This window comes from Pelophylax lessonae (assembly GCF_965119305.1).
Source record: "Pelophylax lessonae genome assembly, chromosome: 5".
Taxonomy (NCBI): Eukaryota; Metazoa; Chordata; class Amphibia; order Anura; family Ranidae; genus Pelophylax; species Pelophylax lessonae.
The window spans coordinates 22,199,948-22,272,036 of NC_138772.1; the positions used below are offsets into that span (position 1 = coordinate 22,199,948).

Below are 72,089 nucleotides of genomic sequence, written 5' to 3' on the forward strand. Positions count from 1 at the left end.
AAACTTGGAAAGGTGGATCTCTCTCACACGTACCAACACAGACTATCCCCCAATTTAACTGATCCCCAAAGGTTTTTGATTAAATAGCGGAATAGAAAATATGATCCAAAAAAAGTGTATGTATATCACACGTACACAACCACACTAGGCCCCAATTACTATTGTTTGTACCCCTAAAAGGCTAGGAGTAGGGGGAGTATGGAACAGGCAGCACCCTCAAACCTTCAGAAGTATGAGATGAACCCCAACAACTTGGAAAGGTGGATCTCTCTCACACGTACCAACACAGACTATCCCCCAATTTAACTGATCCCCAAAGGTTTTTGATTAAATAGCGGAATAGAAAATATGATCCAAAAAAAGTGTATGTATATCACACGTACACAACCACACTAGGCCCCAATTACTATTGTTTGTACCCCTAAAAGGCTAGGAGTAGGGGGAGTATGGAACAGGCAGCACCCTCAAACCTTCAGAAGTATGAGATGAACCCCAACAACTTGGAAAGGTGGATCTCTCTCACACGTACCAACACAGACTATCCCCCAATTTAACTGATCCCCAAAGGTTTTTGATTAAATAGCGGAATAGAAAATATGATCCAAAAAAAGTGTATGTATATCACACGTACACAACCACACTAGGCCCCAATTACTATTGTTTGTACCCCTAAAAGGCTAGGAGTAGGGGGAGTATGGAACAGGCAGCACCCTCAAACCTTCAGAAGTATGAGATGAACCCCAACAACTTGGAAAGGTGGATCTCTCTCACACGTACCAACACAGACTATCCCCCAATTTAACTGATCCCCAAAGGTTTTTGATTAAATAGCGGAATAGAAAATATGATCCAAAAAAAGTGTATGTATATCACACGTACACAACCACACTGGGCCCCAATTACTATTGTTTGTACCCCTAAAAGGCTAGATGAGGAGTAGGGGGAGTATGGAACAGGCAGCACCCTCAAACCTTCAGAAGTATGAGATGAACCCCAACAACTTGGAAAGGTGGATCTCTCTCACACGTACCAACACAGACTATCCCCCAATTTAACTGATCCCCAAAGGTTTTTGATTAAATAGCGGAATAGAAAATATGATCCAAAAAAAGTGTATGTATATCACACGTACACAACCACACTAGGCCCCAATTACTATTGTTTGTACCCCTAAAAGGCTAGATGAGGAGTAGGGGGGGTATGGAACAGGCAGCACCCTCAAATCTTCAGAAGTATGAGATGAACCCCAAAAACTTGGAAAGGTGGATCTCTCTCACACGTACCAACACAGACTATCCCCCAATTTAACTGATCCCCAAAGGTTTTTGATTAAATAGCGGAATAGAAAATATGATCCAAAAAAAGTGTATGTATATCACACGTACACAACCACACTAGGCCCCAATTACTATTGTTTGTACCCCTAAAAGGCTAGGAGTAGGGGGAGTATGGAACAGGCAGCACCCTCAAACCTTCAGAAGTATGAGATGAACCCCAACAACTTGGAAAGGTGGATCTCTCTCACACGTACCAACACAGACTATCCCCCAATTTAACTGATCCCCAAAGGTTTTTGATTAAATAGCGGAATAGAAAATATGATCCAAAAAAAGTGTATGTATATCACACGTACACAACCACACTAGGCCCCAATTACTATTGTTTGTACCCCTAAAAGGCTAGGAGTAGGGGGAGTATGGAACAGGCAGCACCCTCAAACCTTCAGAAGTATGAGATGAACCCCAACAACTTGGAAAGGTGGATCTCTCTCACACGTACCAACACAGACTATCCCCCAATTTAACTGATCCCCAAAGGTTTTTGATTAAATAGCGGAATAGAAAATATGATCCAAAAAAAGTGTATGTATATCACACGTACACAACCACACTAGGCCCCAATTACTATTGTTTGTACCCCTAAAAGGCTAGGAGTAGGGGGAGTATGGAACAGGCAGCACCCTCAAACCTTCAGAAGTATGAGATGAACCCCAACAACTTGGAAAGGTGGATCTCTCTCACACGTACCAACACAGACTATCCCCCAATTTAACTGATCCCCAAAGGTTTTTGATTAAATAGCGGAATAGAAAATATGATCCAAAAAAAGTGTATGTATATCACACGTACACAACCACACTAGGCCCCAATTACTATTGTTTGTACCCCTAAAAGGCTAGATGAGGAGTAGGGGGGGTATGGAACAGGCAGCACCCTCAAACCTTCAGAAGTATGAGATGAACCCCAACAACTTGGAAAGGTGGATCTCTCTCACACGTACCAACACAGACTATCCCCCAATTTAACTGATCCCCAAAGGTTTTTGATTAAATAGCGGAATAGAAAATATGATCCAAAAAAAGTGTATGTATATCACACGTACACAACCACACTGGGCCCCAATTACTATTGTTTGTACCCCTAAAAGGCTAGATGAGGAGTAGGGGGAGTATGGAACAGGCAGCACCCTCAAACCTTCAGAAGTATGAGATGAACCCCAACAACTTGGAAAGGTGGATCTCTCTCACACGTACCAACACAGACTATCCCCCAATTTAACTGATCCCCAAAGGTTTTTGATTAAATAGCGGAATAGAAAATATGATCCAAAAAAAGTGTATGTATATCACACGTACACAACCACACTAGGCCCCAATTACTATTGTTTGTACCCCTAAAAGGCTAGATGAGGAGTAGGGGGGGTATGGAACAGGCAGCACCCTCAAATCTTCAGAAGTATGAGATGAACCCCAAAAACTTGGAAAGGTGGATCTCTCTCACACGTACCAACACAGACTATCCCCCAATTTAACTGATCCCCAAAGGTTTTTGATTAAATAGCGGAATAGAAAATATGATCCAAAAAAAGTGTATGTATATCACACGTACACAACCACACTAGGCCCCAATTACTATTGTTTGTACCCCTAAAAGGCTAGGAGTAGGGGGAGTATGGAACAGGCAGCACCCTCAAACCTTCAGAAGTATGAGATGAACCCCAACAACTTGGAAAGGTGGATCTCTCTCACACGTACCAACACAGACTATCCCCCAATTTAACTGATCCCCAAAGGTTTTTGATTAAATAGCGGAATAGAAAATATGATCCAAAAAAAGTGTATGTATATCACACGTACACAACCACACTAGGCCCCAATTACTATTGTTTGTACCCCTAAAAGGCTAGGAGTAGGGGGAGTATGGAACAGGCAGCACCCTCAAACCTTCAGAAGTATGAGATGAACCCCAACAACTTGGAAAGGTGGATCTCTCTCACACGTACCAACACAGACTATCCCCCAATTTAACTGATCCCCAAAGGTTTTTGATTAAATAGCGGAATAGAAAATATGATCCAAAAAAAGTGTATGTATATCACACGTACACAACCACACTAGGCCCCAATTACTATTGTTTGTACCCCTAAAAGGCTAGATGAGGAGTAGGGGGGGTATGGAACAGGCAGCACCCTCAAACCTTCAGAAGTATGAGATGAACCCCAACAACTTGGAAAGGTGGATCTCTCTCACACGTACCAACACAGACTATCCCCCAATTTAACTGATCCCCAAAGGTTTTTGATTAAATAGCGGAATAGAAAATATGATCCAAAAAAAGTGTATGTATATCACACGTACACAACCACACTAGGCCCCAATTACTATTGTTTGTACCCCTAAAAGGCTAGGAGTAGGGGGAGTATGGAACAGGCAGCACCCTCAAACCTTCAGAAGTATGAGATGAACCCCAACAACTTGGAAAGGTGGATCTCTCTCACACGTACCAACACAGACTATCCCCCAATTTAACTGATCCCCAAAGGTTTTTGATTAAATAGCGGAATAGAAAATATGATCCAAAAAAAGTGTATGTATATCACACGTACACAACCACACTAGGCCCCAATTACTATTGTTTGTACCCCTAAAAGGCTAGGAGTAGGGGGAGTATGGAACAGGCAGCACCCTCAAACCTTCAGAAGTATGAGATGAACCCCAACAACTTGGAAAGGTGGATCTCTCTCACACGTACCAACACAGACTATCCCCCAATTTAACTGATCCCCAAAGGTTTTTGATCAAATAGCGGAATAGAAAATATGATCCAAAAAAAGTGTATGTATATCACACGTACACAACCACACTAGGCCCCAATTACTATTGTTTGTACCCCTAAAAGGCTAGATGAGGAGTAGGGGGGGTATGGAACAGGCAGCACCCTCAAACCTTCAGAAGTATGAGATGAACCCCAACAACTTGGAAAGGTGGATCTCTCTCACACGTACCAACACAGACTATCCCCCAATTTAACTGATCCCCAAAGGTTTTTGATTAAATAGCGGAATAGAAAATATGATCCAAAAAAAGTGTATGTATATCACACGTACACAACCACACTGGGCCCCAATTACTATTGTTTGTACCCCTAAAAGGCTAGATGAGGAGTAGGGGGAGTATGGAACAGGCAGCACCCTCAAACCTTCAGAAGTATGAGATGAACCCCAACAACTTGGAAAGGTGGATCTCTCTCACACGTACCAACACAAACTATCCCCCAATTTAACTGATCCCCAAAGGTTTTTGATTAAATAGCGGAATAGAAAATATGATCCAAAAAAAGTGTATGTATATCACACGTACACAACCACACTAGGCCCCAATTACTATTGTTTGTACCCCTAAAAGGCTAGATGAGGAGTAGGGGGGGTATGGAACAGGCAGCACCCTCAAATCTTCAGAAGTATGAGATGAACCCCAAAAACTTGGAAAGGTGGATCTCTCTCACACGTACCAACACAGACTATCCCCCAATTTAACTGATCCCCAAAGGTTTTTGATTAAATAGCGGAATAGAAAATATGATCCAAAAAAAGTGTATGTATATCACACGTACACAACCACACTAGGCCCCAATTACTATTGTTTGTACCCCTAAAAGGCTAGGAGTAGGGGGAGTATGGAACAGGCAGCACCCTCAAACCTTCAGAAGTATGAGATGAACCCCAACAACTTGGAAAGGTGGATCTCTCTCACACGTACCAACACAGACTATCCCCCAATTTAACTGATCCCCAAAGGTTTTTGATTAAATAGCGGAATAGAAAATATGATCCAAAAAAAGTGTATGTATATCACACGTACACAACCACACTAGGCCCCAATTACTATTGTTTGTACCCCTAAAAGGCTAGGAGTAGGGGGAGTATGGAACAGGCAGCACCCTCAAACCTTCAGAAGTATGAGATGAACCCCAACAACTTGGAAAGGTGGATCTCTCTCACACGTACCAACACAGACTATCCCCCAATTTAACTGATCCCCAAAGGTTTTTGATTAAATAGCGGAATAGAAAATATGATCCAAAAAAAGTGTATGTATATCACACGTACACAACCACACTAGGCCCCAATTACTATTGTTTGTACCCCTAAAAGGCTAGATGAGGAGTAGGGGGGGTATGGAACAGGCAGCACCCTCAAACCTTCAGAAGTATGAGATGAACCCCAACAACTTGGAAAGGTGGATCTCTCTCACACGTACCAACACAGACTATCCCCCAATTTAACTGATCCCCAAAGGTTTTTGATTAAATAGCGGAATAGAAAATATGATCCAAAAAAAGTGTATGTATATCACACGTACACAACCACACTAGGCCCCAATTACTATTGTTTGTACCCCTAAAAGGCTAGGAGTAGGGGGAGTATGGAACAGGCAGCACCCTCAAACCTTCAGAAGTATGAGATGAACCCCAACAACTTGGAAAGGTGGATCTCTCTCACACGTACCAACACAGACTATCCCCCAATTTAACTGATCCCCAAAGGTTTTTGATTAAATAGCGGAATAGAAAATATGATCCAAAAAAAGTGTATGTATATCACACGTACACAACCACACTAGGCCCCAATTACTATTGTTTGTACCCCTAAAAGGCTAGATGAGGAGTAGGGGGGGTATGGAACAGGCAGCACCCTCAAACCTTCAGAAGTATGAGATGAACCCCAACAACTTGGAAAGGTGGATCTCTCTCACACGTACCAACACAGACTATCCCCCAATTTAACTGATCCCCAAAGGTTTTTGATTAAATAGCGGAATAGAAAATATGATCCAAAAAAAGTGTATGTATATCACACGTACACAACCACACTAGGCCCCAATTACTATTGTTTGTACCCCTAAAAGGCTAGGAGTAGGGGGAGTATGGAACAGGCAGCACCCTCAAACCTTCAGAAGTATGAGATGAACCCCAACAACTTGGAAAGGTGGATCTCTCTCACACGTACCAACACAGACTATCCCCCAATTTAACTGATCCCCAAAGGTTTTTGATTAAATAGCGGAATAGAAAATATGATCCAAAAAAAGTGTATGTATATCACACGTACACAACCACACTAGGCCCCAATTACTATTGTTTGTACCCCTAAAAGGCTAGATGAGGAGTAGGGGGGGTATGGAACAGGCAGCACCCTCAAACCTTCAGAAGTATGAGATGAACCCCAACAACTTGGAAAGGTGGATCTCTCTCACACGTACCAACACAGACTATCCCCCAATTTAACTGATCCCCAAAGGTTTTTGATTAAATAGCGGAATAGAAAATATGATCCAAAAAAAGTGTATGTATATCACACGTACACAACCACACTGGGCCCCAATTACTATTGTTTGTACCCCTAAAAGGCTAGATGAGGAGTAGGGGGAGTATGGAACAGGCAGCACCCTCAAACCTTCAGAAGTATGAGATGAACCCCAACAACTTGGAAAGGTGGATCTCTCTCACACGTACCAACACAGACTATCCCCCAATTTAACTGATCCCCAAAGGTTTTTGATTAAATAGCGGAATAGAAAATATGATCCAAAAAAAGTGTATGTATATCACACGTACACAACCACACTAGGCCCCAATTACTATTGTTTGTACCCCTAAAAGGCTAGATGAGGAGTAGGGGGGGTATGGAACAGGCAGCACCCTCAAATCTTCAGAAGTATGAGATGAACCCCAAAAACTTGGAAAGGTGGATCTCTCTCACACGTACCAACACAGACTATCCCCCAATTTAACTGATCCCCAAAGGTTTTTGATTAAATAGCGGAATAGAAAATATGATCCAAAAAAAGTGTATGTATATCACACGTACACAACCACACTAGGCCCCAATTACTATTGTTTGTACCCCTAAAAGGCTAGGAGTAGGGGGAGTATGGAACAGGCAGCACCCTCAAACCTTCAGAAGTATGAGATGAACCCCAACAACTTGGAAAGGTGGATCTCTCTCACACGTACCAACACAGACTATCCCCCAATTTAACTGATCCCCAAAGGTTTTTGATTAAATAGCGGAATAGAAAATATGATCCAAAAAAAGTGTATGTATATCACACGTACACAACCACACTAGGCCCCAATTACTATTGTTTGTACCCCTAAAAGGCTAGATGAGGAGTAGGGGGGGTATGGAACAGGCAGCACCCTCAAATCTTCAGAAGTATGAGATGAACCCCAAAAACTTGGAAAGGTGGATCTCTCTCACACGTACCAACACAGACTATCCCCCAATTTAACTGATCCCCAAAGGTTTTTGATTAAATAGCGGAATAGAAAATATGATCCAAAAAAAGTGTATGTATATCACACGTACACAACCACACTAGGCCCCAATTACTATTGTTTGTACCCCTAAAAGGCTAGATGAGGAGTAGGGGGGGTATGGAACAGGCAGCACCCTCAAACCTTCAGAAGTATGAGATGAACCCCAACAACTTGGAAAGGTGGATCTCTCTCACACGTACCAACACAGACTATCCCCCAATTTAACTGATCCCCAAAGGTTTTTGATTAAATAGCGGAATAGAAAATATGATCCAAAAAAAGTGTATGTATATCACACGTACACAACCACACTAGGCCCCAATTACTATTGTTTGTACCCCTAAAAGGCTAGATGAGGAGTAGGGGGGGTATGGAACAGGCAGCACCCTCAAACCTTCAGAAGTATGAGATGAACCCCAACAACTTGGAAAGGTGGATCTCTCTCACACGTACCAACACAGACTATCCCCCAATTTAACTGATCCCCAAAGGTTTTTGATTAAATAGCGGAATAGAAAATATGATCCAAAAAAAGTGTATGTATATCACACGTACACAACCACACTAGGCCCCAATTACTATTGTTTGTACCCCTAAAAGGCTAGATGAGGAGTAGGGGGAGTATGGAACAGGCAGCACCCTCAAATCTTCAGAAGTATGAGATTGTGTTCACTGTACCCCACAAAGATTGAGTTCACTGCACCCCACAATGATTGTGTTCACTGCACCCCACAAAGATTGTGTTCACTGCACCTCACAAAGATTGTGTTCACTGTACCCCCCAAAGATTGTGTTCACTGCACCCCACAAAGATTCTGTTCACTGTACCCCACAAAGATTGTGTTCACTGCACCCTAAAAGGATGTTGTTCACTGCACCCCACAAAGATTGTGTTCACTGCACCCTAAAAGGATGTTGTTCACTGCACCCCAAAAAGATTGTGTTCACTGTACCCCCCCAAAGATTGTGTTCACTGCACCCCACAAAGATTGTGTTCACTGCACCCCAAAAAGATTGTGTTCACTGTACCCCCCAAAGATTGTGTTCACTGCACCCCAAAAAGATTGTGTTCACTGTACCCCCCAAAGATTGTGTTCACTGCACCCCACAAAGATTCTGTTCACTGTACCCCACAAAGATTGTGTTCACTGCACCCCAAAAAGATTGTGTTCACTGTACCCCCCCAAAGATTGTGTTCACTGCACCCCACAAAGATTCTGTTCACTGCACCCCACAAAGGATTTTGTTCACTGCACCCCAAAAAGATTGTGTTCACTGCACCCCAAAAAGGATTTTGATCACTGCACCCCAAAAAGGATGTTGTTCACTGCACCCCAAAAATGATTTTGTTCACTCCACCCCAAAAAGATTGTGTTCACTGCACCCCACAAAGATTGTGTTCACTGCACCCCAAAAAGATTGTGTTCACTGTACCCCCCAAAGATTGTGTTCACTGCACCCCACAAAGATTCTGTTCACTGTACCCCACAAAGATTGTGTTCACTGCACCCCAAAAAGATTGTGTTCACTGCACCCCAAAAAGGATGTTGTTCACTGCACCCCAAAAAGGATGTTGTTCACTCCACCCCAAAAAGATTGTGTTCACTGCACCCCACAAAGATTGTGTTCACTGCACCCCAAAATGATTGTGTTCACTGCACCCCAAAAAGGATTTTGTTCACTGCACCCCAAAAAGGATGTTGTTCACTCCACCCCAAAAAGATTGTGTTCACTGCACCCCAAAAAGATTGTGTTCACTGCACCCCACAAAGGATTTTGTTCACTGCACCCCAAAAAGATTGTGTTCACTGCACCCCAAAAAGGATGTTGTTCACTGCACCCCAAAAAGGATTTTGTTCACTGCACCCCAAAAAGATTGTGTTCACTGCACCCCACAAAGGATTTTGTTCACTGCACCCCACAAAGATTGTGTTCACTGCACACCAAAAAGGATTGTGTTCACTGCACCCCAAAAAGATTTTGTTCACTGCACCCCAAAAAGATTGTGTTCACTGCAGCCCAAAAAGATTGTGTTCACTGCAGCCCAAAAAGATTGTGTTCACTGCAGCCCAAAAAGATTGTGTTCACTGCAGCCCAAAAAGATTGTGTTCACTGCAGCCCACACACAGAAAAATGGATGTGGATCACTGACACCTGCCTATCTCCAATCCCACACCACACAGCAATATCGATTGTAGTTTGTAGAACACAGTTTCCCTAAAATTCAGCAGACTCTGTCCCTAACAGGATTGAGAAGAGATCGTAGATCAGGATTGAGTGCAGATTCACCCCACCCCCCACACAGCAATATCGATTGTAGTTTGTAGAAGACACTGACCCTATAATTCAGCAGACTCTATCCCTAAAATGCCTACAACTCGCCCTGCCTAAACACTCCGACCTGTCCCTCAATTCTATCCGGACACAAATGGTTTTTTCCTGCCTATCTTTCCCTAATCAGCAGCCAGCACGTTGATGTGTGCTCTGTCCCTGATATAAGCAGCATAATGACGCTGCTGCGGCTGCCTCGAACTTATAAAGACTTGGTCACATGCTTCAGACGGCCAATCACAGCTACTAAGACATTTGCAGGCATGGCTGGGATGGCTTAAGGCACACCAGTTAAACGATTGTTGATTGGCTGTTGAAAGCCCGCCATGAAAAGAGCGCCAAAGCATGCAAAACCCGGAAATAAAACGACCGAACACGGATTTTTACCCGAACATACAGTAAAGTGTCCGTGTCCGTGTTCGGGTACAAAAAATCCAATTATTCGGTACGAACACGAATAATACAGTCCGTGTTCGCTCAACACTAGTCACTGGTCCAACAGGTCCAGTTGTTCAGTATTCCTGATTGTCAGCACACCAGTCATATATGATGACGCTGTACTGCACTGGTGACAGTATGTAAAAAATTGTGAAAAAAACATTTTAATTTCTTAATTATCCCAAAAATTGTGTCAAAAAATTAACATTTTTAAAAAACTTGCCATGCCACTTACTAAGCTCAGTTCATACGAGTGTGGATTGTGCGTTCCGGTTGTGTGTGCGGGAATCTGCTATTGCGAGACGTGCGGGGCTGCCATTCATTGTGAAAGTTACCCCACGCATCTCAGCACGCAGCGCGATTGTGGGGGGTGGGAACCACGGGGAAAGCGCATGGTTTAAAAGACCATGTGGTTTTCCTGTGACCGCGTTTTTATAAAGGCACATGCACCTTTTTTGTGCAGTTCACGCGGAACAGCAGCCCACTCAAATGAACTGGTGTGAAGGATATGGAGGTTCTGGTAGATCCTAAGCTTTATAATAGCATGCAATGCCAAGCTGGGGTTTCCAAAGCAAGCAAAGTCCTTTCTTGTATTAGGAGAGGCATGGAGTCCAGAGAGAGAGATATCATTTTGCCCCTGTACAAATCATTAATTAGACCCTATCTGGAATATGCAGTTAATTTATGAATTAATAACAGAGTTGTATAAAGTACTCGAAACCCATACTTGAGTAGAAGTACAAGTGCTCGATCAAAAAGTGACTTGAGTAGAAGTACTAAAGTATTCAACATTTTTTGTACTTAAGTATTGCAAGTAGTTTTTTTTAAATTTTGCTACTCAAGTACTGAAAGTAAAAGTACAAGTACTGTGTTGTGTAGTTATTAAAGAAAGAAGTCAAAAGTTTGAACATCATATTGTTTTTTATTATTTCAAATGATTAACCTAAAGGACAATCACAATTTGTTTGTTTCATATTTTCTTTTTAGTGGAAAGATTTGGTATAGCAGCTTTTATTTATACATACAGTAGCATTTATTTTCGTATGCGCTGATTTACACATGACATTATACACATTTGTTTGAGCTTCATGAAACCTGCCATCTACTGTTCTGGCAGTGGTAATTTTTATAATTGTAACGAGTAACTATGCAGCACAAAAAAATAAATATCAGAGTAGAAGTATTGAAATCATCGAAAAAATGTAGTGAAGTAAAAGTGGAAGTAGGAGAAAAAAATTCTACTCTAGGAAAGTACAGATACCGCCTTTCCGTACTTAAGTACAGTAGTGAAGTAGTTCTACTTAGTTATTATACATCTCTGATTAATAAACAAATTTGATTTTTTTTTTCAATTTTGTTATTGCATATGTTTTATAGCAGAAAGTAAAAATATTGTTTTTTTTTTTTTTTTTCAAAATTGTCAGTCTTTTTGTATAGAACGCAAAAAAAAAAAACCCTGCAAAGGTGATCAAATACCACCAAAAGAAAGCTCTATTTGTGAGGGGGGGGGGGCACATACATTTAATTTATATATAGCATTGTAAGAAAGGCCCGCAGCAAAAAAAATAAATAAATAAATAAGCGTAGGGCCTCATGGAAGGGTTTAATGGGCTATGGTCAGTCAAGTGTTAAGGCAGCTGGTTCAAGTGGAGGTCAAGGTCAGGGATTGGTCAGTGTCAGGTAGGTGGGGTAGTTAGAGAATGAAGTGGGGGGGGTTTACTTACGGTTTCAGCACAATGTTTCGGGAGCCAAGAAGAAAGGATCCCCACCCTCCCGCCCTGGATTGGGTGCGTTCTCCGAAGATTTGTTTTGCTGGTTGGGTTTATTTGGATGTGGGGTTTTGGGTTGAATGGGTTGGTTTGTTGTGCTTTTTGGTTGGTTTTGTGTTGGCGGTTGGGGGTCTTTGGAGGCAGTAAAATCAGTTGTTGGTAACAAAGTTCATAGGGTGACCCATCTAAGGTATGGAGCCCTCTAGTGTATCCTGGTTAATAGTGGATTAATGGGAAGTGGTAACAAGGAGGTATCAGTGGTCAAGTGGGTTGTCCCCGAGCTGGTGTTGCGCGGCTGGGGACCGTTTAACGAGTTACGCTGATACAAAGTCAATTGGAATTTGGTGCCTCCCAAGACCAACAACTCATTTCAGGGGATACTGGAGTATTTATGGTTATGTTAATAATTTATGTGTTTTGGTTAATTTTGTTAATAAATGGCCCACTGGACCACTTTTCTCCAAAACTGGTGTCACTGGTGTTTTTATAGTTTAACATAGTGTTTAAGGGGTCATATGGGAGTAGCATCGGTAATACCCTATTCATGATCACGCAGTTGTCAGTTAAAGTGATGCAGTGTCATATTGCAGGAAATGGTCTGGTCATGAAGGAGGAAATCTTCCAGAGGTCAAGAGAGTAATGAAAGTGCTGGATATACTGCAAAGGTATAGGCTGTAAAAATCTACCCTAGGTATACAGTTCCATACAATAAAGGTCACAATTTATATATATATATATATATCATTGTTTTACATATATTGCAACAGGGACTGCATTAAGTGTGTATTAAATGACCAAAGTCGTCTCATAACCACTTGTTACCTCTATGACCCAAAGATGGTTTCTCCTCCGAGCTACAGACACTTTGTCACAAACTAAAAAAAAAATAATAATTTTTTTTTTTTTTTTTATATATACAAATATATGCTTTACTTTCGGTTGTATCATTGATATGAAATTACAGATCTGATCAAAAGAGGATTTATTTTAATACTAGTCAAGGTATTTCTAAGTACCAGAGAGTAAAGAGATGATATTTTCTTGTAACATATTATGATAACTGACTCTCTGTATTCTGATGTCTCCTCCAGAATGAAGACTCTGGTGGCTTTGGTTTTGCTCGCGTTGTTGGGTATGGCTTGGTGCTGCAGCCGTCCACCTGGAGGTAAGAATAATATAAAGGTAAAAAATAAAATAAAAATGATTTTGGAACACTAGGTGAGGAGGAGGGTTGGAATACACTCTAATGGCAGCAGTTAGGTAATCAAAAGAACTCCTCCAGGTATTTTAAATAGATATGCAATAAAGGTATCAACAACACTCGCCTAAAAACTAGACCAATTGCACAGTTTTTATACAGCGTATTCCTGTCTCTCATTCTTAGTAAAATACAGCCATATAAAAAATGTAAATCAGAAAACACTTAGAGTCCAGATGCAGAAAATAAAACCGTATTGAAATTGAAGTTCAGAATTACTGTCACGTACCTGGTCGGAAGTCGGAGTGGTGGGAGGGTTCCCTTTGTGGCTGAGTGCAGAGAACTCAGCAACATCCGCACGCAACATCCGTGTGCATTTCTGCGCAAATTAGTGTTGCTATGCTGAGTATTGCCAGATGTGCCTGTTCTTCTGTGATTTATTCCCTGACAAATACACAACGAGTCCAGCGAGAAGGAAACCCAACTGGGACCACTCACAGGATGAAACAAAAAAGAGCGGTAGCGGAAGGTCTCCAGTGTGCCAACAGCACCTGTCTCGAGGGGCAGAATTCGGCCTGGCCGGTCCGTAGCCAAGTGGGGAGGCTTCCAGGAAGGATGGCGTGTCCCTGATGCTAAGCACTGTCCCTGACAAATGGGTGACCTGTCCCTACTCTAGCCACACGCAAAATGCGCGCCAACCCAAGGAGCCATGATCTTGAATAGACTCTTACTGACCTAAGATGGCCACAAATGTCACATGGGACACCAGCATCCAATCGGATTATGCCTCTCTGTGACCGAGGAGAACATAGAGGAACTTGGTTCCTCTCAACTTCCTCCTCCACTTGCATTGCCGCTGTGGATGAGCTCCACCTACACTAGAGAAAAAAGACCACACCTGTCTATAAGCTCCTACAGAAAAAGATATGCTGCAAAAAAACAACACATAAAAACAATAAGGTGTATTCATTTTCATGGTCTATACTTTTCATATGGGTAAAACAAGTATATCCTACATTTGCCACCATTTCAAATCCATGAATTTAGAATTGGGTGTTCCAGATTGGGTGGCAATAATTAGAACCCCATTAAGAAGTATGCTGTGGAACCTGTCTTATTTATATCTCAGATACAGAATCTCACAAAAGTGAGTACACCCCTCACATTTTTGTAAACAATTATTATATCTTTTCACGTGACAACACTGAAGAAATTATACTTTGCTACAATGTAAAGTAGTGAGTGTACAGCTTGTATAACAGTGTAAATTTGCTGTCCCCTCAAAATAACTCAACACACAGCCATTAATGTCTAAACCACTGGCAACAAACGTGAGTACACCTTTAAGAGAAAATTTCCAAATTGGGCCCAATTACCCATTTTCCCTCCCCGGTGTCATGTGACTCATTAGTGTTACAAGGTCTCAGGTATGAATGGGGAGCAGGTGTGTTTAATTTGGGATTATCACTCTCACTCTCTCATACTGGCCACTGGAAGTTCAACATGGCACCTCATGGCAAAGAAGTCTCTGAGGATCTGAAAAAAAGAATTGTTGCTGCCAGCATTGCTGCAAAGGTTAAAGGGGTGGGGGTTCAACCTGTCATTGCTCAGACCATACGCCACACACTGCATCAAATCGGTCTGCATGGCTGTCATCCCAGAACAAAGCCTTTTATAAAGATGATGCACAAGAAAGCCTGCAAACAGTTTGCTGAAGACAAGCAAACTAAGGACATGGATTACTGGAACCATGTCCTGTGGTCTGATGAGAGCAAGATAAACATATCTGGTTCAGATGGTGTCAAGCGTGTGTGGTGGGAGCCAGGTGAGGAGTACAAAGACTACAGTCAAGCATGGTGGTGGGAGTGTCACGGACTGGGGCCACATGAGTGCTGTCGGCACTGGGGAGCTACAGTTCATTGAGGGAACCATGAATGCTAACATGTATCGGGACCTACTGAAGCAGAGCATGATCCGCTTACTTTGGAGACTGGGCTGCAGGGCAGTATTCCAACATAATGACCCCAAACACACACCCAAGACAACCACTGCCTTGCTAAAGAAGCTGAGGGTAAAGGTGATGGATTGGCCAAGCATGTCTCCAGGCCTAAGCCCTATTGAGCATATGTGGGGCATCTTCAAACCGAAGGTGGAGGAGCGCAAGATCTCTAACCTCTACCAGCTCCGTGATGTCATCATGGAGGGGGGGGGGGAGGACTCCAGTGGCAACCTGTGAAGCTCTGGTGAACTCCATGCCCAAGAGGGTTAAGGCAGTGCTGGAAAATAATGGTGGCCACACAAAATATTGACACTTTGGGTCCAATTTGGACATTTTTTTGGACATTTTCCCTTAGGGGTGTACTCCCTTTTGTTGCCAGCAGTTTAGACATTAATGGCTGTATGTTGAGTTATTTTGAGGGGACAGCAAATTTACACCGTTATACAAGCTGTACATTCACTACTTTACATTGTAGCAAAGTGTAATTTCTTCAGTGTTGTCACATGAAAAGATAGAATAAAATATTTACAGAAATGTGAGGGATGTACTCACTTTTGTGAAATGCTGTATATCAGGTCTGGTGTTCTCTTTGCTATTAATGGTTTGGTGGTGGAAATGTAATAGCTTGAGGATACTTTGCTGCTTCAGGGCTTGGGCAGCTCGTTGTCTTCAAGTCAACTATACATTCTAAATTATGACAAAGGTGTCCTTTTATGAAACTGAGATGAGCAGTGATCCTGCTGATCGCAGCTCATTTCCGATCATTATTGGTTTATGAAACAGAGATGATCCAGGGAGAACATGTTCTCCGCTGATCATCTCTACAGATGGAGAATCTGTCATTGACTGACACAGAAATGGCCAGTTTATTAAAGCGGAGTTCCGGGCACAGATGTCATTTTTTAATGAACATACCCCCGGGACAGTCAGGGCTAGCACATTCCACAATGGCTAGCCTCTGATCTGTCCCGGTTCGCACTTACCTTTTAGAAGAAATACTCACTTATAAAATTTCTTCCACAGCGTTTCCATCTCTCTTGTGGGCAGCTGAAGCCGGCGCGGTCCTCTTCTGCGTCTTCTTCCGCGTCTTCTTCTCCCAGAATGCGCCGCACCGGCCCCTTTCGTCACTTCCGGTGCGACGCCGCATTCCTAAACAGCTTCTGGGCATGCCCAGAAGCTGTTTAGCAGGGGAATGCGGCGTCGCCCGGAAGTGACGAGCGGGGCCTGTGCCGTCGCATTGATTCCTGGGAGCGATGACGTTTAGCTCCCAGGAATCATCGCAGCGCAGGAAGTGACGGGGTGAGCCACGGCTCCGAGGGAGGAAGTACCCTGAGGTGAGTATTTACGATCGTCAATTACAAGGTGAGTTTTTTAAAAAAAAATCTAACTATCCAATTCCTTTTCAGGTTAGGCTGAACTAGCGGATGGGCACAAACAAAAAATATTGTTTATGTGCCCGGAACTCCGCTTTAAGCTGCGATCTCCGCACTTCACTGGTGATCTGTGCTAGAATTCACACTCCCAGATTCACCAGCCTGGAGGTGGTGAATCGGGGAGAGAAGACCGAATGGGGGGAGAACTGAGGGGAGGAAAGGAAGATTATTGACTTCCCTCTTCCTCGTTCAGACCCCCCAACACAGTAATCATGGCCCCCTGCCATATTTATATATATATATATATATATATATATATATATATATATATATATATATATATATATATATACACTGTATGCATGCATATATATATATATATATATATATATATATATATACACATACATGTATATATATTTAATGTGTGTATATACTGTATAGAAAAATATATATGTATATATAAAATGTATGTGTGTGTGTGTGTGTGTGTGTGTATGCAGTATATACATATATTTATGTAGGGGGGAGAATGTAGGGGGATAATTTATCACTGCTTAATAAATTTTCACTAGTTATGGTAATCTCGTTTTGTCTCAAGAGATTACAGGCGGCCCCATTCACTTGTACACAGATCTCGGCCCTTCTCCGAAGAAACAGTTCTCCTCTGTTCACCCTGTGAGAACTAAAGTTCACCACTTCATAAAAAGGGTGCCAGAGGAGATCATTTTCCTCGGAGAACTGCCGAGAAGTGAACGGAGAAAAAAATTCACAGTTTCATAAACGTACACCAAAGTGTACTTGAATAGAATGTGAGGCAATTAAAAAATTAAAATTAAAACGGAACCAAAAATGACAGGTTAATGATCTGAAGCCCAATAGCTACACCAAGGAATGACTCAAAAAGCAGAAACAGACCTTACCCCCTCTCCCCGCTTTCTTCTTTATCCACTTCCCATTGAACTTCCCACCATCCCTCTCACTTTTGAGCCAGATTGCCACTGTATTGCTATTGATGAGGCATCTTGCTGTGTATAATCTGGTATATTTTGGTAAAGAAGATGTGGTATTCTGAGCTACATTTACTAGAATCTCACCCATGCCTTCATGCAGTTTATATGTCTTCCCAGAGCAAAGAATCGTGTCCATGTCTTCTTTCCTGGATACCTTTCAGTCTCTCACATACTTTCAGACGGGGCTTTTTTTTCTTCTTGGAGCTTCGAGCTGCTTGTGTGTGAAGTAGCGGCACGCTTGGGGGGAATTCCTGGGTGGGAACATACTTGTGTAGCACCCTCCTAGGTAGGTGCTAGGTAAAAGCATCTTATGCTCCTTCTGCTTATCAGGGGAGTCTGATCTATTAGGTTGCCTGTTGCATGTTTCCAGGTGTGATCCACTGGGTCTGAGCGAGTGTCCCCTCTGTATCCAATAAGGGAGCTTGTTGGACAGTGGAGGAAACCCAGCCAGTGACGCATTGGCTTTTGTGGGAGTCTCAGTGGTTGGGCACTCTTGCAGTGCATCCTGGGATTGCTCATAAAAGCCAGGGAGATATGTGACAGGGTGTCTTTGGTGGGAAGCAGAGTCCCAGGAGGATGCTGATGGCTGGTCTCTTCTCCTGTTGCATGAGAAAAGTGGTCTTAGGTAGAGTTGAGCGAACATCTGGATGTTCGGGTTCATCGGGTTCAACTGAACTTGATAAAAAAGTCCGGGTTCGTGACCCGGACTTAACCCGAACTTTGTCCCGATCCCGAACCCCGTTGAAGTCAATGGAGACCCGAACTTTTGAGGACTAAAATGCCTCTAAAACACACATGGAAAGGGCTAGAGGGCTGCAAGTGGCAGCAAAATCATCTTAAGAGCATGGCAAGTGCTCTGCAAACAAATGTGGATAGGTAAATAACTTAAAAGAACATAAAAAAACAGAAAAATAAAAAACAATCATCTTCTTTTTAATGATGTAGGAGAAGGACGGGGCCCATATGGAGTAGGAGGTTGAGGTGGCGGAGGATATGGCGGTGTAGGTGGAAGCAGCGGCGGCAGTGGAGGAGGAGGACGAGGTAGCCAATGCTGGTTTTGGTTTTTAATAAAAACATTTTTTTAAATTTGGGTACACCCCAAAAGAGTAAGAAAGATCAAATCCAGCAATGGCTGGGTAAGGCCGGTATACATGACTATTCTGCACAAGGTACGGACAAGTCCTGTAGGATCCATACCTGGTTCATTTTAATGAACGTGAGCTTGTCCACATTGGCTCTGGACAGGCGGCTGTGCTTGTCTGTGATAACGCCCCCAGCCCTGCTAAATACACGTTCAGATAATACACTGGCTGCAGGGCACGCCAGCACCTCCAAGGCGTAAAGGGAAAGCTCAGCCCATGTGCCCAACTTGGACACCCAGAAGTTGAAGGGGGCAGACCCGTCATTCAGTACATGTAGGCGTGTGCACACATACTGCTCCACCATGTTAGTGAAATGCTGCCTCCTGCTAAGATGTTCCATATCAGCTGCTGGTGCTTCTGCTTGTTGTGGCGTGCTGACAAAGCTTTTCCATATGTCGGCCATGCTAACCCTGCCTTCTGAGGTGCTGGCGGTGCCCTGGCAGCATTGACAACCTCTTCCTCCTCCTCCCCTGCCTTGGCCTTGTGCTTCCACTGTGCCCCCGCTGTCAGGTGGGAATGCCACCAGCATCGCATCTACCAGCGTGCGCTTGTACTCGGGCATCTTGCGATCACGCTCCAGTGAGGGAATTACGGACGGTACGTTGTCCTTGTAACGGGGATCCAGCAGGGTGGCCACCCAGTAATCAGCACAAGTTACTATGTGGGAAACTCGGCTGTCGTTGCGGAGACACTGCAGCATGTAATCGCTCATGTGTGCCAGGCTGCCCAGAGTCAACAAAAAGCTGTCCTCTGTGGGAGGTGTATCCTCTGTGTCCTCCGTATCCCCCCATCCACGCACCAGTGATGGCCATGAGCTGGCCTGGGTGCCACCCTGCTGTGAACATGGTTCCATATCCTCCTCCATCTCCTCCTCCTCATCCTCTTCATCCTCCAGAACTGTGCCCCTGCTGGACAATTGTGTCCCTGGCGTTTGTGTGTGCAGTAAACCACCCTCGGAGCCACTTGCAAATGACTGCCCTGAAAGCCTTGGAAATGTTACTTCTTCATCCTCCTCCTCCTCCTCATCCTGTGCCACATCCTCTTCCATCATCGCCCAAAGTGTTTTTTCAAGAAGGCATAGAAGTGGGATAGTTAAGCTGACAACGGCATTATCGGCACTGGCCATGTTGGTGGAGTACTCGAAACAGCGCAACAAGGCACACAGGTCTCGCATGGAGGCCCAGTTATTGGTGATGAAGTGGTGCTGTTCCGCAGAGCGACTCACGCTCGCACAGTCTTTCCAGCATGTGCAAGGTGGAGTTCCACCTTGTGGGCACGTCACATATGAGGCGGTGAGCGGGAAGGCCGAAGTTACGCTGCAGCGCTGACAGGCGAGCAGCAGCAAAGTGAGAACGCCGAAAGCGCGCACAAACGGCCCGCACTTTCTGCACCACCAAATTCAGCACATGCGCCAAGCAAGGGATGTGTGTCAAACCGGCTAGGCCCAGAGCTGCTATGAGATTTCAAAATGATAGTGGTGCGCCAGACTTTAAAAGGGTGTATACCAATGCTGATATTCACATATACAGTGCACAATCCAAAATATATATAAACTCATGAATAATTGTCCATAGAAAGGTGCAATTATCCAAAGTGTCCATACATAATAAATTCCAAGTGCAGCTTTCCCAAGTGTCCAAAAGGAGGATCCCGTGTAAACTTAATATACACCTCTGTGAGTGATATACAATCCCACCACCAAGTGAATTGGTCTCTCACCTCAACTGTAGACCCGATCAAGGGTCCTTAACAGCCTTTATCTGTACACAGAGATCCATGAGCCACGGAGGCTAAGACCAGTCTCTCACCTCCAGAGCGATTGTGGCATATACAGGGGAATAAATAAAAAGATCTAGTGCTCTCTGCTATAAATCGTATGCAGTTTCATTGAAAGTAAATGACCATACTCACAATGAGGGTGCTCCGTAGCCCATAGTAGTAAGCTTGTATAACCTCCAGGAAGAGAGACGGCATCAAGCACGCAGGCTCTGCCCCCGATACGCGTTATTTATTTGTTGCACTATTGATAATTGATTTTTGTAGTAGTCACTTTTTTGGTTGCGCTGATAGCCTTTTGATTCACATTTGCTATGAGATTTTGCCCGTTATCGCACACCACCAGGCCGGGCTTGAGGCTCACTGGCAGCAACCACTCATCGGTCTGCAGTTCAATGCCCCTCCACAACTCCTGCGCGGTGTGTGGTTTTTCACCCAAACAGGCAAGTTTTAAAACTGCCTGCTGTCGTTTACCCCTGGCTGTGCTGAAGTTGGTGGTGAAGGTGTTATGCTGACCGGAAGAGGAGGCGGTAGAGGATGAGAAAGCGGAGTAGGAGGAGTTAAGAACAGGAGGCAAGCTGAAGCGCCCTGCAATCCTCGGTGGTGGAAGGACATGCGCCAAACTGCTATCCGCCTTAGGCCCAGCCGCCACTGCATTTACCCAGTGTGCTTTTAGGGAGATATAACCCTGACCGTGCTTACTGGTCCACGTATCCGTAGTTAGGTGGACCTTGCCACACTCCGCTTTATTTCGAAGTCCCAGCAATTGTGCATAGTTTATTCAGTTGGAGTATCCCACTCATCCCTTCTCTCATCCCAGTTCTCCAATAAAACAACAAAAACCCAAACCCCTGGACTGTTTCTGACTGAGCCAAGAAGTAGTAGACAATATAGAATATGCTATATTGTCAAGTTGTTGCTATGGGTAACCCAGGGGAATCTGTAACCAGCAGCTCCCATGGGAGTAGTGCTACATTTGGGGGCTCGTCCGGGATGTCGCCCTGGGTTACCGGCCCGTTTGCTAATGGCAATGGCCGAAGAAAATTCTCAAAAATTTCACTTTTGCTTCAGAGACTAGAGAGTGTTCTAATGCTCAATACAAGTGTGAGGCCTGCTCTACAGAAGATAGGGAGAGTGAGACGAAGAGAAAATTGCACAATAATGGTTGCCCATGGCAACGGAAGGATTTCTCTCAAAATTGCAATCTGTGTATTCAAGCGGTGAAAAGTTTCTTTCTGCATCCCGTTGTCCGCTCACGTGATGTGCTGGATGGCGGGAGAAATGCATCTTTTTGTGAGTATGGACTGTGTCTGCTTAACAGTGAAAGGTGCAAGTATGGACTGAGAAAATGGCGGCGTGGGGCACATGGATTGGTGTGCCGGGGCTGCGTGTGTGCCAGGACTATATGGAAAAAAGTTAACCATGCATATGATGACAGTGGGACATTCTTTCTGTACAGTGGCAGTGTAGATACTGTGAAGCAATCTGTCAGCCATGCAGTTAATGACAGTGGGACATTTTTCGGACACAGCATGGTGGGCCTTGCTTGTACATGTGCTGGGAAGAGAACTGTTGACCATGCATATGCCAGCAGGACAATTCTCCGGACTGGCAATCAGGGTCCAAAAATGACTTCCGCCTTTGGGTGTGGCTAAGAGGGAGACCCATGTGCAGAGGAGCAAGATGGAGAGTGCCTGAGCAAGTCAGAACGGATCAGCAATCGATCCACATGTTGGCGGAGAACCTGCTGGGCAGACCAGGGAGCAGACCGGAGAGCCGAAGACGTCCACCCTGTGGGATACAAGGGTGCGGATGGTCCCCGATGGAAGACTGGCATTATGCACCGGAGGTGACGTGGAGCATTTGGGCCTGGTATGTCCCCAGTGTTTGAATGTGACTATGTGGGTGCAGGTGTGGAGCCATTGCGGGCATTGCGGTCATCTGCTGCTGCGGGCGGAGTGGAGTGAAAGTCGGCCCAAGAAGTTGTGTGTGTCATGGGAGACCGGAGTCACTCTGGCCTTGTTGGCTTTGGAATCAGGGCCTCTTCAGGGTTGTGGGAGAGGAGTGCTGAGAGTAATGGTGCAGCTGGAGACCATGCAGCCTGTCGGTGGTCCAGTTTGCTCATGGAAGGAGACCCGAATGTCCAAGCCAGGATGCATGCAGGTAGTGCGGGCCGGGGAGTGGCCACCCGATGCAATGAAAACTGCAGCAGTAGAAGCTAAGTCTGCTCCCATAAAATTTGAGGAGAAAAGGTGGCCAGCGGTGACCAGGGCTGCTAAAGTTGGTGTAAGCAGTGAGGAAGAAGCCGGGGTCATTGATGTGGGTTCTCCTAGTTTCCAGAATCAGTTTGGGTCCTTAGAAGGAATCAATGTCTGGAGATCTGAAGATGAAGTTGAGCGGGACTAGGGATCTGAGGAGCGGAGCAGTCAACCTTGTCCTAATGTGCTAGAAATGCCAGATGAAGAGACTAGGGACTCTGTGGTGCGGGGAGAGCATGCCAAGAGTCTGAGGTTCTATGTTCTGAGGTCTGAGGTTCTATGAGGCCTATGCCAGTTGGGTCCGAGATTTAACCCCACCCAAGAGCTATGCCCGGGCTCGGGACCAAAATGAAGCCTATGACTCTTTGATCAGGCGGGAAGAGACCTCATTTTCTCCAGCTGGGAGAGGGAACCGGAAAACTCTTCCCAGGTTCTCAAGGATGCAGCGGTGGCTACAAATAAAGTAGCTATGGAATATGGGTATGATTACCCTTATGCTCCAAGGGAGGTCATGTTCGAGACTGAGACAAAAAGAAAGTCCTGGTATGACAAAGCCATATGGGACTTCCTGTTTGTTCCTAAGCCATACAGGAATTCCTAATTCCTCCAGGATGGATCTTTGGATGAACTTTTTGTTGGTCAAGACCCAGTGGAACCATGGACGGTCCATCTATCTGGACCAAATGGAGGTCCGTCGCCCAGACGGATCGGGTCAGGCCTGGTCGATCCGCGTGAAGGATAATGACGGGAAGTTAGCAAGGCTTCCCCATCCTGACTTCTATATTTAAAGAGAACTTTCAAAGATTTAAGAAATGGCTGGCTAGCCTATGTTCAGAACTGAGTAAAGCAAGAGGGAAGTTCCTTCCAGTTCAGATACTGTTGGGGCATACATCCCCTTTCCACTACCCCTTCCCCTTCTATCTTTGCTGAAGGAGTTGGGAGTGCTGGGGTATGCTGAAGGGTCTATTGATGCTGGCTGCTGGGGAATCTATTGTTGTTGGATGGGATCTTTTTTGTGGAAGAAGGGGATCTGTTGTTGCTGGGGAGGTCTTCTGTTGCTCATGGAGGATCTATTGTTTCGGGGATGGGTCTCATGTTGCTGAGGGGTCAATTGTTTCTAGGAGGCATTTACTGTTGAGGGTGGGGTCTTTGTTGCTGGCTGCTGAAGGGTCTATTGATGCTGGCTACTGGGGAATATGTTGTTGCAGGAGGGAATCTATTTTGGCAGGGGGTCTGTTATTGCTGGGGTGGGTCTTATGTTGCAGGGGGTTAATCATCACTGGGAGAGATTTATTGTTGAGGGAGGGGCTTATTGTTACTGGGGAAGTCTATTGTTGCTGGTGGGGGATCTAATGTTGCTGGGGTGGGTCTTTTGTTGCACGGGTCAATCGTTGCTGAGGGGGATCTACTGTTGAGGGAGGAGTCTAATGTTGCTGGCTGCTGGAGGGTCTATTGATGCTGGCTGCTGAGGAATCTATTGTTGCTGAAGGGGATCTTTTTATGCAGAGGAAGGAGGTCTGCTGTTGCTATGGAGGTCTCCTGTTGCTCATAGAGGATCTATTGTTGTTGGGGTGGGTCTCATGTTGCTGGGGGGTCAGTTGTTTCTTGGAGGGATTTACTGTTGAGGGTGGGGTCTTAATTTCTGGCTGCTGAAGGGTCTATTGATGCTGGCTACTGGGGAATCTGTTGTTGCTGGAGGGAATCTATTTTTTCAGGGTCCCATGTTGCAGTTAGTTAATCGTTTCTGGGAGGAATCTACTGTTGAGGGAGGGGTATATTGTTGCTGGCTGCTGGAGGGTCTATTGATACTGGCTGAATGTTGCTTGGGTGGATTTATTGTCCCTGGGGTGTCCATTAGTGATGGCTGGGATCAATTCTTTTGTTTGGGGGGGGGCACAAACAAATCTGTCCCCCGCACTCCCCCACCCCCATTGTTTAATCTATCGATCACCCGCTCGATCACCACTTCATTAGCCCGTCACCTGCCAGGCTGCCCGCCAGCCCCTGAACTTACCCCATCCAGGTCATGGCTTCAGCGCCTTCCCTCCAGCATCTCCTCCTGAGTTCCAGCGGGTGTTTTTCCTCCCAGCCAATCAGGTCTTAGAACTCCCGACAAATCGGGTTTCAAGATCTACTTGGCTGGGAGGAGAAGCAGAAACACATTAGCGACCTGATTGGCTGGGAGGAGAAGCAGAAACACATTAGCGAATATTAATTCGCTAATATCACACAGGTGAGTGGGCTCGGGGCACAGTCCTCTGTGCCCCGAGCCTACCCCTTTTGAAGCTAATTAGAGCCTCAGGCTCTAATCATGTGCTTAAAAAAAAAAAACCCATTGAAATCCATGCGTTTGGTGCCCTGCATGGAGATTAGGGGCCAGGTACATGTATTAGAGGGGCGGTGCCCCTGCACCCGTTATCAGCGGCCATCACTGGTAGATCTGTTTTACTGTCTTTCTTGTTATCATTAACAAATTCCATACAAAATATACCACAAAATGATACTTGGTTCTGTATTCTCTAAAAGGGGCAGTACTGGGAGGTGGGTAAGAAGGTGGAACCAAGGGACAGTGCTTGGAGGTGGGTAGGGTGCGGAGTCAAGGGGTGACTCAGAAGGGAGGAGTTAGTTCCTGCACCTATTCTCACTTTGCAAAGAATACCCAATCACATGCAAGGAGAATTAAAAAACAGTATTTTTGCTTGTATATTGTTGGATGATAGAATTCATCAGAGCTTCCCCTCAGATTTAGAGTAAATGTACTTGCAGTGCACAGTATATTTGCCTTTAGTAAATCAACCCAACTGCCCCAGTCAAATTATTGACCTCGTTGCAGTTTACAGTTATTTTGTTAGTGAAGGCCCCTTTAGAACAATGCAAATACTTTGTACAAGATGTATAATCACTGAGTGTGTTTTGTTTTTCTTTCTTCAGCCAAAAATATCGCCAGAAGCGGGGAAGCCTCGCAGAGTTCTATTTTTCCGGACGAGCCTATTGGTTGCGCTTGGAAGGCCATTGATGGTGTGAATGATACCAACTTTCAGAAAGGCTTCTGTACCCACACAAATGGAGACCCATCACCCTGGTGGAAAGTAGACCTAAAACAGAAATACGCAGTGAATGTCGTTGTAGTTACTGGCCGTTCCGAATACGTTAAGGCGCGGATGATGGGTGCTGAAGTCAGAATTGGAAATTCTCCAGACAATAACAACCCAGTGTAAGTACCACAGGGACACTGTAAGGGATTGTGTCAATGGGCTTTGGACTTGTGTCAATTTCATCAGTTTGAAAGGCTTCTGAGATCATTCAGAATTTTACCTTCTGCTGATCTGCAATAACCTGCTTCAAGAGAGGTTCGCATTCTCATAGACTTGTATGAGACAAAAGCCTGATGACACAAGCCCTAAGCACCACCCTGAACCCTAAATAAGAGACATTATTGCATGACTTGATATATATATATATATATATATATATATATATATATATATATATATATATATATATATATATGTATATATATTGAAAGAGAATGTAAACATTCTGAGAAAACGGTTGGCCTCACAGGAGTGTGCACTATGATATTAACCACTTACCGCATAGTAACGTACTGATACGTCGGTACACTTTGCGGGTTTATACCGGGATGATGCCTCTAGTTAGAGGCACCATCCCGGTACCGTGGTTTGAAGCCGATGGTCGGCTTTCTGTCGGTAACGACCGATGTGGCTCGGGACCCGCTCGATCGTTACCCGGGGGGGCGGGAGGGGATGTCCCCTCCCGCAGCCTTCCGTGGCTTTGCCCGGGGCTCCCGTCCCACCGGGAGCTCCGAGCACCCAGCCGGCACGTCCGCCGGCTGGATGGAGTCCCGATGAATGCCGGAAACGGCATAGATCGGGGCTCCGATGACGTAACCCGGAGGCAGCGTCCATGACGTCACTTCCGGGTTACTGTGCTGCAAAAGGCGGCAAATTTAAAAAACGGCTGTATGCAAAAATGCAGTTTTCGGCGTTTTGCATACAGGGAAGTGTAGTGGAGGGGTCTAGGGTCTTTTAGACCCTCGATCCCTCCATAAAGTGTACCTGTCACTATATATTGGTGTCACAAGGGATGTTTACATTGCTTGTGACAGCAATAAAAGTGATCAGATTTTTTTTTTTAAAAAAAACCTGTAATAAAGTTTAAAAAAAAATAAAAAATAAATAGGAAAAAAAATAAATAAATTTTGCCGCCCCCGTCACCGTTAGCTCGCGCACAAAAAAAAACGTATACGCAAGTCGAGCCGCGAATGAAATCGCTGTTCAAACCCCACATGTGAGGTATCGCCGCGATCGCCAGAGCGTGCGCAATAATTTAAAAAAAAAAGAGCTACACTCTACCTCTAAACTGGTAACCGTTAAATAAATTTAAAGCGTCGCAGATTGAGATCTCTATTGACCGTAGTTTGTCGCCATCCCACGGGAGGCGCAATTTTAAACCGTAACATGTTGGGTATCTATTTACTCGGCGTGACATCATATTTCACAATATACAAAAAAAATGGGCTAACTTTACTGTTTAGTATTTTTTAAATGCAGTGAAATGTGATTTTTCAATTTTTTTCCAAAAAAATGGCGTTTTAAAGACCGCTGCGCAAATACCGCGTGACAAAAATTTTTGCAATGACTGACATTTTATTCTCCAGAGGCTTTGCTAAAAAAATATACATAATGTTTGGGGGTTCTAAGTAGTTTTCTAGGAAAATATACTGGTTTTAACTTGTAAACAAAAAGTGTCCGAAATAGGGCTGGGGCTTAAGTGGTTAAACACAAAGAAAAAAATGATATCAAGCCTACTGACTTTCTTATGCAGCACTACCTCTCTTGGTTTGGTCCCTCACACCATCTCCCAGCACTACTGTGCTTTTGTGCAGCCCTGCACCTCTCTGCTTTTTCCTCTTGCTTTTTCTCCTGCTGCTCTGGCCGACTCCCCAGATGCTGGGCAGAGACCTCCTCTCTCCAGAGTGCATCCCTGAATCACTGTCAGGCCCTTGATTATGAAGGTTGGTCACACCTACAACACACAACCTGCTGGCCTTCAGTAACACCTGGACCCAGGCTTAGTTGCTTCTTCCTTTCCTCAGCTCTTTGAAGTCTCTGGACACCAGAACCCAATCTAAAGCCTCGCACAGATGCAACGATTATCGGCCGACCGATCGTCCGTCTTTTGTCCAGAGTGGTGTTGTGTTGGTTGGAATGTGCCTAGACTGCACACGAATTTTCTCGGCCAACAAAAATCTACTTCAGAAGTGATGTCATGTGTTGGTTTGTTTTCTTTGTGTTTTTTCTTCTCTGAGCATGCCCAGACTTGCTCATCAGATTTTTCCCTGTCGAAATCTGTACTGACTGCACGAAAATCGGCCGTTGTGTTGACGGCCAACAAAAACTTTATAGCCTGCACACCGGCCGAAAAGTCAGAGTTGGTTGTCGGAAGCAGGGCAGCCATCAGAAATGTTGGGGCCCCTTACACAGCTTTAGGACTGGGCCCCCCGGTGCTTGACCACCAATCTTCCCCATGGCCCGCCCACTGGCCATCTTACCAAGTCCTTCAGTGCACCCACTTTTATTTTAGCACTCTTACAACTTAATATATGAAAATAAAAATTGTGTATTACAAGTCATCAGTGCTTTCAATATTTAACAGTAAGACTCCATTCACACTAGTCCGACTTGGACCGCGACTTGTCAGCCTGACAAGTCGCGGTCCATCACGCTCCCATTGTGTAGTACAGGAGCCGTTCTAATAGGAGCGACACAAGTCACTCCGCCTTAGAAAAAGGGTCCTGTACTACTTCGGGGCGACCTGGAGCGACTTGCATAGATATTAATTTTATGAAGTCCGTGCAAGTCGTACCGAAGTCGCGGTGCACGCGACTTCATAGGTCGCCCCGAAAGTCGTGCCGCTGCAGTGTGAACCGAGACTTAGGGAATACAACCCTCCCTTATCTTAGATATTTCCTCTTTCATACATGAATCAAACAATATAACAACTCTTGATTGACTGAGAGCCGGTTCACATTTGTGCGGTTTGCGAGATCGCATGTAATTCGGGGGGGCGCACTGCTCCTTCATTACATGCGATCTCCTGTGCGGATGTGAGTTCAGCCATACACTTTGTATGGCTGAATTTGCAGCGCATCCGCAGCAAACTTGCACATGAGGCATTTTTTGAGCCGCCTCAGAATCGGATCGCACAGTGGTTCACACTTGTGCAATCCGATTCTGTGCGAACTGTCAGATCGCACTGCGATATGCGATCAAACTGGGGGTGTCGTTAACATTTAATTGACACCCCCTGTGTATCGCATATGGCAGTGTGAACTGCCAGATGTGCGGATGCGATGCGGGATCACGCTGCATATTCGCAGCGTTCCCGCATCGCACAAATGTGAACCGAGCCTAAAGCACAATACCTTTATTCTCCTTAGAAATTCAATTTAACAGGCATGAAAGAAACACACTATTAAAAACCAAAAAACCCAACCATCAGGTCCCCACATTTTATAAACAATCCTGTATTCATACGTACATGCCCCCTTAGAATTTAGTGACTAGCATACATGCCCCTTAGAATGCAGTGACCAACATACATGCCACCTTAGAATGCAGTGACCAGCATACAGGCCCCCTTAGAATGCAGTGACCAGCATACAGGCCCCCTTAGAATGCAGTGACCAGCATACATGCCCCTTAGAATGCAGTGACTAGCATACAGGCCCCCTTAGAATGCAGTGACCAGCTTACAGGCCCCCTTAGAATGCAGTGACCAGCATACATGCCCCCTTAGAATGCAGTGACCAGCATACATGCCCCTTAGAATGCAGTGACTAGCATACAGGCCCCCTTAGAATGCAGTGACCAGCTTACAGGCCCCCTTAGAATGCAGTGACCAGCATACATGCCCCCTTAGAAAGCAGTGACCAGCATACAGGCCCCCTTAGAATGCAGTGACCAGCATACATGCCCCCTTAGAATGCAGTGACCAGCATACATGCCCCTTAGAATGCAGTGACCAGCATACATACCCCCTTAGAATGCAGTGACCAGCGTACAGGCCCCCTTAGAATGCAGTGACCAGCATACATGCCCCTTAGAATGCAGTGACCAGCATACATGCCCCCTTAGAATGCAGTGACCAGCGTACAGACCCCGTTAGAATGCAGTGACCAGCATACAGGCCCCCTTAGAATGCAGTGACCAGCGTACATGCCACCTTAGAATGCAGTGACCAGCATACAGGCCCCCTTAGAATGCAATGACCAGCATACATGCCCCCTTAGAATGCAGTGACCAGCATACAGGCCCCCTTAGAATGCAGTGACCAGCATACATGCCCCCTTAGAATGCAGTGACCAGCATACAGGCCCCCTTAGAATGCAGTGACCAGCATACAGGCCCCCTTAGAATGCAGTGACCAGCATACAGGCCACCTTAGAATGCAGTGACCAGCTTACATGCCACCTTAGAATGCAGTGACCAGCATACAGGCCCCCTTAGAATGCAATGACCAGCATACATGCCCCCTTAGAATGCAGTGACCAGCATTAATGCCCCCTTAGAATGCAGTGACCAGCGTACATGCCACCTTAGAATGCAGTGACCAGCGTACATGCCCCCTTAGAATTTAGTGACCAGCATACATGCCCCTTAGAATGCAGTGACCAGCATACATGCCCCCTTAGAATGCAGTGACCAGCGTACATGCCCCCTTAGAATGCAGTGACCAGCGTACATGCCACCTTAGAATGCAGTGACCAGCATACAGGCCCCCTTAGATTGCAATGACCAGCATACATGCCCCCTTAGAATGCAGTGACCAGCATACAGGCCCCCTTAGAATGCAGTGACCAGCGTACATGCCCCCTTAGAATGCAGTGACCAGCGTACATGCCCCCTTAGAATGCAGTGACCAGCGTACATGCCCCCTTAGAATGCAGTGACCAGCATACAGGCCACCTTAGAATGCAGTGACCAGCATACAAGCCCCCTTAGAATGCAGTGACCAGCGTACAGGCCACCTTAGAATGCAGTGACCAGCGTACATGCCGCCTTAGAATGCAGTGACCAGCGTACATGCCGCCTTAGAATGCAGTGACCAGCGTACATGCCACCTTAGAATGCAGTGACCAGCGTACATGCCACCTTAGAATGCAGTGAACAGCGTTCAAGCCCCCTTAGAATGCAGTGACCAGCATACAGGCCCCCTTAGAATTTAGTGACCAGCATACATGCCCCTTAGAATGCAGTGACCAGCATACATGCCCCCTTAGAATGCAGTGACCAGCATACATGCCCCCTTAGAATGCAGTGACCAGCATACATGCCCCTTAGAATGCAGTGACCAGCATACATGCTCCTTAGAATGCAGTGACCAGCATACAGGCCCCCTTAGAATGCAGTGACCAGCATACATGCCCCCTTAGAATGCAGTGACCAGCGTACATGCCACCTTAGAATGCAGTGACCAGCGTACATGCCCCCTTAGAATGTCTGTCTGTGTCCCATCAGGAGTCCAAATAAAAGAACAGGTGGACCAGCAGCAGGCTGCAGTGCCAGCACATCACACATTCAAAGTTTAGTGACTAATTACCCTCCACGCTGATCTTCATTCTGCTCCAGGCATGTACCTGCGAGAGCTGGGGACACTTCCTCCAGCATAATGATAACCACACCCCCATGCTGAGTGCTGGCCAATCAGCTACTTGCCAGGATCTACCAGCGGGCACTCGGAGGAAAAGAAAGCCTGTATGCAGGGATTTCTTCTCCTTCTCTCCTCCTCAGTCAGACGGCGGCGGCGGTGGGGGTGGGAGGCGTGTGGCGACGATCTTGCTGATGATTAGAACGCCCCCACCCCCACTAAACACACGCACAAACAGTATTATCCCATACCCCCCCCCTGTGGCGGGGGAGGGGGGGTCGCGTGCGGGTGGCGGTTGTGGTGAAGAACGATAATATTTTTAAAGTGTAAAGCCCCGTACACACGTACCAATTGTCGGCCGTAAATATTCGGCCGCCGACCGATCGGCCGATTGTAGGCTTGTTAGTATGATGCTTCCGACAGCCGACAGCACATTTTCGGCCGAACAGAATCTGTCGTGCAAGCATTAAAATTTTTGTTGGCCGTCACCAGAACGGCCGATTGTTCGCCAGTCAGTACAGAATTCGGCCAACAAACAGCAGATTAGCAAGACTGGGCATGCTCAGAAAAGAAAAAACACACGGAAAGTTAACCATCACATGACATCACTTCTGCAGTCGGCTGTTGTTGGCCGACAAAATTTGTGTGCAGTCTTTAGCAGTTTTCAACAGACAGGACAGCCCTGGACAAAAGGAGGCCGATCGTTCGGCCGACGAACGCTATGTGTGTACGGGGCTTAAGGGAAGCAGTCCCTGCCGGGCCCCTCTAGAGGCTCGGGCCCCTTACACCAGTACTGCCTGTACCCCCCTGATGGCGGCCCTGGTCGGAAGCATCATACTAACAAGCCGAAAATCGGCAGATCGGACGTTGGCCGAAAATTCCCTGCCAATTTTCGACGCGTGTGTACGGGGCATAAGAGTTACAAAGCCCAGAGAAAACTGGAAACCCAATTTTCTCTGCTCAGAACAGATATTCTGGAGCCTCACAATTTGCATCTAAGAGAACCCTGTGTGTCATTTACATCTTCTGACACCGTGGCAGGGCCTAGCACTATATAGATATATATACTGTGTATATATATATCTCTCCTAGAAATAAATAAAATTATTACCTCCCAAAAAAAATCTCCAAGTCGCAACAGTGATATTGAATACTCAAATTTTTGAACTCCAATGTCATTCAAATTTTCTATAATACTATGAAAATGCCACCCTTGTGCTAATCTATACACCTTTCAAATCAACTTAGCCTTATCCAGGGCTTTTTTTCTGTCGGAACGCACCGGAACGGCGTTCCGGAACCTTTGGCAGCAAGCCCTGTTCACTTCCACTTGTCACGTAACACTGAAGCTGGTAGAGGACTCACTTCCTCCACCAGCTTCTGTGTGGTAGTGACGACGCTGCATCCAGGGCACATGAATAGCCGGGATGTGACTGTCCCGGGTCTGGACGCTGCAAATGTAACATTTTTTTTTTGTCTTTGGGGCTTGGGGAGGTGGCGGCGGCTTCTTACTCCGCCCGCCGCCTCTCCCCACTGTGTAGCACGGAGTCAGGGTTCACTAAACTGCTGTGAAACTCCTCCTCCAGCTCTCTGCTACATTCCTTATAGGTGGAGAGGAGCAGAGCTTCAGGAAACGTCACTAGCTTTAAAAAAAACAAGCCCGGGCAGAGCTAACAGAGCGGTCAGCGGTGACGGCTGCATTCTGAGAGAGGTGAGAGAGCTGTGGGGGAGGACGAGAATATGTCAAAAGGTGAGAGAGCTCTTTGTGTGGGTGTGAGGGAGGGGATTATTGTAATCAGGTGAAAAAGCCTTTTGTGTGTGTGTGGGGGGGGGGGGGGAGGGGATGATATGTGAACAGGTGAGAGCTGGGGGGGGGGGGGATTTGTGAACAGGTGAGAGCTGGGGGGGATGATTTGTGAACAGGTGAGAGAGCTGGGGGGAGGGGAGGATTTGTGAACAGGTGAGAGAGCTGGGGGAGGGGAGGATTTGTGAACAGGTGAGAGAGCTGGGGGGAGGGGAGGGGAGGAGTTGTGAACAGGTGAGAGAGCTGGGGGGAGGGGAGGAGTTGTGAACAGATGAGAGCTGGGGGGGAGGGGATGATTTGTGAACAGGTGAGAGAGCTGAGGGGGAGGGGAGGATTTGTGAACAGGTGAGAGAGCTGGGGGGGAGGATTTGTGAACAGGTGAGAGAGCTGGGGGGGAGGATTTGTGCACAGGTGAGAGCAGGGGGGAGGGGGGATTTGTGAACAGGTGAGAGAGCTGGGGGGATGATTTGTGAACAGGTGAGAGAGCTGGGGGGGAGGATTTGTGCACAGGTGAGAGCAGGGGGGAGGGGGGGATTTGTGAACAGGTGAGAGAGCTGGGGGGATGATTTGTGCACAGGTGAGAGCAGGGGGGAGGGGGGGATTTGTGAACAGGTGAGAGAGCTGAGGGGGAGGGGAGGATTTGTGAACAGGTGAGAGAGCTGGGGGGGAGGATTTGTGAACAGGTGAGAGAGCCGGGGGGGAGGATTTGTGAACAGGTGAGAGAGCTGAGGGGGAGGGGAGGATTTGTGAACAGGTGAGAGAGCTGAGGGGGAGGGGAGGATTTGTGAACAGGTGAGAGAGCTGGGGGGGAGGATTTGTGAACAGGTGAGAGAGCCGGGGGGGAGGATTTGTGAACAGGTGAGAGAGCTGAGGGGGAGGGGAGGATTTGTGAACAGGTGAGAGAGCTGGGGGGGATGATTTGTGCACAGGTGAGAGAGCTGGGGGGAGGGGAGGAGTTGTGAACAGGTGAGAGAGCTGGGGGGAGGGGAGGATTTGTGAACAGGTGAGAGAGCTGGGGGGGAGGATTTGTGAACAGGTGAGAGAGCTGGGGGGGAGGATTTGTGAACAGGTGAGAGCTGGGGGGGAGGGGAGGAGTTGTGAACAGGTGAGAGAGCTGAGGGGGAGGGGAGGATTTGTGAACAGGTGAGAGAGCTGGGGGGGGGATGATTTGTGAACAGGTGAGAGAGCTGGGGGGGGGGAGGGGAGGATTTGTGAACAGGTGAGAGAGCTGGGGGGGGAGGGGAGGATTTGTGAACAGGTGAGAGCTGGGGTCATGATTATAGAATGTATAGCACAGTATACAGGGGTAGTGGTTAGGAGTGTGTATCATACAGTGTACCTTACATGCACCTGATCATAGCCTTGATGCTGTGCTATATGGTACATACTGTACCTTTTAATGTTCTGTACTGTACATGTTTATGGCTGCTGCACCCTGTATGATCTGCACTCCTCAGCACTGCACAATACACACTCCTGAGTCCTGCACTCTGTGTGCTGCTCTTTTCTGAACCTTGCGCTTTCTGCGATACGCAGTTCTAAGCCTCGATCACACCCACTTTTGGCAACTGTATAATTTTTACCTCTGAGGAAGGCGTGACTGGGGGTGGGGGTGGGGCTGTGGGCGGAGTTGGGGTGGAGTTGTGGGCGGAGTTGTGGGCTGGGAAGGTGAGTTCCAGCACCTATTCTCTGAGAAAAAAAGCCCTGGCCTTATCCTAAAGTGGAACTAAAGAAAAAACTTTCTTTTTTATGTTGAATAGAGTAAAGGAGGGCTATAACCCCTGTCTTTTTTTTTTTTTTGCCATCTTTGTCTCACTTCGGACATTTCCCTTGACTTTCTGTTTCGCAGTCACAATAGGAAGTAAGGAAACTAGTGTCCCCATTTAAAGATTTTCCTCTTCCTGTTCTGGTAATAACCCGAAGATCCGTGAGATTTTCTTTCAATTGTATGCTTTCTGATCATGGTAAACCAGGCAAATAGAGAGGGTAAATCCCTCTAATGGAGGCACAGGCAGCAATAATAACATGACAGGGGTTCTAATCCCTCTCCACTCTATCCTACTTTACATTATGAACTCTTAAGAGGTAGGTACAAATTTATTCATATTATCCACGTAGCACACACCATTAATTTATCCGACATTAAGGATAAACTGTGAAAATTACAGGAAAATGCATTTTTTGGTAGTTTTGTTTTTTAACCACTTAAAGCGGAGTTCCACCCAAAAGTGGAACTTCCGCTCTTTTGTTTCCTCCCCCCCTCCGGTGCCACATTTGGCACCTTTCAGGGGGGGAGGGGGGAATGGGTACCTGTTTTTGACAGGTACCCTTCCCCACTTCCGGCATATGGTGCCGCAGCGCCGTCCCTCGGACGTTCGGACCCCTCCTCCCTCCTCCGCCGCCGAGCCAATAGGAATGCACAGCACACTTCGCGCATGCGCAGTAGGGACCCGCCGGTGAAGCCGCATGGCTTCACTGCCGGGTTCTCTTACCGGCAATGGCGGCGGCAGCACCCGACAACCAACGGAAACATTGGCTGCGGTGCCGACATCGCTGGACTCCAGGACAGGTAAGTGTCCTAATATTAAAAGTCAGCAGCTACAGTATGTGTACCGTGTGTGTAGCTGCTGACTTTTCATTTTTGGAGGGGGTGGAGGGGGAGGTGGAACTCCGCTTTAAGGACCAAGCCTATTTCTGACATGTTGTTGTTTACAAGTTAAAATCAGTATTTTTTGCTAGAAGATTACTTAGAACCCCCAAACATTATATATATACAGTATCTCACAAAAGTAAGTACACCCCTCACATATGTTTAAATATTTTATTCTACCTTTTCATGTGACAACACTGAAGAAATGACACTTTTCTACAATGTAAAGTAGTGAGTGTACAGCTTGTATAACTGGTCTGATGAGACCAAGATAAACGTATTTGGTTCAGATTGTGTCAACCACTTTGAGCCCAGTTTGGACATTTTGACCTAGGGGTGTACTCAGGGGACAGCAAATTTACACTGTCAGAGCCGGTTCACACTGCCACGACCATAAAGTCGCCCCATGTCGGAGCGTCTTTTTACCGCGATTTTACCGCGACTTCAGTGCGACTTGTGAATTATTTTGCGCAACTTATATGACAGACGACTTTGTATTTGGCCAATCAGGATATGATGTGTTGTGAATTCCCCTTTTCTGTTTTTTTTTTCTCATTTCTTCATTGCCCACCAGTGCCACGTATCAGTGTCCACCAGTGCCACTGCCCACCAGTGCCAAGTATGTGTCCACCAGTGCCACTGCCCGCCAGTGCCACATATGTGTCCACCAGTGCCACTGCCCACCAGTGCCACAAATCAGTGCCACGAATCAGTGTCCACCAGTGCCACAAATCAGTGTCCACCAGTGCCAAATATCAGTGCCACGTATCAGTGTCCACCAGTGCCATGTATCAGTGCCACGTATCAGTGCCACAAATCAGTGTCCACCAGTGCCACATATCAGTGCCACAAATCAGTGTCCACCAGTGCCAAATATCAGTGCCACGTATCAGTGTCCACCAGTGCCATGTATCAGTGCCACAAATCAGTGCCCACCAGTGCCACATATCAGTGCCACGAATCAGTGTCCACCAGTGCCACGTATCAGTGCCACGAATCAGTGTCCACCAGTGCCACGTATCAGTGCCACGTATCAGTGTCCACCAGTGCCACGTATCAGTGCCACGAAGCAGTGTCCACCAGTGCCACGTATCAGTGTCACGAATCAGTGTCCACCAGTGCCACGTATCAGTGCCACAAATCAGTGTCCACCAGTGCCACATATCAGTGCCACGAATCAGTGTCCACCAGTGCCACGTATTAGTGCCACGTATCAGTGTCCACCAGTGCCACATATCAGTGCCATGAATCAGTGTCCACCAGTGCCACGTATCAGTGCCACGTATCAGTGTCCACCAGTGCCACATATCAGTGCCACGAATCAGTGCCATGTATCAGTGCCACGTATCAGTGTCCACGTATCAGTGCCACGAATCTGTGTCCACCAGTGCCACGTATCAGTGCCACGTATCAGTGCCACGTATCAGTGTCCACCAGTGCCACGTATCAGTGCCACAAATCAGTGTCCACCAGTGCCACGTATCAGTGCCACAAATCAGTGTCCATCAGTGCCACATATCAGTGCCACGAATCAGTGTCCACCAGTGCCACGTATCAGTGCCACAAATCAGTGTCCACCAGTGCCACGTATCAGTGCCACTAATCAGTGTCCACCAGTGCCACGTGTCAGTGCCATGTACCAGTGCTACTCACACAGACCAAACAGAGATAATGGAATATATATACCATTATTTTTATATATATATATATATATATATATATATATATATATATATATATATATATATCATATAGGCATGGCTGCAATGTGAGGAATGCCTGGCTAATCTCTTTCTTCTTCCTGGAAAGTCTGATAACAAGTCGATTCAATTAAGATAAGGAGGCGACTCCCATTGAAGTATATGGGACAGTCGGATCACAAGTCGGAGCGACTTCAGTAGTGCCAATTAAGACAGCACTGATTGATTAACATTGCTTTTGTTATGTCAAGCGACCTGGGGCGACCTGGGGCTACAAAAGTCGCCTCAAAAGTCGTGCTAGTGTGAATGGGCTCTTATACAAGCTGTACACTCACTACTTTACATTGTAGCAAAGTGTCATTTCTTCAGTGTTGTCACATGAAAAGATATAATAAAATATTTTAATATATTAAATAAAAATCTGAGGGGTGTACTCACTTTTGTGAGATAATGTGTGTGTATATATATATATATATATATATATATACAGTGCCTTGCGAATGTATTCGGCCCACTTGAACTTTGCGACCCTTTGCCACGCTCCATACCAAAATCCCGCCGTCCTGCTTTCTACAGACAGGTGGTGCTGTGCTGCGGACTAGCGCAGAGCACGGGAACAGAGGCTGACAGGGCGGACGTGTGTGAGGAGCGCGTGTGTGAGATTGAAAGGAGTGAGTGAGTGTGTGTGAACACCTCCCCCCCTCCTAAGAAGAGCGGCGGCGAGCGGTGCGAGAACCCCCCCCCCCAGAGGAAAGAGCGTGTGGTGTGCGGGCAGCGAGCAGTGCGGTAACCCCCCCCCCCCCCGCAAGAGCGGGCGGCAGACAGAGAGAGGGCAGGGGAGCAGAGGAGACGTACAATACCTCACCTGGCCATTGGCAGGAAGAGGAGCTGAGGGGAGACTGATCTGTAAGTGACAGAGGAGGGAGGCAGGAGCTTGGGAAGAAGACTGACCGCCTGAGGGTTAGAAAGGTTAGACAGGTTGTGGTAGTTGGGGACTCAATTATCAAGAGGACAGAGATTGTTGTGCGGGGCTGGGGATGACCCAGCGGTCATGGTGCATGTGGGCACTAATGACAAAGTAAAAGGTAGGTGGAGGATCCTAAAGAACGATTTCAGGGACTTAGGTAATAGATTGAGGAAAAGGACCTCCAAGGTGGTTTTCTCTGAAATACTGCCTGTACCTCGAGCCACACAGGAGAGGCAGAAGGAGATTAGGGAACTTAACAAGTGGCTGAGGAATTGATGTAGGAAGGAGGGGTTTGGGTTCCTGGAGAACTGGGCTGACTTCTCAGTCGGCTACCGGCTTTTTAGTAAGGATGGGCTGTACCTTAATGGGCACGGTACAGCTCTTTTGGGGAGAAAGATGGCCACCAAGTTGGAGGGGCTTTTAAACTAGGAGACGGGGGGGGAGGGCTCAGAAGTAGAATCAGTCAGGAGGGAGCAAAGGACAGAAGGCAGTTGTAGGGTCAGCAGCGACAGTAGGTCCATAACGTCAATTGGCAGGTCTGTGCGGGAAAATCTCAGACCAAACAGGAATAAACATAACTGCCAGTCACGCTTAACTTCCGTAAAACTAAGAGGGGTATATGCTAATGCCAGGAGCGTAGCTAATAAAATGGATGAGTTGGAAATGTTAGTACATGAGGATGACATAGACCTTGTGGTAATAACGGAGACTTGGTTCGACCCCTCGCATGACTGGCTGGCCAATATCCAGCGGTATTCGGTATACCGGAGGGACAGGGTAGGAAAAAGAGGGGGAGGGGTATGTCTCTATGTCAAGAACAATGTAAAGGTGATAGAGAGGAGTGACATCACGGAAGGGATGAGCATGGATTTAGAATCTGTGAGGGTAGAACTCCATAGGGAAGGAGAAAAGGGAAAAGTAATTGTGGGGGTTTGCTATAGGCCACCTAAACAAGAGGCGGAGGTAGAGCTGGAATTTTTAGCACTACTGGGTAAAGTGGCAAAACTGGGATCAGTCATCATATTGGGGGACTTCAATTATCCCGACATTGACTGGGAAGAGGGGACTACACACTCACAGAAGGCCCGTCTATTCACGGAAACCTTACAGGATAATTACATGTCTCAGTTGGTGGATTCTCCTACTAGAGAAAACACAGTCCTGGATCTATTGATCACTAATGACCCAGACCTAATCTCGGAGGTAGGAGTCCAGGACAACCTGGGCTCTAGCGATCACAGGATGATCACATTTAGTGTAAATAACAATATAACAAGGCAAGTGGGGAACATAAGAACCCTAAACTTCAGAAGGGCAAACTTTCCAAAATTGTACTCATTGATGGAAAGGGTAAACTGGGACCAAACCCTGGGATCCCTGACCACAGAGGAAAAATGGGAATGCTTTAGGAACATATTAAGCAAATGCATCTTGCAGTGCATTCCTATGGGAAATACATTTAGAAGAGACAAAGCCAAACCTGGCTGGCTAAACTGTAACGTTAAAAAACGTATTAGGGGAAAAAAATTGGCCTTCAGGAAATATAAATCAGAAGGCACAGTATCGGCTTTCGACCAATACAAGGAGGCAAATAAGAAAAGTAAACACGAAATCAAGATGGCTAAAATCAACTTTGAGAGACAAATAGCGGAGGATAGTGAAAAAAACCCAAAGAAATTCTTTAAATATATCAACAGCAAAAAAACTAGGGCAGAGCATATTGCACACATAATTAACGATGATGGGGGGATGGTTACAGAGGACACTGAAAAAGCAACCGTGCTGAATGCTTTTTTCTCGTCAGTCTTTACGCAGGAAAAGGAGGGGTACACTGACCATGACTGTATGGTTAGTAGTAATACACAGGACTTGCCACTATGGCTAACAGAGGGTGAAATCAGGGAAAGGCTGGATAAACTTAACACAAACAAATCACCAGGCCTAGATGGCGTACATCCGAGAGTACTCAAAGAACCCAGTAAGGTTATATCTAGACCACTGTTCCTGATCTTTGCTGACAGTATTAGGACAGGAGATGTACCAGGGGATTGGAGGAAAGCTAATGTGATTCCGATATTTAAAAAGGGGCAGAGGCATATCCCGGGAAATTATAGGCCTGTCAGTTTGACATCGATAGTATGTAAACTTCTGGAGGGGATGATAAGGGACTATATCGTAGAGTATGCTAAAGACAATAACATCATCAGCAGTAATCGGCACGGGTTTACAAATGGGCGTTCTTGTCAAACCAATCTCTTAACATTCTACGAGGAGGTGAGCTGTGAGCTAGATAAGGGCAGACCAGTGGATGCGGTGTACCTGGATTTCGCTAAGGCATTTGATACAGTTCCCCACAAGCGCTTAATTTATAAAATAAGGTCTGCAGGCATTGACCACAAGGTTTGCTCTTGGATACGGAACTGGCTAAAAGGGCGTGTCCAAAGGGTGGTAGTAAACAGCGCATACTCAGACTGGTCTGAGGTAGTAAGCGGGGTCCCCCAGGGCTCTGTCCTGGGACCAACCTTGTTCAATTTATTCATAAACAGCATTGAGGACGGGATCAGTAGTTCGATATCAGTTTTTGCAGATGACACAAAATTGGCAAGGGCAATAACTGCACAGCATGAAGCAGATATCCTACAGAATGACCTGGACAAAATAATGGAGTGGGCAACGACATGGCAAATGAGGTTTAACGTGGAGAAGTGTAAGGTTTTGCACTTGGGGACTAAAAACATAAAAAGACAATACACTTTAGGAGGGGAACGCTTGGGGGAATCAAAAATGGAGAAAGATCTGGGAGTCTTGGTTGATGATAGATTAGGCAACAGCATGCATGTCAAGCGGCAGCTGCCAAAGCCAGCAGAATATTAGCATGCATAAAGAAAGGGATGTATTCCAGAGATAAGACTATAATCCTTCCACTTTATAAAACTCTGGTCCGACCGCATCTGGAATATTCTGTCCAGTTCTGGTCGCCAGTCCTCAGGAGGGATGTGTTGGAGCTGGAGAGAGTCCAGAGATTAGGGGATTGGAGGACCTTAATTATGAAGAGCGCCTGCAATCGCTTGATTTATTCTCCCTGGAGAAGAGACGTCTGAGGGGGGACATGATAGCAATTTATACATAACTCAATGGGGATCTCAGCTTAGAAAAAAAGCTGTTCAGTCGAAGGGATTGCATGAGGACTTGAGGGCATACAATGCGATTAGAGGAGAAGCGTTTTAACCTCAGGCAACGTGGGGGGTTCTTTACTGTTAGGGCTACAAGATTGTGGAATTCTCTACTACAAGAGGTGGTTTCTGCGGGAAGTATGGTGGCTTTCAAAAGACTCTTAGACGCACATCTCAAGGATCAGAACATTCAGGGGTATGTGAGATGATTACAGCCACACACACCTACACAGGTTGAACTGGATTGACTGTTGTCTTTATTCAACCTCACCTACTATGTAACTATGTAACATTTCAGACTTCAAACATAAAGATATAAAACTGTAATTTTTTGTGAAGAATCAACAACAAGTGGGACACAATCATGAAGTGGAACGAAATTTATTGGATATTTCAAACTTTGTTAACAAATAAAAAACTGAAAAATTGGGCGTGCAAAATTATTCAGCCCCTTTACTTTCAGTACAGCAAACTCTCTCCAGAAGTTCAGTGAGGATCTCTGAATGATCCAATGTTGACCTAAATGACTAATGATGATAAATAGAATCCACCTGTGTGTAATCAAGTCTCCATATAAATGCACCTGCACTGTGATAGTCTCAGAGGTCCGTTTAAAGCGCAGAGAGCATCATGAAGAACAAGGAACACACCAGGAAGGTCCGAGATACTGTTGTGGAGAAGTTTAAAGCCAGATTTGGATACAAAAAGATTTCCCAAGCTTTAAACATCCCAAGGAGCACTGTGCAAGCGATAATATTGAAATGGAAGGAGTATCAGACCACTGCAAATCTACGAAGACCTGGCCGTCCCTCTAAACTTTCAGCTCATACAAGGAGAAGACTGATCAGAGATGCAGCCAAGAGGCCCATGATCACTCTGGATGAACTGCAGAGATCTACAGCTGAGGTGGGAGACTCTGTCCATAGGACAACAATCAGTCGTATACTACACAAATCTGGCCTTTATGGAAGAGTGGCAAGAAGAAAGCCATTTCTTAAAGATATCCATAAAAAGTGTTGTTTAAAGTTTGCCACAAGCCACCTGGGAGACACACCAAACATGTGGAAGAAGGTGCTCTGGTCAGATGAAACCAAAATCGAACTTTTTGGCAACAATGCAAAACGTTATGTTTGGCGTAAAAGCAACAGCTCATCACCCTGAACACACCATCCCCACTGTCAAACATGGTGGTGGCAGCATCATGGTTTGGGCCTGCTTTTCTTCAGCAGGGACAGGGAAGATGGTTAAAACTGATGGGAAGATGGATGGAGCCAAATACAGGACCATTCTGGAAGAAAACCTGATGGAGTCTGCAAAAGACCTGAGACTGGGACGGAGATTTGTCTTCCAACAAGACAATGATCCAAAACATAAAGCAAAATCTACAATGGAATGGTTCACAAATAAACATATCCAGGTGTTAGAATGGCCAAGTCAAAGTCCAGACCTGAATCCAATCAAGAATCTGTGGAAAGAAGTGAAAACTGCTGTTCACAAACGCTCTCCATCCAATCTCACTGAGCTCAAGCTGTTTTGCAAGGAGGAATGAGCAAAAATTCCCAATCTGCAAAACTGATAGAGACATACCCCAAGCGACTTACAGCTGTAATCACAGCAAAAGGTGGCGCTACAAAGTATTAACTTAAGGGGGCTGAATAATTTTGCACGCCAAATTTTTCCGTTTTTTTTATTTGTTAAACACTTGCCGACCGCCGCACGACTATCTACGTCGGCGGTCAGCCCCTCACAGGCAAACTAACGTAGGGCTACGTTGCTTGCTTGTGAGGATCTAGGGAGCGAGCGCGCGCCCCCAGAGGCGCGCTCCCGCGTGGTCACGGACCCCCCCGCGCGTGTGACCAGCGGACCCGATGTCCGCCGGTCACTCGGTGATCGGCGCGGGAGAGGGAGAATGTCAGGCAGCTTGTGTAAACAAGCTGCCTGTCATTCTCCTCGCTGCAAAGACACAGATCACATGGATCTACTATGTAGATCCGTTATAAATAACGAATTGGTAACCCAAAAGAAACTGCGCAAATGGTGATATTCGATAATAAATTATTAGTCAAATGTTGATTATATGTGAGGAATTGCTTCCATAGTGCAAGCTGCAATAAAAACGTGTATACGCATAAATAGTGAAAAAGGGTGAATATATTGCGCTTAAACACTTAAAACACAACCAAAAAAGTGCTTGTGTGCATAAACATATAAATAAATAAATATATATATACTAGTGAATAAATATATATGAATAAATAGATAAATAAATATATATGTTGTGAAAAAGTCCTTAGTGAAATATATCAACAGTTCTTAAAGTGCCCAGTGCAATACGGATCTCTCAGCAATGACTGAAAATCACTTTAGCTTCGAGTTTGGAAGTTTTTAAGAGTATGGTAGAAGATGATGTGCGGAAAATTAAATTAAAACACCACTATACTACTAAAGAATTAGAAAAGGGTCTCAAGGAACTAGAGAATCGTAAAGACATAGTCATACGAGGAGCAGACAAAGGGGGGGGAATAGTGGTTCTCAACAAAAGTGATTACAAACTAGAACTGGATAGACTAGTGGGGGACCAAGTCACCTATCAAAAGTTGAGAACCAACCCAACCCAGAGTCTAAAATCAAAACTTGAGAAAATTGTAAAAAAGGCTAAAGAAAGAGGTATATTAACCAAAAAAGAGGCACAATATCTTGTGCCCAAAGCTCCACGTTTACCCACAATTTATCAGTTGCCAAAAGTCCACAAAAACAAGACCAAGCCCCCTGGGAGGCCTATTATTAGTGGCATTGAATCGATTTTCTCCCGGATAGGGGAATACGTGGACCATTTCTTGCAACCGATTGTACCACTTTACCCTTCTCACCTTAAAGACAGTAAACACTTGATTAACTTACTGGAGCAAGTGGAAGTACAGTCAAACACCTTCTTGGTGACAGTTGACATCGAATCTCTGTACACCAGTTTGAAGCAAGACGATGTACTTAATACCACCATAGCTGCTTTAAATACCAAAACCAATATAAGACCTCAACAGAAAAAGTTTATTTGTGATGCCCTGAGCCTAGCCATGGGAAATAATTATTTTTGGCACGATGGAGGTTATTATAACCAAATAAGAGGCGTGGCAATGGGTGCTAAATATGCCCCTAGTGTGGCGAATATCCTTCTTGGGCAATGGGAAGAAAAAGAGATTTTTGCCAATCTGAATCCGTCACTCATTCTATACAAAAGATTCATTGACGATCTACTACTAGTATGGAATGGGTCAGAGGAATCTCTAAAAACATTCCTTGACGACATGAATAGGAATCAGTATGGCCTTGTATTTACAGCCACATGGGACAAAGTATCTGTAAATTTTTTAGATTTAACATTGGTAAAACAGGGTTGTTCTATCGCCACAAAAAGTTTCTTTAAAGAAACAGATAGAAACAGTTACATCCCTACCCGCAGTTGCCACCACCCCAAATGGCTGGGTGCCATCCCAAAAGGACAATACATGCGCATTAAGCGAAATTGTAAAAATTACGAAGACTTTTTAGCCCAATCAAATCTATTGACAAAAAGATTTGTAGAAAAGGGCTACAAACAAGAAGAGGTTACTAAAATCAGAGACCAGGTACATCGGATGCCTAGGAGTGAGTTACTAAAAACTAAAAAGAAGGAAATAGAGACTAAAGGGGAACTGGCGTTTTTAACAGATTTTAACAGAAATTACAAGCAGGTGGAAGCAATTGTGCGTAAGCATTGGTCGATTTTATTGAAGGACAAAACTTTGAATAAGGTCCTTCCGGAAAGACCACATTTCATTTACAGGAAGGCCCCAAACCTGAGACATATGTTGGCACCAAACATACCTGACCCCCCAAAATTTTCCTTGTGGTAAATGCAATGCCTGCCTAATGACAAGGAAAAATCCTAGGAAAATCACCAGCTTTCAGTCGAAAGTTACAGGACAACAATATGCGATTAAAAAACTAATTTCATGCAGATCCACACATGTGACTTATTTGATAAGTTGTCCATGTGGATTACAATATATAGGCAGGACCACACGAGAACTTTCTATCCGGATCAATGAACATGTAGGAAATGTAAGGAGAGGATTTCCCAAGCATAGCCTTTCCAATCATTTCCGTCTATACCACAACAAGGACCCATCTCAGATGACTTTTTGTGGTATCGATAGAGTAGATCGTCATTGGAGAGGGGGAAATATGACTAAAAAGATCTCCATGAATGAAACCCAATGGATCTACAAAATGCAAACTTTACAGCCGTCGGGTATGAATATTGATATCGACCTTAATTGTTACATCTCGAATTTTTAAAATTTAAAATTAAAATTAACCCTTTATTATATCCTTTTTAATCTGTAATTTTATCTGCAAATATACCTTTGAGAATTATAAATTATTTTCATTCATTTTCCAAAATATTTCCAAATTTTATCTAACACAGATAACAATTTAGCGCACTTCATCTTTTATTTCTTAGTACTAATTTTAATAAATGTTATTAATAATCAACAATAATGAATTTAACAATATTTTTTAACATTAAATCCACTACATTAATAAATTTAATTTAATTTTAGGGATATGTTTAAATCAATATATTAAATGTTTTAATAATTTTAATAAAGTGTATGTAGTTTGGTTTATAAATTGTATTGAGGGTAATATATATATTTAAACTTTTCGTATCATTCACTGTAAACAGCATCCCATCGCCCTATTTGGTATACATTGATTGGCATTTGAATATATTTTTTCTTTAGGATGACAATCGGATCTCTTTTAATATTGGCGATTGTCTATTCAGGCTTACTATAGCAAAGTATTGGCGAGTTGCCCAAATAAGATATGGCCGCGGAGTACTTCCTGGTAGGAGGAGAGAACCTAGCATCCCGGAAGGAATAGGCGGTTCAGTAACCGCTGGCCAGCGATTGGATGTTGTCAGTCCGATATTTCTATTTATTGTGAATGGAAACGTACGGTCACATGATCCCCTGATGACGTCAGCGCGTCTGACGAAACGTGCGTCGGGAACGTGAGACCGTGGAGTTCCGGGTTGGTGATACGCAGGAACAGAGGAGCGTCCCGTACACCGAACCCATGCTGCATTTACCCCATAAAGGCATTCTGTATATGATGTTTGAGTAAGTGCATTTCTATTAATAAACCCCAATATTAGAACATACTACACTATCGGAGTTTCCTTATCTTTTTCCCCATACCACCCTGGAAATACTTGGAGTTCCTTGTGCGAGCTGAGCCATATTAAGGGACCTGAAGGATAGCTTGGAGGCATTTGTGGACCTTATATGCTGTTTTAGACCCCCTGTAATTAAGGGGTCCACCAGCTTCGGTAAGAAGTATTTACCCTGAGCACTGGGTGGAGAAAGTCCCTATGGTGGAGGTCCCTCACTTGAAGCTAAAGTGATTTTCAGTCATTGCTGAGAGATCCGTATTGCACTGGGCACTTTAAGAACTGTTGATATATTTCACTAAGGACTTTTTCACAACATATATATTTATTTATCTATTTATTCATATATATTTATTCACTAGTATATATATATTTATTTATTTATATGTTTATGCACACAAGCACTTTTTTGGTTGTGTTTTAAGTGTTTAAGCGCAATATATTCACCCTTTTTCACTATGTAGATCCGTTGATCAGTGTCCTTACAGCTGAAGCCACAGCCAATCACAGTAGAAAGCACGCCCCTAGGGACACACACAGCCCCTCCCTCCCAAATAAAGTTAACCCCTTCACTACCAGTGTATTTTTACAGTAACAGTGCATATATATATAGCACTGATTACTGTAGAAATGTCACTGGTAACCCCAAAAGTGTCAAAAATGTCAGTCAAGGGTCCGATCTGTCCGCCGCAATGTCGCAGTACCGCAAAAAAAAATCGCAGATCGCCGCCATTACGCGTTAAAAAAAAAAACAACAAAAATGACAAAAATCTTTCCCTTTGTTAGTAAACGCGATAACTTTTGCGCAAACCAATCAAAATACGCTTTTTGCGATTTTTTTTTTACCAAACATAGGTAGCATAAAACAAATTGGCCGAAAATGTTAAAAAAATTTTGATTTTTGCATTTTTTTTTGGGGGGAATTTCATATAAAAAATGTGAAAAATATTGTTATTTTTGCAAAATTGACGCTATTTTTTTGTTTATAGCGCGTGATCAAAAAATCGCACAGGTGATCAAATACCACCAAAAGAAAGCTCTGTTTGTGGGAAAAAAAGGACGCCAAATTCGTTTAGGTACAGCGTCGCACGACCGCGCAATTATCCGTTAAAGTCACGCAGTGCCGAATCGCAAAATACCCCCTGGTCGGAATGGGGGTAAAATCTTCTGGGGCTTAAGTGGTTAAAAAAGTTTGAAATATCCAATAAATTTCATTCCACTTCATGATTGTGTCCCACTTGTTGCTGATTCTTCACAAAAAATTACAGTTTTATATCTTTATGTTTGAAGCCTGAAATGTGGCAAAAGGTTGCAAAGTTCAAGGGGGCCAAATACTTTCGCAAGGCACTATATATATATATATATATATATATATATATACACATATATATGTAGCACCCTACAGGTAGGTGCTAGGTAGATGTATATTGGCCTTGTCTGCCTAACAGCAGGGCTGTGATTTTTAGTCAGGGTGTCATGGCTTCCAGATGTGCCTGTTGGGAGGGAAGTCTCCCCACTGGCTCCTATGAGAGGCTTCTCAAAGGACAATGGAGGAAGCCCAATCAGGGTGCACATCCAGGCTTGTAACTACCCCAGGAGGCAGATTTGGCTTCAAAGGATCTGGGAGTGGGTATGAGTCTGGGGGAAGTGCGTGGCACGGTGTCTTTGGCGGGAGCAGAGTCCCAGGAGGGCGAGTGCGGCTGTCTCTCCTCCTGTCTGAGGAAGCGGATGTCTAGGGGTGTCGCCTGAATATCCAGAGAGTGCTGAGTGAGCTGAGGGGATCCGGTGTGCTGAGAACCTGCGGAGAGTCAGAGGGGTCCAGTCCCAGGAAAGCCTACACAGGTCATGAGTAATGAGGATTGCCCCTGGGGGTCTGCCTAGTGTCAGAGGGGACCACTCCGGTAGAGGTTCTGGGATCCAATACCAGCTAGCGATGAAAGGGGGTACCTAGGTTGAGGACCCTGAAGTGACAGAGGGGGGTACATAGTCAGTGGACCCTGAAGAGTTCAAGATTAAAGGGGGCGCCAGCAGTTTGGGCCCTGAAGTGTTAATGTACAGTCTGAAGTGTACAGTTCAGTGTGTGCAGCGTGAGGTACACAGTGTCAAGAGATGCAGACATACAGGAATCTACACAATTCTACCTCAAGTCAGTGTTCGGCCTGAGAGAGTGACTTTGCAGTGCAGCAGTGTCAGTAATTTCTACAGTCTTCAGTCCTGGATCTTCTAGAATAAAAGTCGAGGATTCAGCACTTCAGTGTTCTACAAAGTATTCTCAGTGTTAGTGAGCGTTGGTTGGCACCGGCTGGCATCAAGGAAGCGCCAACGGGTGTTTTCAGGAGTAAAAGTCCCAAGTTTATACAGTTAAGCCTCAAGGAGTATCCCACTCATTCCCTTCTCCCATCCCCTTAAAACAAATAAAAACCACAAACAAAGATGCCGGAGTTGTTGCCGCTTCAGTTATCACACCCAGGGTCACAGCTCACATGGGCTGGGAAAAGTACCGGTACTAACGGCAGACCCACATCAGGCCATAGGCCTGGAAAACCTGCTATATATATATATTATTTTTTTTTAGCAGAGACCCTAGGGAATAAAATGGAGATCATTGCAATACTTCATGTCACATTGTAATTGCGCAGTGGTCTTACAAATGCAATTTCTGGGCACCGGTCCTCAGGAAGGATGTGCTGGAATTGGAAAGACTAGAGAAGGGCAACAAAAATAATTAGGGGAATGGAGGGCATCGGCTATGAGGAAAGACTACAAGCACTGAACCTATTCTCTCTGGAGAAGAGACGATTGAGGGGGGATATGATATCAATGTACAAATACTGTACTGGTGACCCTAGCATAAGGAACAAACTATGCAGAGAAAGGAGATACAATAAGACACGTGGCCACTCACTAAAACTAGAGGAAAGGCGGTTTAACCTTAAAGTGCGTAAGGGGTTCTTCACTGTAAGAGCGGTAAGGATGTGGAATTCTCTTCCACAAGCAGTCGTATCAGCAGGGATCATTGATAGTTTCGAAAAACTATTAGATGGGCACCTTAAAGACCACAACATACAGGGGTATACAATGTACGGTTAAAAGCAAACACACACACACACCATAGGTTGAACTGGATGGACTGATGTCTTTTTTCAACCTCACTAACTATGTAACTATGTAACAATTAAAAAAAAAAAAGACAGAAAACAGTAAAGTTAACCCAATTTTTTTTGTATAATGTGAAAGATGATACCACGCTAAGTAAATAGATACCTAACATGTCATGCTTCAAAATTGCACATGCTCATGGAATGGCGACAAGCTACGGTACTTACAAATCTCTTTGGGCGACACTTGTGTATTTGTTCGCTTCTGCGCGCGAGCTTGGAGGGACGGGGTGCTTTAATTTTTTTTTTCTTATTTATTTTCCTTTATTTTTATACTGTTCCTTTAAAAAAAAAAATGTAAACATCTCTTGTAATAGAAATAAGCATGGCATCTTCTCTTTAATGAGAAATCTGGGGTCAAAAAGACCTCAGATCTCTCATTTACACTTCTGGACCGGAAGGATTTGCCCCCTTAATGACCAGGCCACCTTTTTCAACTTGGCACTACGTGACTTTAACTGACAATTGTGCGGTCATGCAATGCTGTACCCAAACAAAATTTATGTCCTTTTTTGCCATAAATAGAGCTTTCTTTTGGTGGTATTTGATCACCTCTGCGCTTTTTTTTTTTTTTTTTTTTTGCGATATTAATAAAAATAGAGCGAATATTTTGAGAAAAAATTAAATTTTCTACTTTTTCTTTTAAAAAAATATCCAATATACTCAATTTTTGTCATATATTTAAGCCAAAATGCATTTAGCTACATGACTTTGACAAAAAAGCTCAATAATCGCATTTTTATTGGTTTGCTCAAAAGTTATAATGTCTACAAACTATGGTGTATATACTGGAATTTACGCCACTTTTACTTTCTGACTGCCTATCTCATTTCTCAAAGTGCTAAAATGGCAGGGCAGTACAAACCCCCCCCCCCCCCCCCAAATTACCACTTTTTGGAAAGTAGACATCCTAAGGAATGGCTTGAGAGGGATGTTGAGCCCATTGAATATTAAATTTTTTTGTCACAGGTGTTTAAAAAAGACTATAACATTTTTTTTTTTTTTACACAAAGTTGTCATCGAAATGATATATTGTTCACGCATGCCATGGGTATATGTGTAATTACACCCCAAAATATATTCTGCTGCTTCTCCTGAATACAGGCATACCACATGTGTGAGACTTTTTGGGAGCCTAGCTGTGTACGGGACCCTGAAAACCAATCACCACCTTCAGAATTTCAAAGGGCGTAAATTGCTCATTGCACTTTCTCACTATCTATCACGGTTTCGGAGGCCCTGAAATATTAAGATAGCACGAAACCCCCTCAAATGACCCCATTTTGCAAAGTAGACACTCCAAGATATTTGCTGAGAGGCATGGTGAGTCCATGGAATGTTTTATATTTTACCACAAGTTTTGGGAAAATTATTATTTATTTATTTATTTATTTATTTACACAGCGTTGTCACTAAATGATATATTGCTCACACATACCATATTTTTTTTGAAAAGATACCCCAAAATACATTCTGCTAGTTTTCCTGAGTACGGGGATACCCCATGTGTGAGACTTTTTGGCAGTCTAGCCGCGTACAGGACCCCGAAATCCAATCACCTCTCAGGCCTTCCAAGGGCGTAAATTGTTGATTTCACTCCTCACTACCTATCACAGTTTCGGAGGCCATGAAATGCCAATACAGCAAACCCCCCCCCCCCCCAAATGACCCCTTTTTGGAAAGTAGACACCCCAAGCTATTTGCTGAGAGGCATGTTGAGTGTTTTGCAGATCTAACTTTTTGTCACAAAGTTTTGAAAATTGAAAAAAGAGGGAAAAAAATGCATTTTCCATTTGTTTTCTTCATTTTCCAAAATAAATGAGAGCTGCAAAATACTCACTAATGATCTTAGCAAATACCCTGGGGTGTCTACTTTTCAAGGGGTCATTTTGGGGGGGGGGGGGGGTCATGGCCTTCAAAACTGTCATAGGTAGTGAGGAGTGGAATCAACCATTTACGCCCTTAGAAAGCCTGAAGGTGGTGATTGGATTTCGGGGACTGACAAAAAGTCTCACACATGTGGTATCTCCATACTCAGGAGAAGCAGCAGAATGTATTTTGGGGTGTCATTTCAAATATATTCATGGCATGTGTGAGCAATATATCACGGGTGACAACTTTGTGTAAAAAAAAATAAAATAAAATAAAAAAATAATTTTCCCGAAACTTGTGGCAAAATATGAAATATTCCATGGACTCACCATGCCTCTCAGCAAATAACTTGGAGTGTCTACTTTACAAAATGGGGTCATTTGGGGGGGGGGGGGGTTTGTGCTATCTTGAAATTTCAGACTCTCTGAAACTGTGACAGGTAGTGAGGAAGTAAAAAAAGCAATTTACGCCATTAGAAAACCTGAAGGTGGTGATTGGATTTCGGGGTTCCGTACACAGCTAGGCTTCCAAAAAGTCTCACACATGTGGTATCCCTGTACTCAGGAGAAGCAGTAGAATGTGTATTTTGGGGTGTCATTTCACATATACCCATGGCATGCGTGAGCAATATATCATTTAGTGACAACTTTGTGTAAAAAAAGGCTCTATGGTCAGATAATGGAACCACCGGCTGCACTCTACCCGGTGGGACAGGAGAGCCCAAGAAAAATTGTGGAACGCGGCAGGGAGGGGGGGGAAGTCCCCTCCCACTGCTTGTAAAAGCAGTCTAGTGGTTAATTATCTGCTAGGATCACTTTTACATGTAAGCCTACCGCTGGCTGTAAAAAACGATACCAAGATGATGCCTAAATCTGCAGGCATTATCCTGGTATAACCACTCAAAGTCCAGCAACGTACCAGTACATTGCTGGTCCTTGTTCGGCATATATTGTAGGTTTTCTTTTTTTTCATGCAGCCTGTGGGCTGAATGAAAAAAAGAGAACCTCACAGATTCCTTCATCCACATTGATCGATGTGGATGAAGAAATCTCCGCCAGAAAATGTGTTTTATACCCATCATTAGACCGACCAACATCCACCCACTTCTCTAATGATGGGCATACATGATGAAAGCCATGTACAAACAAAACAATGATTTTCACATCCTAGCAATAATGCAAGATGTAGAGGTTGCTATCTGGGAATTCTTCTATTTTTTCCAAAACCTAAATGGCCTATAGGCATGATAATAAAATTAATGAACATTTTGGACCCCTTTAGTAAAGCTCCAAGTGAACAAGAGTAATTTCTGTATCATTGTGTTGGTCCTTGTTTGTTATCCACAGGTGCGGTAAGGTCACCCAAGTTACTGATCCCACAACAATTTTCTGCTGTAATGGGATGGAGGGTCAATACGTCAGCGTGGTGATCCCGGGGCGCAATGAATACCTGCACATGTGTGAGGTGGAGGTCTACGGTGACACTATATAGCTCAGAAGAAGCCTTCCTGCTAGTTTCTAGTAAACCTCAGAGGACCATGACAGGAGTCCTAAATTTCATCATCAAATTTTATGTCCATCTTGAAGATACGTCCTTTCCTATCTAGCTAGAGGAGGACGCTTTCTGCTCTACAACCTTGTAACCCTGTTTTAAGAAACTCTTCACAAACATCTGAAGAATCAAGAATCTGATTTTCAAATAATGTGTATTATACGTAGGGGACGGTTTATAAATGTTTTCACCAAAGTGTCACCCAGCTTTCACCCAGGATTCACCCATTTTTCCAGTAGAATCCAATTAGAAAAATGTGTGAATCTTGGGTAAAGGTTGTGTGATTCGTGTTGAAAAGCATTTAGTTAAAGTCATCTAGACTTGGATAGAGTGTAGAAGGTTGGAACCACTTCTGTCTGTGTCCTTATTGGGGAAATTTGCCTTATACTGTATACTTGTCCTGGTGACTATAAGCAGAAAGAGATAAGAAACCTCAAATGTAAGATGTCATCGGAACAGAAATAGAGGGGATTCTTCAATCTTGTTCTGGTAATAGAGGGGATTCTTCAATCTTGTTCTGGTAATAGAGGGGATTCTTTAAACTTGTTCTGGTAATGATTGTCTAAGACCCTGATGTCCAAACTGGGGGCCACATTTGGCCTTTAGGGCATTATTCTGTGGCCCTCAGGACCCCATCAGACAGTAGACTGTGTTTTCTTACCTGGGTGCTTACTCAAGCCAATAAAGTTTCTTTCACACTTTCTTATTTTTTTTTTCAGTGTCATCCATCCTATTATTTTTTATGTATTTTTTCTTTCAGGTCTACTGTAATTGATCTTAAGAGAAATATTTGATTAAGTCAATGTTAAGGGGTCTGTTATTAAAGTCGAGCAAATCCTTTTTCAAAATGTCCCTGTCCTCTCTTCCTATCTTTCCCTGCCTTACCTGTATAAAAAAGATGTGTGTACTTACTGTACCTATTTTAAATTTGCTTCGATCCCGCAGCTCCTGCTCTCCTGTATCAGTGAGTGACTGCTGCAGGGAAGAGGAAGAAGTGCTGACAACATCTGTGCTATGAAAAGCTATGGTTAATGTCACTACTTCTAGAATTCCTAGCCACTGTTGAACTGGAGCTGCAGGATCACGTGACTGGACTGAAGTGTAAAAAAAAAAAAATAGGTACAAACCTATTTTTATACAGGTTAGGCAAGATAGATGGGGTAAGGGGACATTTTTTATTAATAGTTAAACTTAGGCTTTTCTTCCACTTTTACCTGTTGCCGACCGCCCCATGTACATTTACAGCGGTAACACACATACCTGTACATGATTCTGCACTCCCGAGTCTGGGATGCACACGCGTGCCACCACCGACCCGCTCCTGCTGTAATTGGACACAGCAGGAGCCAATCAGCGGGACCGGCGGACTCAATGTCATATCAGGGAGACAAGCAAAATGGTGATCTTTGACAAGGGAAGGCTGAGGTCTTGTGTTCCTACAAAGCAGGAACACAGATCTCTGCCTTCCCACAGTAAATGCACCTTCCCCACACAGTTAGCAAGCACACATTTAACCCTTTGATCGCCCCTGTTATTCCCCTCTCTGCCAGTGTCATTAGTTCAGTGACAGTGCATATTTTTAGCACTAATCACTATAATAATGTCACTGGTTCCCAAAAAGTGTCACGGGGGAGTAACTCACTAAGCTGAAAGAATTGCATTGCTCCAGTTCTATTTTTTCTCATCGCGTTAAATTAACATAACGCCCCAGCGAATTTGTGATCGTTAAATTCAATAGTGAATTCCGATTAGAGCGGCATTATTGGCTTTTACAATTAGGAGTTTCATTTTAAACTTACAGTCATGAATTGCACTCAGCACTGTGGCGTAGTAGTATTTGCACATACACACTCACTGATATGTTATGGGTTCTAGTCTGGCCATCATTGTATTGGGTGTGTGTTTTTTTATGTTTACAGATTGTTAAATGGTGGTAAAATTAGTGATAAGTACACGCAGCTGAGATGATTGGACATGCCTGTGAAGTGGTGGCGTTCAAATGTGTTCGCCAAGTGACAGCATTCACAGCTGATTGAAAAAATTTCAGTATGTTATCTTACTGGGGATTTAAAGCCATGGTTGCAGGGTGCATAGTTCGGACTGCTAACCACTACACTATTGAGCAAGCTGTTATGAGTGCCTCTTAACACACTGCACAGTAAAACGTCTTCAATACTGTCTGATTTTTGCAAATGTATAGATTGATGGTATTCTGCTCACCTGAAATTGATGTGGTGATGGTGGTGGTGTTAATTACAGCTTCACCTTTTTAACTATATCCTGCAGTTTCAAACTAAAGTAGGTGATGGCATCTTTGGAACTTGAACCCATGGTGAGAGAGATCATAGGTAGGAGAGCTAACCATTAAACTATTGTGTTCAGCACAATCATACGTGGCATATCCGTTACTTCTATGATTCCTGAATGAACATACTGTACATCAAGAGGATATATACTCTTCTCCAATATGGCATTGTTGCTTAATTCACAAACATTATGAGATGGGGCTTGTTTTGAAGCTAATTCTATTCTTAGCATTGATGTTAGAGTTTAATTTTCCTTATTTATATATATTATAAGGGGTTGGCTCGGTAGCGGGTGTGGGTGACCCCTTGGGTGGGTTCGTTACACAGAGAGACAGCCGAGGAGTGGTTGAAAACAACGGTCTATGGTTTATTCTTCCAATTAGCTGGAAACAAGTGCAAGCATCCAAACAGCATAAATCAAACAAACATAAAATAAACCCTGGCCACTTGGGGCGTCTACCTTCACAACACAGGAAGCTACCTATGGAGTCTGTCCCAACCTACTGCTGGGCAGACACTGCTGGTCATACAGCAGAAAACCAATAGTCTATTTCTTTTCTTTTCGCACAGAAAAAGTCAACACCACCTCACCTTCAGAAGTCTCTCTCAGCTCACTGCTCTCCTTAACGCAAAAAGCCTCAGGATGCAGCAATCAGTAGTCATCCTCTGGATAACTTATAGAGGCCTTAATTGCCTCATTCTGAATAGCTGAAGCTTTTTCAACGTCCTAAACCTTTCTGGCTACCTCTCACAGCCGACACCTAATAGTAATTGGTGAATTGTCTAAACAAGGCAGAAATGTATCTCCCGTCTGTGACAACTCCCACAGATTTACCTAACTTCCTGTCACAATATATATATATATATATATGTGTATATATATATTATATATAAATAAATACAAACTTTCTCATTTATATTTGAAGAGAATGAAGCGTTTTATTTAAATATGTTCAATTTGGTGTCATGGGACTCCTTTCTTTTCCCCAGATAGCTGTACTAGATAGCTGCATAGTGGTTTACTGCTTTGCGAATTACCCAACAGCACCCAGGCAATGAGTTTGAATCACAACCATGCCATCACTTGGATGAAGTTTCAATAAGATCCTTTTTTTTTTGGGGGGGGGGGGGGCAAAGCCTAGCCAACTATGCATTGCAAAGATGGCATAAGACCAGTTTCTAGCGTATGGGCATGGTCAGACTTATTTTGAGCTGCATTCCTTAAGACATTACAATGTCTTCTAAACCTTCTAAACCAGGGATATGCAAACTGTGGCCCTCCAGTTTTTTCAAAACTACAACTCCCATCGGGCCTCTGCCTCTGGGTGTCATGCTTGTGGCTGTCAGTGTCTTGCTAGGCATCATGGGACTTGTAGTTCTGCAAGAGCTGGAGGGCCACAGTTCCCTGTTCTAAACCTTCTAAACCCTTCTAAACACCCCTAATATCTCCACCTCTTCCCCTACACAGCAGGACCCTCCACCAGCTTCCTCACAACACATGTTCCAAACCCACTTATCCAAGCCCTCCTTCCAAACCACACTTGCCCAGGACCAATCTCACCATTCCGCCCCAGAAAAACACACAAACTATTAACTTTATTAACAAAAATATTTTATTTTAAAATAATAAAAACATAGAAAAATAACACACTGAAAAACGTAATTATCAAAAAAAATGTAAAATATGGGGCTGGGTAGCAGCAGGACCAACCCCAAGTTCCCTCTCCAACTCCTTGATCCTCCCATTGGCCCACCTCAGCACCTCGATTAAAAAAGGTATGGTGGCGTCAGGGATCCCTGGGGAAAAAAAAGAGACAAGATCATTACCTGGAGGTGAAATGCTGAAACAAAGGATTGACAAAACCAATACATCAAAAACTAGGCACTGGAGCATATTTGCCCTGTTTTCACAACATTCTTGCTCAAACATGATAGATTGCTGGTCTACATGGTTACACTCAAATGCTTAATCCCAAAAAAATGTTTGGCCAGGTGTAAGTTCCTTGCACAACAAGTTGACATTGGGAATGCTGTCCAATTCGATCCACACAGGATAAGAGTTTCCTATTGATCTCATGGTTTGATTAATCAGATGTGGTCAAAGGGAGTAGGCCCAGCTCCTAGGAAGCTGTTCCACAAAACCAGTGTAAAAGGCTTGCTATGTAAACCTCAATAGGTTCAGAGCCCATTCACACTAGCACGACTTGTGAGGCGACTTGTGTAGCCCCAGGTCGCTTGACATAACAAAAGCAATGTTAATCAATCAGTGCTGTCTTAATTGGCTCCGACTGTCCCATATACTTCAATGGGAGTCGCCTCCTTATCTTAATTGAAGTGACTTGTTATCAGACTTTCCAGGAAGAAGAAAGAGATTAGCCAGGCATTCCCCACAGACAAAGTCACCTGTCTCTTCAAAGTAGTGCACATGTCTCTTCCAAGTCTCTAAACAAGTCTCTTCAAGTCACAGGGCGACTTTCTGGTCGTGGTAGTGTGAACCGGCTCTAAGAGAAACAAACATTTGTAACAATGGTATGTTTTGTGTTCAATTGCTACCCAGGATACATGTGCACATGTCTCTTCCTATCCCAAACTAAATGTAGATTGAGTTCTCTCTCCCTCTCGCTATCTATATATTTAACCACTTAAGCCCCGGAAGATTTTACCCCCTTCCTGACCAGGGCCTATTTTGCGATTCGGCACTGCGTGACTTTAACAGACAATTGCGCGGTCGTACGACACTGTACCTAAACAAATTTGACGTCCTTTTTTTCCCACAAACAAAGCTTTCTTTTGGTGGTATTTGATCACCTGTGCTATTTTTTGATCATGTGCTATAAACAAAAACAAAGCGTCAATTTTGCAAAAATAACAATATTTTTCAAATTTGTTTTTATATGAAATTCCCCCCCAAAAAATGTAAAAATCAAAATGTTTTAACATTTTCTGCCAATTTGCTTTATGCTACATATGTTTGGTAAAAAAAAAAAAATGGCAAAAAGCGTATTTTGATTGGTTTGCGCAAAAGTTATCGCGTTTACTAACAAAGGGAAAGATTTTTGTCATTTTTGTTGTTTTTTTTTTTAACGCGTAATGGCGGCGATCTGCGATTTTTTTTTTGCGGTACTGCGACATTGCGGCGGACAGATCGGACCCTTGACTGACATTTTTGGCACTTTTGGGGTTACCAGTGACATTTCTACAGTAATCAGTGCTATACATATGCACTGTTACTGTAAAATAACACTGGCAGTGAAGGGGTTAACTTTTTTGAGAGGGAGGGGTGGTGTGTGTCCCTAGGGGCGTGCTTCTAACTGTGATTGGCTGTGGCTTGAGGTGTAGGAACAGTGATCAACGGTCCTACATAGTAGATCCGTATGATCACTGTTTCTACACAGGGGAGAATTACAGGCAGCTTGTTTACATCAGCTGCCTGCCTTTCTCCCTCTGCACCGACGATCGCCGAGTGACCGGCGGACATCGGGTCCGCCGGTCACACGCGCGGGGGGGTGTCCTTGACCGCGCGGGAGCGATCCTCTGGCGGCGCGCGCTCGCTCCCCAGAGCCTCACAGGCTAGTGACGTATATATACGTCAAACAAAAACAGGGAAGAAAGCCGCTCAGGTGCAAGTTCAGCACTCGGTGCAGGTCAGATCCGCCATCCAAGCATGTAGACATCCAAAAAGAGAAAGACCGCACTCGGAGATGTTAAATGAAAATCAATAGGACTCCTTTATTCTCCATAAATACAGCAGACAGACAGTGCAATACACGGACAGATGTGTCGGGTTGACGCGTTTCACGATAAAAATCGCTTATTCATAACCACACACCTTGAGACTGTGGATGCCAACAGCCTTTTGTAGATAAACCAAGTAAAGGGTGGACAAAAAAATGTAATTGCTCACACCCTGAGTTAATTGGTACGAAAAGGCACACAGCTGCTTGTTCAGCAATCCACAGTCTCAAGGTGAAGACATTTAATTACAAAAACACATCTCCCTCCCTACAGGGGGAGGGGGAAGGGTACATATAGACAATATAAAATCACATATTTAATAGAAAAAACACATATAAAGACATGTGTGTATATATATATATGACGGGCTGAGAAGGTCAATAAAATAGGTTACAAAGCAACGCATGACATATATACTTATAGGGCTTGACCTCTGGTAGTCAAAAATACCTGCATAAACGTTATCTTTATCCAAAAATACTTTTAAGAAGGGATCTCTCCAAGTATTCCATCGGCAGTAGTGTTGGGGCCGGTATAGCATAATATAAGTGAAGAGACACAGATATCTGTATGAATAAAGATCTTTTGTCAATGAATGATACCTGTGAAAAACTGAAAAGTAGAAAAACACATTACCGGGGCAATGGAAAAGAAATTATATGTACATAAGTATGAATGAGTGAACATATAATTAAATGAAGAAAGATAGGATAAATATAAAAGTGTGAACATGAATAATCCCAATATGGAACACATATGTGTATATAAATGTGAACTATATATAATGTATAAAATAAATATGTGTAAAATGGGAGAAAAATGGTGAACAAAATGACTGATGTAAAAACTGAAAATAGTGATGAAGTAAACGTATGGTCAGAAAAGTATACGTGAGGAAAAAATACCTAAAAAACACCTGGAAAAATATAAACGTGTTTAAACTATAATGTGATGACATTACAAAAAAACGTAATATCATCATAAAAAATAAAGGATGAGGACGAAGGTATGTCGACCAAATGTGTGAGCCTGGTGTGCATTGTAAAAATTAAGAGTGATGGATGGAATCTGGCCTGTGAAGTGAATGTGAAAATAAAAAATGAAAAATGAAATGAAAATATAAAGGTATATAAAAATATATATGAGTATATATATAAAAATAATATGGAAAGAGAAAAAACATGTAATATGTGAATGAAACAAAAAATAATTGAATAAAATTGAATAAAAATATAATATAAAAGTTATTATATAGAAAAAGTGACACCAGAGGACAAACACCTAAGAAGACAGCCCGTATATAAATTGTAAATAATATCTACACTGGCACCGATCTCTAATATATAAAGTAATATAATGTGGTGTGATTAACATCCACAAAATAATGTATAAAGAAAACGCGATCATGGGGGACTAGGAGAACATATAAAAATGTTGTTAATTGTTTTTAAGACATCCCATGGTCGCGTATATAGAAAATATATATGAAATGATTATATTTAAATTCAAATGCGCTCATAGCATACAGGAACTGATACACTTCATCAAAAACAAAAGTAGAATAATCGAAATAAAAATAAACAAGGAACCAAAACATGATAGAAGTGCATCCATTGTAAAGTCCTGTAGAGTACACAAATATAGAATAAAAAATAAAAAGTAAAAATAAATGAAAATAGAGATCGGTGTCAAGTAGGAAAAATCCCCAATCATGGAATATTAAAACCTGAAAGTTCAATGGTGCGACACTCAGACAGTCAATGAAAAACAACACCAAACAGCTAGGGTGTAAAAATATGTATATATATGGCCAAATTAAAATTAGTCACTCAGGAGACAAATGACTACCACAATATGTCGATTGGAACATAATAAATGGTCAAACATATACCAGTATGCAGATGGGACTGTAACTAGAAAAAAGCAAAAAACGAGAAAAGGGAGTTCAAAACTAGATGAACTTATGGGGAAACTCCAAGGAGGAGATACACATACCTAAATGAAGAAACGCAGATTTAAAGGCAAACAAGACAATCTATTTGAGGAACAAGAAGCCCCCAAAAACTGTGTTGTATTGCCAATAATATGAGCGTATAATCTAAATAATGAAGTGATGTTCATAGATGTAATTGCATATGCAGACATAGACGATCGCCATATGTGTGCATATTAACTGGATATAGGTAATAATTTGCAAGCGGAGGGAGGGAGGGGAAGCTCACTCATAGATATATATATATACACGTCACTTTGCCTGTGGGGGGCTGACCGCCGCAGTATATGTACTTGTGGCGGTTGGCAAGTGGTTAAAGAGACACATTGTAGAGGTGGGCCAGTGGAGGGGGTTTCTCCTGCTGCTGACCAGCCCCAAGTATTTCCTGAGAAACTGTGAAGAGAAAGAGAAAAAAGCTTAGCAATGAAATTCCCAAAACAAAATGGAGGTTAGGCAGTCATGGAAAACATCAAACCCCCTACTCCTCTCATCTTTATCCCCACCATATCCACCCTCTCCCTCTTTTGGGTCCTTTCACACGGGGCGTACCGTATCTTGATCCGCTTTGGCACTTTTTTTTTTTTTCACGGACACGGATGACACTTGTGTCATCCGGTCCATATGATCGTTTATCATCCCATCCGTAAACGGAGATAATGTATGTCAATGGGATTGCGGATGTCAGCGGATGACACCGATGACCTCCATTTTTGCGTCCGTTCCGTTTTTTTAAACGGAAGAAAAATTGAGTTTTCTTCCGTTCCAAAAAACGGAACTGATAGGAAAGGATGAAAAGCTGATGTCAGCGGATGGTCATCCGCGGCGCTGACATCCGCAATCCCATTGACATGCATTATGTCTGTTTTTCATCCGCAAAAAAAATGGGATGAAAAACGGACATGCGGACTGTCCTTGTGAAAGGACCCTTTCTTTCTCTAAATGTTCACCCATTTAACCCCCCCCCCTACTCTTTTACACCTTTCTCTCTCTCTCCCATCCTCTTCCCTCCCACCTATGTCTCTCTCTCTCTCTCTCTCTCTCTCCCCTTACCCCCTTCACCCGCCCCTGAAAGGGTGCTTTTTGCACCTTTTCAGTGCTGAAGCTTATTTCTACACTGCAAGCTTCTTGCTTCAGGGAGAAGCATGTAGCCTTAAAGATATGTACTCCATGCTTCTGTGCTGAAGGTTGTTCTCTGAAAAGGTATGGCTGAGGCACGAAAAACATGAAAATGTTTTGACCATCTCCTTTTTTGATGCTTCTAAAAAACAATCAGGTTAGACTTACCCGCTACCGCCTGTTCAGTGGTTTTGCAAAGAGCAGCCCTGATTCTCCTCTTCACAGATCCCTCTCCACCTCTCTGGGCACCTCCCTCCTGTTAAGTGCTCCCACAGCAGGCAGCTTGCTATGGAGGCACCTGAGCTGAAGCCAAGCTCCCTGTGTCCATTCAGACACTGAGCTGTGACCTGGCGATGCCCCCTCTCTCTCCTGATTGTCTCAATGATTTGGACTGACAGCATGTAACGTTCATGCGTTTTTGTTAGTGGATGCATTTACAGCTGCAGAATTATTACACTCAGTAGCCTTGTAGAGATTCTGTTGAACAAACATATCCAACTCTCAGGACTTCATCACAGTGCACAGCCTGTTATGCAATATACATATACTCAATCAGATGTTTAATGGAGGGATAGAATATATGAGAATGTATAGATGAGAGACAGGCTATTGTATGGTGAGGACTAGGAGTAGTATTAGGAGAGTTGCAGGTGATGGTAAAGCAGATAGATTCTGATGTCAAGTATAGTGCAGATGGTAAGAGGACACAGATAGAGTATACTTAGACAGAGTAACCTAGTGCAAGGATAGTTGAAGGTAGTCCCAAGAGCTAACAGTCTATGCAGATGATAGGGAATAGATAGATACAGATAGTCCTGGTAATTGCAGTAGATGACAGTAGGAGATTGGTTAGTAAGGAATCCCCTGTGGGGTACTTATCACTTAGATAGGTTAGTAGTAACAGTGTCCATTAGAGAGAGGTGATCCCGTAGCGAGATACAGATCAGCAGCGAGGTTCCGGCTTCAGTTCAGCAAAGGGAAATGTCAGCAGCTCCGACTTCACAGGAGAAGGTGCGGTGAACATGTGGTTTGAACGAGCAATGAGTGAGAGAAAGCCGGCGATTGAAATAGCCGCTCATAGCGGCGCTCAGCAATGATGTCATCCGGTCTTAAAGGTGTATGCATCTCTTGGATAACAAGATGGGACGCAATTTAGTAAGAGAGAAATATGGAACAAGGGTACCAGAGGTACCAGAACATTACACAGCAGCAGGAGGCAATATTGCCATTCTGCCATCTCAGCCAAGGTGGAGAGAGAGTCTGGACCAGCCGAGTGTCTCCTGAATCATTGCTGGAGTGAGATGGGCTTAGGTAAGTATAAGGGGGCTGATGTACACAACAGGCTTTAATCCTAATGCATATAATGCATTAAGAGAAAAAAGCTGCAGCCTTTACAACCACTTTAAGTCTGCTCTGCCCCATACTCATTTATAGTTTCTACCCTAACCAATCTTGGACATTCTAGGAAAAACACAGATTACTTACCTTTAACAACTTGACCATGTGCCTGCTTAGACGTGGCTGGCCTCTGGTCGTCCAAACTTTGAAAAAAAACATCAAAAAATGTGAAATCAAATTTGTTGGATTCCAGGGGTCAAGCATTTAGAAACTTAAGAAAAACACACAAAATGTTGAAGCCAAGCCACCCCCATTTTGAATGTTGTAAACACCAGGACAAGATGAGGTTAACATGGGCAAAAAGAAAATAGAGTTACAAAAATTGCCATGTACACTTTAGGGAAAACAACCAAAAATTAAATGAGGGTGGCCTCAGGAAACCGACTAAAATGTCCAGTAATGCAACCCACTACCACCTCCACCACCACCTCCAATAGGGAAAGTTAACCACTACCCTCTCCACACTGACTGTGTTGCCGAAAAAAAAAACTTGCAATTAGTGGTCATTGTTAGAAGATCCTAAAAAATCGAGGGTGGCCAGCCTTACATTGGCCCTGATGGGATATTCTCTATCCTTGACCTTCACAATCCTCCATGTCAAACTCCACTTCAACCTTCCTGTCACATCTAGCTAAAATACACTGGATCTTCCACAAACTTACACTTGCACATATACACATCTCCCTAGCACACACATTACATGTGAGAATCCCATTGAATGTACTTACAGTGTGCCTGAGGGGAGCCGGCCTCCTTCTCCGCTCCATGGGCTTCCTCCTCCTCCCCATGGGGTGACCACATTGCAGATTCTAGAAACACCAAGAAAAAATACAATCATTTAATAACAGCAATTTTGAAAAGAGACACAGAAAGTAGGCCAACCCATTGAAGGTAGTAGTCACAGTGGGCTGGGGGGGGGGGCAGGGCAGCCTCCCCTCTTCCCCTGTCCTCCCCAACATATTTGATGTCTGCTGCTACATAAACAAAAACCAAGAAAAACATAAACATTGTAGCCCTTGGTCCCGGTTCACACTACCGCGACTTGTCAGGCGACTGGTCAGCCTGACAAGTCACGGTCCATTCTGTACTACGGGAACCGTTCTAATAGGAGCGACGTCGCTCCGATTTAGAAAATAGTTCCTGTACTACTTCGGGGCGACACCGGAGTGACATGCATTGACTTCCATTATGTGAAGTCTGTTCAAGTCGTGCCGAAGCCGCAGTGCACGCGACTTCACAGGTTGCCCCCAAAGTCGTGCCGCGGTAGTGTGAACCGGCACTTCCAGTTAAAACAGGGACCCAGAGAAGACACAAACACATGGAGGGTACTTACATTTACCTTCAGGGCAGGTGTCCTCCTCACCCCTCTCTTCAGCTGTCTCCTCTCTCTCCTCCTCCACCTCCTCCTCCTCACCCATCGCTGAAGCTACATAATCCACAAAAGAGAAAAAAATACAGTCCTCCAAGTTAGAACAAAGACACAGAGCACATTCACAGTCAAAGTACTTACAGTGGGCCTGAGGGGGATGAGCCTCCTGCTGCTCCTCCTCATCGTTGCTGGTCTCTACAGAAAAGAACAGCACAAGTTACACACAATTTTAGGACACAAATATCCAGCTACTTCTCCACATGTTAGCATTATACTCAATGCCCCTACAATTTTAAAGACAGGGAAGTTAGGAATGCATTAGGGAATGTCCATTGGACATTTACTTGGGGCAGGCAGTACATGCTGGTACAATGACATCAATGAGATTCATTGGGCATGTTTATAAACAGGAGGTCACTGTCCATCCACTATGGTGCGCCATCCCCCACACTAAAGAATTGAGTGGCTCCCACTTTCAAGTCACTTGAAGCAGCCTGAAGATCTTGTGTTCACTATGCAGTCACATTAGTCCTAGCTCCACAAAGCTGATCTGAGAGCAGGTTATTCAGAACAGTTTTTAAACATTTCCCAGTGAGCTGTGTTTTGTGCCCAGCTAGCAAATGCTACCTGGCCAAATCACACCACTTTTTACAGTACGATACAATTTAGAGTAGTTCAAAACATTGCTGGTACACCTCCCCTCAAGAGTAGTTGACTGTTACCATATTGCTCCCAAACTGTTCAGACAGAAGTGTTTTGAACCAAAGGAGCCAAATTAAAAACCAAAAAATACAAAAACATTTTTTAGGCACCACAATACCCCCAAAGTGATTTCAAATTAAAATCTCTAAAATTAACATGCTTCTGCTTACCATCAAAAATTCAGAGCCGCTCCAATGGCTCACTCCCTGGAGCCACATATTGCAGGGTTGACATACTCCTCCTCCCCTTCTTTACAAAGCAGACCACCGCTTGGCCCCCGTCAGCTGTGTCTAGAACAAGAAGACAAAGAGGATATAATTTAATGACAAATTCTAAAGGAAGTTCCAAAGGCTGTGAACACACACACACATCCACATCTTTTGGCATATTTATTCCACATATTGACTTACTAGAGATTCTCGCCACAGCCTTCTTCAGCGCTCTTGGATTGCGCCTCTTTATGTCGCTCCAAGAGCGCTGAAGGTCTTGCACTTGGAATCTCTGCCACAGCTTCAAACGCAGGTGCTGCATAATGGTCTGCTTGGTAAAGTTTTTTATGGGGGAGTCATACCGACGGAGGAGGAGGATCTGTGGAATCAAAAATGTATGTTTTACTAACATTCCAGAAAATTGTGTTAGCAAAACTCAAAACATACATAAGTAACCTTTAGAGATTTGTGACCAATGGTTACCATTTCTGGGGATACACATACATCAATGTACACATCTATCTCCATGCCCTATGTCACCACACAGTGGTGATGATCTCAACATGGGGGTAGCATTGGGGAAAGGGGGCCCTAAACACCCACTTCAAAGTATCTTGTACCCATGTTGAGGCTTGGGGGGGGGGCTGTGGGCAGGGGGCTTTCCTGGATCGGATAGCCCCCTTTAAAAGGTGTCACCCATATCCTGCCCCCCACCCATCCAACCCCTATGTGAATTTGAATAGACTACATTGTGCTCCTAATAACTCCTTTAGTTAGCTGTTGCTTAACACAGCGCATAATCATTTATAGGAGGGAGGGGCTAGGTTCTGGGAGCACACTTGTTAAAAGGAGGCATTCAGACATTCCAAAGTCTCCTGGGCGCAGAGCTGCCCTAACCACTGGCCTGGGTTCTAGGGAAGAGGCCCATGTCCCAATCAACATATGGACAAGGTGCTTTGGGGTAGTGATGACAGGTCTGCTCTGGATTTGGGGGGGGGGGCACCCATGACATTGTTTTAAGCTACATTTTGGCATAGGGTTTCCCTTAAAAGCTATACAAACACCAAAGGCCGCCATCTTCATTGGTGGGGGTAGGGGGTTTGAGAAATGCATTTTTTTTCTATTGTCATGAAAAAGCCACTCTTTAAAATTTGACGAATCTTTACCTATGCGATTTTGGGTGACGCATGGTCTAGATACCGTAGCATTTTATAAGCAGACTAAGGAGAACACCCAGTCACTCTCTTAAATCCAAATGCTGGCTTTTCTGTTTTCACGTAACACATGTTTAACCCCTTAGCATAGGCTACCAATGTCCCTTTATCCACCGCCCACAGCAATATGTCGGCATCCATTTTCCATACCTGGAAGGGAAGTGATATTGATGAGCTGTTTCACTCTGGTTGTCCGGTGAGTGGGGGATCAAGAGGGGAACACATAAAGAAGACGCTGAGCACTTTTTACACCTGTGTGTGGAACTGTCAGCAATATATGTCACAATTATAAAAAATATTGAACACTGAGCACCTTGTACTCCTGAATGAGGAGAACTTTATGGGACTATTGATTTAGTTATTGTGACAAGACCCTTGCTCGCTCGCTTTCGCTCTCCCAACACTCCTCTGTTTCTAGTGAGTCAGCTTGCAGATCGCAACATCTGATGGTTCGGTCAACCAAGGCTCCGGGATCCGAACTACAGCAATGTGCCGTTTGGAATCCAGTAGAACAAACACCAAGCAGGCTGTATGTAAGTTCAACCAGGAAGACAATTTATTGGAAGAACACAGCACACTTTTATACAGAATTTGGAACATCCTGCCCCCAACAACCACTTTCCCATTGGTCAGTTTCACAGTACATGCCGTTCTCCTTCAGGTCCTCCTTAGCCATGCAAATGAGGACTTGAAAATTAGTCAGCAGGGATTTGCCCATTAGCTTGATTAGAAGGACTGTTATGTGTAATGAGACAGTAGCCCCCAGGGGGCAATCAATGTACACAATAGCCAGACACGGAACAATGGGAGGTCATCAGCACTCAGCATGAGACAGGGCAATCCACATTCCCTCCCAATACACAAACAAAAGGAAAGTCTCTCTGACACTGAAAGATATGTAACACACACAGCACTCAGAAGTCACAGACCTCATGGCAAATGGGAACAAATCTCAATATTTCTACATGGAGACATTGCTGAAAAATATGAAGCAATCCAAACCATCACCCATCTGTCCTTAAATTCCAGTGACGGTGAACACCGTCACAGTTATTGTGTTGAATTTTTGTGGAATTGTCAGTAATACATACCACGGAATCACTGGGACTGAGAACTTTGGATTTCTGTGGAAGAGATCCTGGTGGGAATACTTGATTTATTCACGTTGCACTTTATTGTATTTTTAGTACATGTCAAAATGTATTTATATTAGCATAATTAGTGTATGAGTTTATTTATTTATGATTGTGAATATATATTGATTACACATAGCACTTTAATTGGTTTGCTCTTTGCACACATTAATAATTAATTAGCAGCGTTGATACCTTCACATTCACCACTCTAAAAGGAACCCCCTTTTTTATCTAGCAGCAGCTTTGATACAATGTGCAATATTTATCCTAAGTGCAGGTACCTTCATTTGATATGGAGAGAATACCCGCCTGCTTTGTTTACTGCTTTGTTTACTTGTTTGTTTAAACAAAGCAGGCGGATCTTCTCACTGACAGGCAGGGACAGATCAGCAGTTTCATGCTGAAACTGCGATCTCTGTGCCTGTCACAGAACCTCCCCCCCACATAAGTCAGTAAGCATTAGGCATACATTTAACTTGATCACCCACAGTATTAACCCCTTCCCTGCCAATGTCATTATTACAGTAACAGTGCATATTTTGATTAAAAACTTTTATTGAAAAGTTTTTAAATACAACAATAGTACAGATATAGTTAGTATTTGTATTTTACAAAACACTTATATATATGTGTATTTATCATAGAAAAACACAATTCAACAAAAATAGGGTTTACCTATGGAATGTTCTTTTTTTTTTTAACATAATGAACAAAAAAATGTATATAACAAAAAGAACAGTACAGATGAATCATATCTTTAAGAATATCATAGATATTACCAGATCAAAAAAAGTCCGTACTATGAATATCAAGTTTTGTCTACTGATCAAGGGAGGAGTCAATATTAAGTGCTTATCCAGGATATTCAGGGTCGGGTATATGATAAGTAATGTCGAGTTAGTGTGTAGATCCAACAATGATTATTGTTTGAAGTATGTCTTATAAGGCGGAGGAACATTTATAAAGAAACCAAGGATTCCATTTTTGGTCGAACAGTTTTTTAGAATTGGTTATAGAGTGGTGCAGATTCTCCATGGACCTAATCTCCTCCACTCTATTCATTACTTGGGAAAATGGAACTTCAGTATCCTTCCAGTGAAAGGCCACTGTCCACCACATTGCAACACATATGGTGTGAATTAGCTTGGTGAGATGGGGAGATACATCTGGAATGTTATGGAACAGTAAGCAATGTTGGGGCTGAAGGATAATATCTCTATCCGTTAATTTTACTATCAACAAGAAAATCTGAGGCCAGCTATGGGCGATTTTATTGCAATCCAAAAATATATGTTTCAGGGTGCCTATTTCCCCGCAACCCCTGAAGCAAACAGGTGGGACATCTGGAAAAAATATATTAAGCTGTTCTGGTGTGTAGTACCAACGGGTAAAGACTTTCAGTGCAGTTTCTCTAATATTCAATGATTTGGTGGATTTACGTATGTTTTGGAACATTATAGACAAGTCAGCTGTGGAGAATGTTAATTGTAATTCTGTTTCCCATTTCAACATATATTGGAGTTTTTGTGAGGAGTCACATGTATTAAGATTCATGTAAATAGAAGAGATCAGACCTTTCTTCTTCGGATTATTCAAACATATATGTTCAAACAGGCTTAGGGAGTTGTGAGGGGGGTGGGGGTAGTAAGTGTCAAAGTGTGTTTTCATTTTCTCATAATTAGATATCTCGGAGACAGGAATACCATGGGATTCTGTTAGTTTTTCGAAAGAGAGAAAAGTTCCTCCGTCATAAAGATCCTTTATTTTGTGTAAATCTTTAGTGTGCCACCAGACAAACTGCTCTGGATTCAGAAATGATTCCCTAAATCTAGGATCCCCTAGAAAGGAGGCAGCGAAAGGGGGATTTGAGGGTATATCTTTGAAGCCGCCTGCTTTAACCCAAATTTTCAGAGCATCTGACACTATTTTATTGCGTGTTGAAATTTGTCTAATAGGGATAGCTCTGTTTCATAGAATATTCGATAATAGATAAGGTTTGATGGAGCTTACTTCAAAGCTCACCCATGGCGGAGCATCCTTCATTATGTGCCATTGTGCTATCTGAGAGAGTCTGCAACTAACATAATAGGACCAAATATGTGGGGCACCCATTCCTCCTGAGGTTTGAGGTTGGTATAAAATATTTTGAGCGAATCTGGGTTTCTTGTTATTCCATATGAACCTGGTTAATGAAGATTGTGTAAGAATATTTAATAATAAATATCTTGCGCTTGTACTTCATTATGTCAGAATATTTATACTGCCCTGAATATAGCAGTGTATTTATTTATGGTTAATAAGCAAAGATCTATGAGAAAGGAGAATCTTCACCTATTGCCACAAATCAATGTCGTGAATTCTTTTTAATTGATTCATTTCTTTTTAAAAGCATATACCAATCTTAGTGAGTACAGTCTACAGTAAGGAATATATATAAAATATTTATTCTCCAGACATGTAATCACGATATATGATCAAACAAGAAATGACACAAAAAGATAACTCTTACAGAAAATACTAACTTCAAACAATCAATGCAATGTGATGTTTAGCTCAATAATGAAAGTGAAACTGAAACAAAGTGAACGTAAAACGAAAGCAAGATTACCATTTCTCCAGGTAAAGCACAAACCATAGGTGTTCTATATAAACAGACCATAATTGTCTGCGAATCACACGAAAAGTCATTCCACTGCAGATGGAGTGAGAATAAGCCATGCAAAACGAAAGACTTAAAATTGCAAATAATGCGCTAAATCTGATATTAATAAAAATGTATAAAACAAAAATCAGCTTTTTAAAGAAAAATCTACTATGGTTCATACGGCTGGGATTGTAATCTCATTACCCTAAAATATGCAATATAAAACATATAAGGAAGGAATAAACAATTGTTGAATAAAATCAAATAACATAGCAAGGCATATTTACCACACTTAAGATGGCCGCTAGCTTCAAATGGTCGTTACCAGAGTCCTAAGATGGATGCCTTTCTTAAGATGGTGGCTTCCCTTCAAGTTTCAGATGAATGATGGACCAAGATGGAGTATGTCTGGATGATTCTATCGAGGAATGTAGTAGTGTGTGTGTGATGTATGTGTATTGTATGTTGGGCAATGTAATGTAATGTGTCTCTCATCTGGGGTGTTCTTTTATATGGTAAGAACAAAGGGCTATTAAAATTACCATAAGTTAAACCCAGAGGGATGAAACATTATCTCCTTTGGTTAGGATATTCGATACCTAA

General features: G+C 43.8%; 1 protein-coding gene across 1 annotated transcript; it reads left to right on the plus strand.

The window, feature by feature from the left end:
- Positions 1-13,231: 13,231 nt before the first annotated feature.
- Positions 13,232-53,604, plus strand: LOC309556414 (fucolectin-6-like; the record flags this gene model as incomplete). Its single annotated transcript, XM_082258880.1, has 3 exons — positions 13,232-13,304; positions 25,830-26,112; positions 53,460-53,604. The coding sequence occupies 3 exons, from the start codon at positions 13,232-13,234 to the stop codon at positions 53,602-53,604; spliced, it is 501 nt and encodes a 166-aa protein (XP_082115006.1).
- Between the last annotated feature and the right edge of the window lie 18,485 nt (positions 53,605-72,089).